Raw genomic sequence first — 68,185 nt, forward strand, 5'->3', positions numbered from 1 at the left:
GAGGGCTGCGCCCAGATCCACCCGGTGGGCGCCGGCCTCTGGAACGACCACAACTGCAACTTCAGCTTCCCCTGGGTGTGCCAGAGGGACCTCAGCGTCCCCTGAGTGTCCCCTGAGTGTCCCCTGTCACCTCAGTGTCCCCTGAGTGTCCCCTCGGTGTCCCCTCGGAGGGCTGTGCCCAGGGAGGGGGCGCCTGGGGTTAGGGGGGATCGGAAGGCTCTGAGAATAGCGGGGTGATCCTCCTGATCCTAAAGGATGATCCCGCTGATCCTGAAGGATGATTCCTGGATCCAGAGGGGTTCAGATCCCCCCCAAAACAGTGGGATGAGCCCCCTCATATCCAGGAGGTTGAATCCCCCCAAAAATCAGTGGGATGGATGATTCCTCGCATCCTGCAGGATGATCCCTCCTATCCTAAAGGACGATGATCCCTCTTACCCTGTGGGGTGATTCCCAGGTCCAGGGGGCTCAGATCCCCCAAATCCAGTGGGATGAACCCTTTCATCCAAGGGTTGCACCCCTCAGAACCAGTGGGGTGATCCCAATAATCCTGTGGGATGATCCCCCTACCGAGGGGGTTCAACCCCACATCCATAGGGATCATCCCCCTTATCCAAGAGGATCAACCCCCAAAACCAGTGGGATCATCCCTCTTATCCAGTGGGATCAATCCCCCATTCCAGAGGGATCATTCCTCCTATTTAGGGATCAATCCCCCATCCAGAGGGATCATTCCTCCTATTTAAGGATCTCATCCCCCATATCCAGTGGGATCATCCCCTATCAAACAGTGGGATCATTCCCCCAATTTAGGGAATTCATCCCCCATATCCAGGGGTCTCATCCCTTCCATTTAGGGATCTCATCCCCCAAAATCAGTGGGATCATCCCCCATATCCAGTGGGATCCTCCCCCCTATTTAGGGGTCTCATCCCTCTTATCCAAGAGGATCATCCCCCAAAACTAGTGGGTTCATCCCCCTTATCCAGACGGATCATCCCCCCTATTTAGGGATCAATTCCCCCTGTTTAGGGATCTCATCCCCCCATCCAGAGGACTCATTCCCCCTATTTATGGAATTCATCCCCCATATCCAGGGATCTCATCCCCTCTTCTCCAGGGGGATCATCCCCCAAAAAACAGTGGGATCATTCCCCCATTTAGGGAATTCATCCCCCATATCCAGTGGGACCATCTCCCCTATTTAGGGACCTCATCCCCCATATCCAGGGACCTCATCCCCCATATCCAGTGGGATCATCCTCCAAAACCACTGGGCTCATCCCCCATATCCAGTGGGATCACACCCCTTACCCAGGGATCTCATCACCCCAAAAACCACTGGGATCATCCCCCCTATTTAGGGATCTCATCCCCCCATCCAGAGGGATCATCCCCCCAATTTAGGGAATTCATCCCCCATATCCAGGGGTCTCATCCCCTCCCCATTTAGGGACCTCATCCCCCAAAACCAGTGGGATTAGCCCCCCCAAAAAACGGTGGGATCATTCCCCCCTATTTAGGGATCTCATCCCCCATATCCAGAGGGATTATCCCCTAAAAACAGTGGGATCACTCCCCCAATTTAGGGATCTCATCCCCCCAAAACCAATGGGATCACCCCCCCTTTACCCAGGGATCCCCCAATCCAAGGTGTCCCCAATGTCCCAAATCCCGGTGTCACCCCAAATCGGTCCCTGATCAAAGTGTCCCATCCATCCCCCCCCGATATTTTGGGGTTTCCCAAAAACCCCTCCAGGGATATTTTGGGGACGCCCCCCTGAAATTAATTACTGAGCAGAGAATAAATTGATTTAAATGATAGAACAGAAGGTTAGAAAATAAAAAATAAACCCCAAAATAGCCCAGAACTCGCCCAAAAAAATCCCCAAATAATCATCAAATAACTTGCCCCCCTCAAAAAAATCTAAAGAAACCCAAATAATCCCCAAAAAAAACCAAAAAAAACCCCAAAATACCAAAAAGCCCCACCTAAATAAGCCCAAAATAACCCTCCAAAATCCAAAATCTTCACCAAAAAAACCCCAAAATTCTCCCCAAAAAATTCCAAATCTCCCCCACAAAAAACCCCCCCAAAAGTTCTCAAAAAAACCCCCAAATAACGCTCAAAATAACCCCCCAAAAAAACCCCAAATCTCAAAACAGACCCAAATAAACCCCCAAAGTACCAAAAAACAACATAAAATACAAAAAAAACCCACCTAAAAAATCCAAAAAAAACCCAAATAAACCCCAAAAATTCCCACCCAAAAAAATCCCAAATCTCCCCACAAAAAAAACCCCAAAGAACGCTCAAAATAATCTCCCAAAACCCGAAAAATCTCAAAACAGACCCAAATAAACCCTAAATGAACCCCTAAAGTAGCAAAAAAAACAACATAAAATACAAAAAAGACACCGAAAAAATCCCAAAAAACCCCAAATAAAACCAAAAATTCCCACCCCAAAAAATCCCAAATTAACCCTCCAAATAACCCCAAAGACCCTCCTCAAAAAACCTCAAAACTCCGCCGAAAAAACCCCAAAATTCTCCCCTAAAAATCCCAAATAATGCTCAAAAAATCCCAAATCCCCCCAAAAAACCCAAATAACGCTCAAAATAATCCCCCAAAACAACCCAAAAATCCCCAAACAGACCCAAATAAACCCTAAATGAACCCCTAAAGTACCAAAAAACAACATAAAATACAAAAAAGACACCGAAAAAATCCCAAAAAAACCCAAATAGAACCCAAAAAATTCCCACCCAAAAAAATCCCAAATTCCCCCTCAAAAAAACCCCAAAACTTCCCCCAAAACCCCAAAGAACGCTCAAAATAATCCCCCAAAACAACCCAAAAATCCCCAAACAGACCCAAATAAACCCTAAATGAACCCCTAAAGTACCAAAAAACAACATAAAATACAAAAAAGACACCGAAAAAAATCCCCCAAAAAACCCAAATAGAACCCAAAAATTCCCACCCCAAAAAATCCCAAATTCCCCTCAAAAAAACCCCCCAAACATCCCCCAAAACCCCAAATAACGCTCAAAATAACCCCCCAAAACAACCCAAAAATCCCCAAACAGACCCAAATAAACCCTAAATGAACCCCTAAAGTACCAAAAAAACAACATAAAATACAAAAAAACTCCACCTAAAAAATCCCAAAACATCTCAAAACCCAAAAAATTCCCACCCCAAAAAATCCCAAATTCCCCCACAAATAAACCCCAAAACTTCCCCCCCTCCCCCCCAAAAAAAAAAAAAAGGAACCCAAACAGGGAATTAAAAGAAGGAAAGAAAGGGGAAAGAGGAAATTAAAAGGTAAAAAGGAGGGGAAGGAAAAGGGAATTAAAAGGAGGAAAAAAAAGGGGGGAAAGGGAATTTAAAGGAGGGAAAAAAGAGAGGAGGAAAAAGAGAATTAAAAAGGGGAAAGATGGAAAAAAGGGAATTAAAAGGTGGGGGAAAAAAGGGGGAGAAAGGGAATTAAGAGGTGGGGGAAAGGGGAATTAAAAGGAAAAAAAGAGGGAAATGGGAATTAAAAGGAAAAAAAAGGAGGGGAGGAAAAAGGGAATTAAAAGAAGGAAAAAGGGAATTAAAACGAGGGGGAAAAGGGAATTAAAAGGAGGGTTAAAAAGGATTTAAAAGGAGGGGAAAAAGGCGGGAGAGAATTAAAAAGGGGGAAAGAGAGGAGGAAAAAGGAAATTTTAAAGGGTGAAAGATGGGGGGAAAAAGGGAATTAAAAAGAGGAAAAAAACTGGGGGGAAAGAGAATTTAAAGGAGAGGGAAAAAAAAGGGGAAAGGTGGAATAAAAAAGGGGAAAAGAGGGGAGGAAAAAAGGGAATTAAAAGGAGAAAAAAATGGGGGGAAAGGGAAATTAAAAGGAGAAAAAAGAGGGGAAAGGGAATTAAAAGGTAAAAGGGGAAAGGGGGAGAGAACAAAGGGGAAGAAAAGCCGAGGGAATTCCGGGGGAAATCCCAAAGGGAAAAAGGAATTAAAAGGCGGGAAAAAAGGAACAAAAGTAGGGAAAGAGAGGGAATTTAAAAGAGGAAAGAGAAGGGGGGGAAAGAAATAAAAAGGGCGGAAAGGGCGGGGAAAAGTGAATTAAAAGAGGGAGGAGGGGAAAAAAAGGGAAATTAAAAATTTAAAAAGAGGAAAGAGAAAAGGGAAAAGAAAAAAAAAGAGGAGGAAAAGGGCGGGGAAATTAATTAAAAGAGGGAAAAGAGAATAAAAAGGGAGAAAAGGGGGAAGAAAAGGGGGAAGAAAAGCCGAGGGAACTCCGGGGGAAACCCCAAAGGGAATCCCGGGGGCTCTGACGTCACCGGCTGCGGAGGAGACCCGGGGGACAACATCCCCCGGGGGCGTCCCAAAGAGACAGCGGCGATGTCGCCAAAGGCCATGTCGCGACATGTCGCGGGTGGTCGCCTGTCCCCGCGCCGCCGGGAGGCGCTAACCACCGCGCCGCGCGTTATATTCACAGCTAAAGGGGGTGTTAGCCAATAGGAGCACGCGGTGGGCGGGGTCAGCGAGAATCCGGAAGATGATTGGTCAAAGAGAATATTGGCGGGGTGTTTAACCAATAGAAGAGCGGGAAGGGTGGAGCCAGAGGGAGAGCGGAAGTGCTCGCTGCGCGGAAACGGGGTGGGGCGGAGCCAGATGAGTGACGGGTGTTGCAGCCAATAGGAGACAGGAATCGTGTCAAGAGGCGGGGTCGTGGGAAGGGCGTGGCTTAAAGGGCGGGAAGGCGCGGGAAGCGAACGGGGTTAAAGGACGGGGACATTTGAGGGGGGATTTTGGGGACACGGCGTGGCCGGGGAGGGGACAAGAAGGAGGTGGCAGTTGAGAACCGCCCAGAAGTGCAGGTGAGGGGCGGTTCTCCCGCCTGGGGGGTCCCATGTCACCACGGGAAGGATCAACCCCTGGTCTGGGGATGTGTCACTGTCACCTCCGGGGGTTGTGGCTCTGTCCGTATCCCATCCATGGTGTCCATATCTCATCCTGGTGTCCATATCCCATCCATGGTGTCCATATCTTATCCCAATGTCCATATTCCATCCCGGTGTCCATACCCCATCCATGTGGTCCATACCCTACCCATGGTGCCGATATCCCATCCATGTGGTCCATATCCCATCCATGTGGTCCATATCCCATCCATGTGGTCCATATCCCATCCTGGTGTCCATGTCCCATCCCGGTGTCCATACCCCATCCATGGTGTCCATATCCCACTACCAGTGTCCATGTCCCATCCCTGGTATCCATATTCCATCCATGGTGTCCATATCCCATCCCAGTGACCCTGTCACACCTCCAGTGTCCATATCCCATTCCAATGTCCATATCCCATCCCAATGTCCATCATCCGTATCCCACCCTGGTGTCCATATCCTGTCCATGGTTTCCATTGCCATCCCCATGGTCCATATTCCTTCTCTGGTGTCCATATCCCATCCATGGTATTCATATCCTGTCCATGCTGTCCATGTCCCACCTCCACTGTTCATATCCCACCCTGGTGTCCATATTCCATCCATGGTTTCCAAATGGCATCCCCAGTGTCCATATCTCATTCCGGTGTCCATATCTCATCCATGGTGTCCATATCCCACCTCCAGCGTCCATATCCCATCCCAATGTCCATATCCCGTGTCTGGAGTCCAAATCCCATCCATGCTGTCCATACCCCACCCCAATGTCCATATCCCATGCCAGTGTCCATATCCCACCTCCAGTGTCCATATCCCATGACAACATCCATATCCTATCCCAGCATGTATATTCCACCCCGGTCTCCATATCCCATTCCCAGTGTCCATATCCCAACCATGGTGTCCAAATCCCAACCATGGTGTCCATATCCTATCCATGGTGTCCAAATCCCAACCATGGTGTCCATATCCTATCCATGGTGTCCAAATCCCAACCATGGTGTCCATATCCTATCCATGGTGTCCAAATCCCAACCACGGTGTCCGTATCCCAACCATGGTGTCCGTATCCCAACCATGGTGTCCATATCCCAACCATGGTGTTCATATCCCATCCCCAGTGTCCATACCACACCCCGATGTCCATATCCCATCCCGGTCTCCATATCCCATCCAGGCTGTCCATATCCCATCCTGGTATACAAACCCCATCCCAAAGTCCATTTGTCCTTTCCAGTGTCCATATCCCACCCTGGTGTCCATATCCCATCCCCGTTGCCATGGCAATAGGATGCTCCCCGCAGGCCACGCCGCCGTTGCCATGGCACTGTGACCCTTCCAATAAGCCCCGCCCCCATTGCCGTGGCAGCAGAGCTGCTCCACAAAGCCCCGCCCCCATTGCCTTGGCAATGAGACACGGCCTTAAAGCCACGCCCCCTTTGCCATGGGAATAGGATGCTCTCTGAAGCCCCGCCCCCGTTTCCATGGCAGCAGAGACGCTCCCATTAAACCCCGCCCCGTTGCCATGGCACCGCGATGCTCCCCTCAGGCCACGCCCCCGTTGCCACGGCAACATAGACACTACCATTAAACCGCGCCCCGTTGCTATGGCAGCAGGGCTGCTCCCATTAAGCCCCGCCCCGTTTCCCATTAATTCACTCCTCCAATTGCCATGGCAGCAGAGACGCTCCCCGCAGGCCCCGCCCCGCTCCCCGCAGGCCCCGCCCCCGTTGCCATGGCAGCAGAGACGCTCCGGGCAGGCCCCGCCCCCGTTTCCACGGCACCGGGACGCCGCGGCCGTGCCCCGATGGCGGCCGAGTGTCCCCAAGCGGGGCCGGACACGTCGCCGGTGTCCCTGTACCGCTGGCTGGACACGGTGCCGCTGTCGCGGCCGCGCAGGAACATCGCCCGCGACTTCAGCGACGGCGGTTGGCCTTGCGGGGACACCCCGGGGGGGGGTGGCCTGGGGCCGTCCCCTGGCCGTGTCACCCCCTCAGCGTTGTCCCCTCGCTGTGTCCCCGCAGTGCTGGCGGCCGAGGTGGTGAAGTTCTTCTTCCCCTCCCTGGTGGAGCTGCACAGCTTCGTGCCCACCTGCTCCACGGCGCAGAAAGTCGCCAACTGGGGCCACCTCAACAGGTAGGGGACAAGTGCCACCACCCCCCCCACCCCTGTCGCGGGGAGGGGGTGGCCCCAGAGTGTCGCCAGCTGTCCTGGGAGCGGTGTCACCCTATTTGTCACACCCGTGGGCACACGGAGCCACCCTGGCGTGCAGCCGGTGTGGATTAGTGTCGCTACTGTGTCCCCTCTCTCTGTCACCTCCCTCCCCCCTCCCCCCGGGGCGTCTCCTCGAATCCCAAAATTCCAGGAAAGTGCTGAGTAAGCTGAATTTGCGCGTCCCCGAGGAGATGATCCAGCAGCTGGTGCAGAGCCGGCCGGGAATGGCCGAGCAGCTCCTGCAGCTCCTGCGGGAGAAAATCCAGGAGAGGCAGAGGAGGAGGAAAGGAGAGGCCGGGCAGGTGAGGAAATCTCCCCGGGGAAAAAAAAAATAAAATGGGGAATTCCCGGGAATTGGAGCGTGCCGGGAAAGGCTGGAGAAAACTGGGATAGGGAGAGGTGTCCCCGGCTGGGGATGGGATTTAACACAAATCATCCCAGGATTCTGCTCTGGGAGAGCTGGGAATGTTCCCCTGGAGAAGGGAAAAATCCCGGGAATGCTCAGAGTGCCCAAAGGGGCTCAAGGAGAGCTGGGACAGGACACAGGGAATGGGAAAAGGGAAGATTTTTTTGGGATCTTGGGCAGCAATTCCCGCCTGGGAGGGCGGGGAGGGGCTGGGCTGGAATTCCCACATTCCCCCGGATCCCCGGCAATACCCAAGGCCGGGTCGGATCCAAGGGGGCGTGTCCCAGGTGACATTCCCGGGAATTTTTTCCCGCCCTTCCCGCTTTTCCTGCCTCTCCCCGCAGCCCCCAGCGGAGCCGGCGGCGCCGGAGGAGGGCGGATACCTGGACACAGGTGAGGATGGCGGGAAAAGGGACCCCAAAATCCTCCCCCCCCCGGGACCTTTTTGGGGGGTGCGGGGCAGGTGACCCCAATCCCAATCCCTGTGGGATTTTCCCAGGCCATCCCAAAGCCCGGAACGATTTGGGAAGGGGCTGCGGCCAGGAGGGCGCTGCCAGGTGAGGGGACGGCACCCTCTTGGGGTCGGGGGGGGCTTTATGGGGTCCCTGTGGGGTTTGGGGTCACTGTGGGGTTTGGGGGTCACTGTGGGGTTTGGGGGTCACTGTGGGGTTTGGGGTCACTGTGGGGTTTGGGGTCCCTGTGGGGTTTGGGGGGTCACTGTGGGGTTTGGGGTCACTGTGGGGTTTGGGGTCCCTGTGGGGTTTGGGGGTCACTGGGGGGTTTGGAGGGTCACTGTGGGGTTTGGGGGGTCACTGTGGGGTTTGGGGTCACTGTGGGGTTTGAGGGGTCACTGTGGGGTTTGGGGGGTCACTGTGGGGTTTGGGGTCACTGTGGGGTTTGGGGTCACTGTGGGGTTTGGGGGGTCACTGTGGGGTTTGGGGTCACTGTGGGGTTTGAGGGGTCACTGTGGGGTTTGGGGTCACTGTGGGGTTTGGGGGGTCACTGTGGGGTTTGGGGTCACTGTGGGGTTTGGGGGTCACTGTGGGGTTTGGGGGGTCACTGTGGGGTTTGGGGTCCCTGTGGGGTTTGGGGGGTCACTGTGGGGTTTGAGGGGTCACTGTGGGGTTTGGGGTCACTGTGGGGTTTGGGGGTCACTGTGGGGTTTGGAGGGTCACTGTGGGGTTTGGGGGGTCACTGTGGGGTTTGGGGTCACTGTGGGGTTTGGGGTCCCCGTGGGGTTTGGGGTCACTGTGGGGTTTGGGGATCGCTGTGGGGTTTGGGGATCCCTGTGGGGTTTGGAGGGTCACTGTGGGGTTTGGAGGTCACTGTGGGGTTTGGGGTCACTGTGGGGTTTGGGGATTCCTGTGGGGTTTGGGGGTCACTGTGGGGTTTGGGGGGTCACTGTGGGGTTTGGGGGATCACTGTGGGGTTTGGGGGTCCCTGTGGGGTTTGGGGTGTCCCTGTGGGGTTTGGGGTCACTGTGGGGTTTGGGGTCACTGTGGGGTTTGGGGGTCACTGTGGGGTTTGGGGGTCCCTGTGGGGTTTGGGGTCACTGTGGGGTTTGGGGTCCCTGTGGGGTTTGGGGGTCACTGTGGGGTTTGGGGATCCCTGTGGGGTTTGGAGGGTCACTGTGGGGTTTGGAGGTCACTGTGGGGTTTGGGGTCACTGTGGGGTTTGGGGATTCCTGTGGGGTTTGGGGGTCACTGTGGGGTTTGGGGGGTCACTGTGGGGTTTGGGGGATCACTGTGGGGTTTGGGGGTCCCTGTGGGGTTTGGGGTGTCCCTGTGGGGTTTGGGGTCACTGTGGGGTTTGGGGTCACTGTGGGGTTTGGGGGTCACTGTGGGGTTTGGGGGTCCCTGTGGGGTTTGGGGTCACTGTGGGGTTTGGGGTCCCTGTGGGGTTTGGGGGTCACTGTGGGGTTTGGGGTCACTGTGGGGTTTGGGGATCACTGTGGGGTTTGGGGGTCACTGTGGGGTTTGGGGGTCACTGTGGGGTTTGGGGTCACTGTGGGGTTTGGGGGTCACTGTGGGGTTTGGGGTCACTGTGGGGTTTGGGGGTCCCTGTGGAGTTTGGGGTCACTGTGGGGTTTGGGGTCCCTGTGGGGTTTTGGAGTCACTGTGGGGTTTGGGGTGTCACTGTGGGGTTTGGGGTCCCTGTGGGGTTTGGGGTCACTGTGGGGTTTGGGGTGTCACTGTGGGGTTTGGGGTCACTGTGGGGTTTGGGGTCACTGTGGGCTTTGGGGTCCCTGTGGGGTTTTGGGGGCATTCTGTGGGGTTTGGGGTCACTGTGGGCTTTGGGGTCACTGTGGGGTTTGGGGGTCACTGTGGGGTTTGGGGTGTCCCTGTGGGGTTTGGGGTCACTGTGGGGTTTGAGGATCACTGTGGGGTTTGGGGGTCACTGTGGGGTTTGGGGGTCACTGTGGGATTTGGGGTCACTGTGGGGTTTGGGGTGTCCCTGTGGGGTTTGGGGTCACTGTGGGGTTTGAGGATCACTGTGGGGTTTGGGGTCACTGTGGGGTTTGGGGGTCACTGTGGGGTTTGGGGTCACTGTGGGGTTTGGGGATCCCTGTGGGGTTTGGGGTCACTGTGGGGTTTGAGGATCACTGTGGGGTTTGGGGTCACTGTGGGGTTTGGGGTCACTGTGGGGTTTGGGGTCACTGTGGGGTTTGGGGATCCCTGTGGGGTTTGGGGGATCACTGTGGGGTTTGGGGGGGTCACTGTGGGGTTTGGGGTCCTTGTGGGGTTTGAGGTCACTGCGGGGTTTGGGTGTCCCCTAATGTCCCCGAGTGTCCCCCAATGACCCCGTGTGTCCCCGAGTGTCCCCGCGGGTGGAGATCAGGACAATTCCCGCGGGATCGGGGGCCGGGATTTGGGGGGACCCCCCCCGTCCCCCGGGGGGCGGGTTCCCGTCCCCACCGCGGTGTCGCCGTGCCAGGGGGGTGACAGCCCCGCCCGCCCCGCCCGGGCCTGGCCCTGGGGACGCGCGACAGCGGCTGGAGGAGCGCGAGCAGGCGCTGCAGCTGGCGCGGGACGCCATCCAGGTGAGCGGCGTCCCCAGATGTCCCCAAATGTCCCCAAATGTCCCCTAAACCTGGGGACTTCTCGGGTTTTCCCGGGTTTTTCCCGGGTTTTCCCCGGTTTTTTCCCGGTTTTTTTCCCGTTTTTCCCGGTTTTTCCCTGTCCCTTCTTCCCTAAAATTGTCCCTCTCCCCCACTTCCCGGCTTCTCCCGGCTTTTCCCTTCCCCCGCTTCCCGTTTCTTCCACAGTTTTTCCTGGTGTTTTCCCGGCTTTTCCCCGTCTCCTATTCCCAGTTTTTCCCGATTTTTCCCGATCCCTCCTTCCCGGTTTTTCCCTTCCCGGTTTTTTTTTTCCCTATCCCCCTTTCCCATCTTTTTCCTGTCCTTCCAATTTTCCCTGAAATCCGGTTTTGTTTGGGTTGTTTTTTTGGGTTTTTTTTCCCACCGCAAATTTTGGGAAGGGCCGGAATTCTGTGGGATATCCGGGATGGGAACGGCGGGATTTGGGGATTTTGGAATTTCGGGATTTGGGGATTTTGAAATTTCGGGGATTTGGGAAATTGAGGGATTGGGGATTTTGGAGAATTGGGGATTTTGGGATTCGGGAATTTGGGATTTGGGATTTCGAGATTTGGGGATTTCGGGATTTCAGGAATTCGGGGTTTGGTGTTTCTGGATTTGGGGATTTTGAGATTTGGTGATTTGGAGATTTGGAGATTTTGGAATTTCGGGATTTGGGGATTTTGGATTTTCAGGATTTTGGGATTGGGGGATTTCAGGATTTTCAGGATTTTGGGATTTGGGGATTTAAGGGTTTTGAGATTTTGGGATTTCGGGGTTTGGGGATTTCAGGATTTAGGGGATTTCGGGATTTGAGGATTTGGGGATATGGGGATTTCAGGATTTGGGGATTTTAGGATTTGGGGATTTGGGGATTTCAGGATTTGGGATTCGGGAATTGGGGATTTGGGGATTTCAGGATTTGGGATTCAGGAATTGGGGATTTTAGGATTTGGGGATTTCAGGATTTGGGATTCGGGACTTGGGGATTTGGGGATTTCAGGATTTGGGATTCATCCCCCCACAATCCACCTGGGGCCCGGCAGATCCTGCAGGCCAAGGTGGGGCGGCTGGAGCAGCTGCTGCTCCTCAAGAACCTCCGCATCGACGACCTGAGCCGGCGGCTGCAGCAGCTCCAGGGACAGCGCCCCTGACAGGCGACACGTGACACGGCTGTCACCGCCCGCTGGCACCCGCGGGGACAGCCCGGGGACAGCCCGGGGACAGCCCAGGTGGCTCCCAGTGCGTCCCAGTGCGTCCCAGTTCGCCCAGTGCCCCGAGATGGGATTAAAGTGTTGGATCTTGGGAGGGAAGAGAGCGGCAGTGACACTGGGGACACTGTGGGGACACTGAGGGGACACTGTGGGGACACTGTGGGGACATTATGGGGACAATGAGGGGACACTGAGGGGACACTGAGGGGACAGCGGTGAGGACAGCAGTGGGGACATGGTGGGGACACTGAGGGGACATGGTGGGGACACCATGGGGACACTGCGGGGACACTGTGAGGACATCATGGGGACAGTGGTGGGGACACTGCAGGGACATTGTGGGGACACAGTGGGGACAGTGTGGGGGCACCAGTGGGGACACGGTGGGGACAGCGATGGAGACACTGTTGGGACACTGAGGGGACACTGCTGGAGACACTGTGGGGACATGGTGCGGACACTGGGGACACCGTGGGGACACTGAGGGGACACTGGGGACAGTGGGGAGGGGACAGCAGCGTGGGGACAGCAATGTGGAGGTGGCACCGTGGGGACATCGTTGTGGGGACCGCAGGGTGGGGACACGATGGGGACACTGTGTGGGACACTGGCGTGAGGACATCAGGGCAGGGACATCACGGTGGAGACAGCAGGGTGGGGACACCGTGGGGACAGTGGGGTGGGGACAGAGAGGGGTGGGGACGTCATTGTGGGGACATCAGGGAAGGGACAGCCAAGTGGGGACATCAGAGAGGGGACACTGTGGGGACATCAGCCTGGGGATGACAGTGTGGGGACAGCACGGTGGGGACACCACAAGGACAGCAGGGTGGGGATGGCAGCGTGGGGACACTGTGGGGACACTGTGGGGACATCAGAGTGGAAGAGGGGACATCGTGGTGGGGGACAGCAGCATGGGGATGACAGAGTGGAGACACCGTGGGGAAACTCTGGGGACATCGCGGGGATGCCTTGGGGACACCCTGGGGACATTGCGGGCGTGCCGTGGGGACACCCTGGGGACAGCGCGGTGGCCGCCGGGATTTAATCCCGTCCCAAATCCCGTTGTTTTTGTTCATCCCGGAGCAAATCCGCGCTGGGAGGTGACAGCGACATCGCCCGTGTCCCCTCCCCGCCCCCCGCCCCCAGGTGACATCCCGAGCCAGGGGGACACGCCCAGGGGTGGCGCTGGGGAGCGTCCCTCTGCCGGAGTGGCTTTTTTAGGGAAAAACTGGAATTTCCGGCCCATGTGGGAATGGGGGGGGACAAGCCGGACCCGTGGTGTCCCCTCCCTTGGGGACAAGACGCGTGATGTCACCGCGCCGGTGATAAGGCCACGGCCGGGGCTCTGGGGATCCCTGGGAATGTGGATCCCGGATTTCTGGGAATGCGGATCCCGGGTTTTTTAAGCGCTCCAGCAGCTGGAGCAGCTCCCCTGGGGGTGACATTGTCCCCTCTTGTCCCTCACGTGTCCCCTGACCCCGCTGTCCCCTCAGCGTTCCCGAGGGACAATCCCGGCGCTCTCGGGGTGGGAATTTGCCGTGTCCCGATGGGATGTGGCCGTTCCCTGTCCCCCTGTCCCCAACGGGAAGGGACACCGAGGTCGGGATGGGGACAAGGAGGAGAGGGCTGGATGTCCCCAGGCTGGGCGGTGACCAGGGAGTGGGGTGGGATTGGGATTGGGACTGGGATTGGGATTTGTGTTGGGATTGGAAGTGGCATTGGGATTGCGGATGGGATTGGGATCGGATGGGTTTAGGTTTGGGGCTAGGTTGGGATTGGGATTGGGATTAGAATTGGGATTGGGTTTGGGTTTAGGTTTGGGATTTGGGATTGGGTTTGGGATTAGGATTGGGATTAGGATTGGGATTGGGATTGGATGCGTTTGAGTTGGGGTTGGGATTGAGATTGAATGGGTTGGGGTTGGGATTGGGGTTGGGATTGGGATTGGGGTTGGGATTGGGATTGCAGTTGGGGTTGAATGGGTTTGGGTTGGGTTTCGGATTGAGATTGGGATTGGGATTTGGATTGGGATCAGATGTTTTGGGATTGGGGTCAGGGTTGGGGTTGGGATTGGGATCAGATGGGTTTGGGTTTGGGTTGAAATTGGAATTGGATGGGTTTGAGTTGGGGTTGGGATTGGGATTGAATGGGTTTGGGATTGCGATTGGGTTTGGGTTTGGACTGGGACTGGGATTGGATTGGGATTGGATTGGGATTGGGATTGGGATTGGGATTGGGATTGGGATTGGGATTGGGATGGGAAGGAACTGGGATGATTTGGGATGTGATGGGATTGGGATGAAATGGGACGGGATAAAATGAGATAAGGAGGAAATGCAATGGGATGGAATAGGATGGGACGGGAAGGAATTGGGACAAAATGGATGGGATGGAACTGGGATGGGACAGGAGGAGAGAAAATGAGATGGGGAGGGGATGGATTGGGATGGGATGGGAGGAGATGGATTGGGATGGGATGGGAGGAGATGGATTGGGATGGGAAGGAATTGGAATGGTTTGGGATGAGATGATGGGATGAAGCTGAGTTGAGATGGGATGAGAAGGGATGGGACCAGACGGGGATAAAATAGGATGAGAGAGATGGATGGGCTAGGATTGGGATGGTTTGGGATTAAATGGGATGGGATGGGAAGAAATTAAAAAGGGAGGAAATTGGCCGTGATGGAATGGGACAAAACTGAAACCGGATGCAAAGGAATTGGGATGCAATGGGATGGGATGGGATGGGAAGCAACTGAGATAATTTGGGATTGGGTGGATCTGATGGAATTGGGATGAGATGGGATGAAATGGGATGGGAGCAGAATTAGGATATTTTGGGATGGAATGGATGGGTTTGAATGGAGTTGGAATGGGGAGGGGGGGGAAGGGAAGGGAAGGGAAGGGAAGGGAAGGGAAGGGAAGGGAAGGGAAGGGAAGGGAAGGGAAGGGAAGGGAAGGGAAGGGAAGGGAAGGGAAGGGAAGGGAAGGGAAGGGAAGGGAACGCCCCTTAGCCCCGCCCCTCTCCCGTTCCCATGGCAACCTCCTCCGCACCTCCCCCACCGCCCACAAGGGGGCGCGCCGCGGCGCGCGCGCGCTCTCCCCATTGCTGCCCCGCCCCCTTATCCACGCCCCCTGGCAACGGTCCCGCCCCTTAGCAACGCCGTTCAGCGCCGCGCGGGGCGTGGCCTGGAGGCGTGACCGGCGTGCGCGCCCACCAATGGCAGCGCGAATTTGTGAGCGCGCCAGCCAACCGGAGCGAGGGGGGCGTGTCCCCACAGCGGGAAGCGGGCAGCGGGAGCGGCGGGGTGAGCGACACCGGGGGCGACACTGGGGGACATCGGGGGGACATCGGGGGACATCGGGGACACCCGGGGGGGCCGCAAAGGCAGCGGGGCACCCCCCGAGGAGGGGCGGCGGGTGATGGCGGAGGGAAAACGGGGCCGGGAAGAGGGCGGGAGGGGCGGGGAGAGGCGACAAACGCCACCGCCGTGTCCCCTCGCGGTGTCCCCTCCTGGTGTCACCCCCCGTGCTGAGGTTTGGTGTCACCTCCCTCACTCAGGACCCCCAGATCCTTGGATTTTCCCCCTCTGGAAAGGCTCCCCCCCGTTCCAGCTCGGTTTGCTTTTATCCCGGTTTTTTTTTTTCCCGATTTTTTGTTGGGTTTTTTTCCTTTTTTTGTTTCTTTGGTTTTTTTGGGTTTTTTTTTTTTTTTTCCCCCATGAATTTCCCGGCGTTTCCTTTTGGGAATTTCCACTTCCCAATTCCTGCCGGCATTCCCTGTCCCGTTCCTCCCGTGGAGCGATCCCGAGGAGGAGGTTTGACCCCTCCCAATTCCCATCCAGGAGATTTTTATATTTTTTTATTTATTTATTTTTGGGAATGTCACATCCCGAATTCCCGTTCATCGGCCGGGAAAAGCGATTTTTGGGAAAAACTCCAAGTTTTTTTCCCTTTTCTTTTGGGAATCTGCTCTGTTTCTTCCAGCCTGGAAAAAAAACATTCCCAAAATTCGGAGACTTTTTATTTTATTTTTCGGGAAAGGGATAAAAAAATTTTAAAAAAGGGGAGGGGGGGGGAGTCGGAGGGAGGGAATTCCCAAAATTCCCGCTTTTCCCGGAGATTTTCTGGGATGCGGGAATTCCCCATCCCAGGCCCTGCCGCTGGCTCCTCCCCGCCAGGATCGCGGCCACCTCGGTGCCACCACGGTGCCACCACCGCGGTGTCACCGCTGTCCCCTCAATGGGACGGGAATTGTCGCTTTTCCCCATTCCCGCAGAATTCCCGCAGAATTCCCGGAGAATTCCCGGACCATGCCCCCCGGCCGCTGAATTTGGGGACAAGCGACAACGCCGGACGCGGCGCCGGGGGACGGCAGATGGCGACGGCCGGCAAGGGTGAGTCTCTGCCCCTATCCAGGGATTTGGGGCTTTTCCCACAGGATTTGGGGGTTTTCCCGGAGTTTTTGGGGTCCCTCTGCCCCTATCCAGGGATTTGGGGTTTTTCCCGGGGGTTTGGGGATTTTTCCCGGAGTTTTTGGGGTCCCTCTGCACCTATCTGGGACCTGGGATTAGTGGGATCAGGGAATCCCTTGGATCAGGGATTTGTGGGATCTGGGATTTATGGGATCAGAACCTGCTGGACTCTCGGGGTCACCGTGTCCCCCCAGGGGGGCTCAGGATGTCCCCAACCCTTTTTTTTTTTTTTTTTTTCCCTGGGAATCTCCTGGGCCTCATCCTGACCCCATTCCCAGGGAAATTCCCAGAGCGCAGAGGAGCCGGAATCCCACCGAGATTCCTCGGGATTTGTCCCACCCCAGAGCTCTTTTGGGGTCCCACAAATCCCAGATCCCATTAATCCCAGATCCCACAAATCCCAGATCTGACAAATTCCAGATCCAAGGAATTCCCTGCTCCCATCAATCCCAGATCCTACACAATTGCCAGATCCAAGGGATTCCCTGGCTGCCACAAATTCCAGATCCCATAAATCCCAGACCAGGGGATTCCCTACTTCCATAAATTCCAGATCCCATAAATCCCAGACCAGGGGATTCCCTACTTCCATAAATCCCAGATCCCACAAATCCCAGATCCCACAAATCTCAGATCCAAGGGACTCCCTGGCTGCCACAAATCCCAGATCTCACAAATCCCAGATCCAGGGGATTCCCTGCTCCCACAAATCCCAGATCCCATAAATCCCAGATCTCACAAATCCCAGATCCAAGGAATTCCCTGCTCCCACAAATCCCAGATCCCACAAATCCCAGATCCAAGGGATTCCGTGATCCCACAAATCCAAGATCCCATGAATTCCAGATCCCATGGATTCCCACAAATCCCAGATCTCACTAATGCCAGATCCAAGGGATTCCCCACTCCCACAAATCCCAGGTCCCACGAATCCCCGATCCCGTGGATTCCCACAAATCCCCGATGCCGTGGATTCCCTGGCTGCCACCCCCCGCCTGTCCCCTCTGTCCCCTCCCGAGGCCACCCCAAGTCCCCGGGGCTGGGACATCCCATTAATCCCGGCACAGCCCATTCCCAGCGGGAAGTTTTTTGGGTTTTTTTTCCCGGGAATTTTCCTTTCCTCCCTCCTCCAATCCCGCTCTTTCCCAGAGGCTCCGTGCCCGCCAGGCGGGTGGCCGGATTTTGTCCCCAAGTGCCACCAAAGCGACAAAAGGCGCATTTGGGATTATCGAGGGATTGGGATTCCCGGGCTGGGATCTTCGGGATCCGCTGGGATCCTTTGGGATCGCCACGCTGCCACCCGGGAGCGTCCCCCCGCGTGTGTCCCCGCCTTGTCACCGTGTCCCCTCGCTGTCCCCCCGCCGCCCCAAGGAGCCGAACAATGGCGGGACCTTAAAGCCCGGCTCGTTAAATCCCGGCTCATTAAATCCCGGCTCGTTAAATCCCGGCTCGTTAAATCCCGGGATTCCCGGCGCTGGCGGCACAAAGAGCCTTTTCTTCGGGCGACAAGGGGAGGCGACAATCTTGCTGCTGGCGGCGGTGACAATGTGACAATCTGCTGCCAGCTGGGCCCGGCGGGAGGAGGAGGAGGAGGAGGAGGAGGAAGGGGCGGATTTTTCCATGGAAGCGGCGCACGTGGAAAAATCCCACGGGCTTTTCGGGGCCTCCGCGGGGGGGGGGACAGCGCTGTCCCCAAGGTGGTGGCCTCACCCCGCCTCGCGCAGAGTCCTGGCGCTGCTGGCATTGTCACCTTGCCCGTGTCACCTCGCCCGTGTCACCGCTCGGCCCCGAGGAGGGAGCAGAGTCTGCCGAGCTTGGGGACACTTGGGGACACTTGGAGACCCTCTGGTGGCACTTCCACACTCTCACCTGTCCCCTGCCACCTGTGTCCCCGTGTCCCCAGCCTGTGTCACTTGTCCTAAGGACATCAGAGGAGGGAGCAGAGTCTGCCGAGCCTGGGGACACTTGGGGACACTCGGGGACCCTCTTGGCATGGCCCGGTGGCAGGTCCCTGCTCGGAGAGGAGCTGGCTGTCACCACAGGTCACCCGGGACACAGGGAGGGGGTGACAGGGAATCCCCGCCCCCCCCGATGCCACCACGCTCCTCGCGTGTCCCCAAGGCGAGGCCACCTCCCCCGGGGAGGACACGGCTGTGACCTGGGGGCGCGGGCTTTGTCACTTTGTCACCCGCAGGCGGCAAGCTGAAGGGGACAGGAGTGCGCTTCTCGGCCGAGGGGACGCAGGGCCAGCCCCGGGAGGGGACACGGGGCCACCAGCCCCAGGAGGGGACACACGTCCACTTCCAGGAGCAGCTGCACGACTCGGCCGTGATGGTGACACAGGACAAGGACGGCCACTTCCTGGTCAAGGTGGGGGACAAGGGGACAGAGGCGGGGAGCGGGGATGTCACCTTCCCCTGGGGACTCCGGAGCTCCCGAAAATTCCCGGATTTTGAGGCGTTCCCAGCACGAAATTCCCTGTCATTTCCCCAGGGCTGCTCCTCAGGGTTGTCACTTTTTGTCCCCAAAGCCGGCACCACATTCGGGTGGCTTTGGGGACACGGGGCACAGGTGGCACTGTCCCCTCTGCCCCGTTTTGGTGACACTGGGGCTGCCATTCCCAACCTTTCCCAACTATCCCGGCCACATTCCCGAACGGCTCCGGGGGGTGACACCAGCGGAGGGGAGGGGACAAGGAGCCACCCGCGATGCCACCAACGTGTGGCACCTGCAGCTGCCACCGGCGCTGAGTCACCGCCTCGTGCATTCCATCCCAAATCCCAAATCCCAAATCCGGCTCTGCTGCCGCCTCCGGGGCCGCCCGTTGTTGTTTTTCCCCCTGCACGTGATTCGCGGGGATGAGGAGGTGGCAGTGCCACCCACGGGGACACGGGGACAACGGGGAGGGGACCCTGGCGGTTGGTTTCGGGTTTTTTTCCTCCCCCAGTGCTGGGCGGGTTTTTGGGGGTTTTAAAGGGATAAATCCCGGAATGGTTTGGAAGGGGGGAAAGAGATTGGAGCTGGTCCTGGTTCCTTGGGCGCTGCCGGGGATCCTCAGGAAATCTGGGAATTCCAGCCCGGCCAGGAATTCCTGCCCAAAAATCCCACAGAAAATCTCCTCTTTTCCATTCCCTGTGTCCTGTCCCTCCAGGCCTTGGCCCCAGCCCCTCTCCAGCTCTCCTGGAGCTCCTTTGGGGACTCTGAGAATTCCCTGGAATTTTTCCCTTCTCCAGGAGAACATTCCCAGCTCTCCCAGAGGAAAAGAGCTCCAGAATTCTGGAATGGTTTGGGTTGGAAAAAAGCCTTAAATCCCACCCCATTCCACCTCCAACCGTCCCAAGTGGATCCAACCTGGCCTTGGGCATTCCCAGGGATCCAGCAAATCTGGGAATTCCAGCCCAGCCCCTCCCCGCCCTCCCAGGCAGGAATTCCTTCCCAAGATCCCAGCCCAATGTCCCCTTTCCCAGTGGGAAGCCATTCCCTGTGTCCTGTCCCTCCAGGCCTTGGCCCCAGCCCCTCTCCAGCTCTCCTGGAGCCCCTTTGGGCACTCTGAGCATTCCCGGGATTTTTCCAGCTGTTTGGGATGATCCCACCCCGTTGGGGGGTTTGGGGGAATTCCACCCTCGGGATCCAGGCTCCGGATTCTCCCTCAGGGATCGTTCCCAGCTCTCTCCCTTCCCAAAATGGTTGTTCCCGAGGCTCTGGAGGCTTCTGGTTTTTGTCACGACAGCGGAGGAGTTCCACGGGAAGAGGCGCTCCTGCCTTTTCCAGGCACAGCTGGAAAACCTCTCCCTGCTCCATCCCGTGACATCCACGGGTCGTTACTCCCAGAATTTTGTCCCAAATATTTTTCCTGCTTTTTTTTTTTTTTTTTTCCGGGGGCAAAATCATCGTGTTCTGTTACCTTTTCCCGATTAAATTATTCCTGTTGTTCCCTAAATTAATTCCTGTTTATTGCTCCCTGAATTTATTTTAGGGCAGAAATTCCTCCCGGGATTTAACAGGGGGAATGTTTAGGATGCGATTCCCACTCTCCAAGTGCTGTCCCCACCTTCTCCAGGGTCCCTTGTCCCCAAAGTGGGGGTGACAATGGGTGACAATGGCACCCCAGCCGTGGTGTCACCCCACTCCCATCCCTACATCCCGCTTTTTTTCTTTTCCAGGTGGGATTCCTGAGGATCCAACACAAGTACGAGATCACCTTCCTGCTGCCCCCCGTGCCCGCGCTGGGGAAGGACGTTTGTCCCCTCCCCGTCCCCAACCCCAACCTGCGCGTCCTCAGCGTCACCTCCCTGCCCGAAGGTACCGTGTCCCCTCCTTGTCCCCGGTGTCCCCATCCTCTCCTTTGGGGAGGCCACACCTGGGTGTCCCCTCGGGGAGGTGACAATTCCTTCTTCTCGGGGTCCCCGATGTCCCCAGATTCCGTTATTTTGTGGGTCAGGGACAAGGACAGGGACAAGGACAGGAAAAAGGACAAGGACAGGGACAGGGACAAGGACAAGGATTTGCTCCAAGAGGTGCCACCCTCCACTTTGGGGACAATCGGGCACTGCCACATCCCTGGGGTCCGGGAGTGTGGCGGTGCCTGGGGACAGCTGAGCGTCACCCTGGGCTGGGTGACACTTCCTTGGGGACACGGGCGCCGCTCCGAGGTCACCGCAGGTCCCTGGGGCCACCTCGGTCCCATCCCAGTTGTCCCACGATCGGGGCCAGGATTGGAGCCGGGATTGGGGCTGGGATCAAGACAGGGATTGGGACTGGAGGCGGGAGCCGGGATTGGGACCAGGATTGAGGCTGGGATTGGGACCAGGATTGAGGCTGAAATCGGGACCAGGGTTGGAACTGGGATCAGGATTGGAGCTGGGATCGGGATTGGAGCTGAGATCGGGATTGGAGCCAGGATCGGGATTGGAGCCAGGATCGGGATTGGAGCCGGGATCAGGGCCTCTCCGGAGCAGGGGAAAAGAGCCCTGGAGAATCCCCGTGAGTGGGGATAGGACAGGGAGGGGACGGGCAGGGAATATTCCGGCAGGGTGGGAAGGGTTCAGGAATGGCAGGGAGGGGCAGGAAGGTGCCGGCAGGGCGAGGGGGGCACGGGGGGCACGGGGGGCACGGGGGGCACGGGGGGCACGGGGGGCACGGGGGGCACGCTCTCCACGTCCCCCGTCCCCCGCAGGGCACAGCGTGCGCTGCGAGTACACGGCCAGCAAGGAGGGCGTGCTGATGGAGGAGCTGCTCCTGGCCGGACACGGCCCCCAGCACGTCAAGGTCACCATCCAGGCCCGGGTCATGGGTAAGGCGGCTCCTGGGGGGGCTTCTGGGGTCCCTCCCTGTCCCCTCGTCCCCGCCACCGGGCTCAGCCGGTCCTCCCAGTTGTCCCAGTTCCAGGGCGTTGCCGAGGAATCGCCCAGAACGGGTGATTTCATCCCAAAAATGCCCCAGGCCGGGGGTTGAGGAGAGCCCTGGGAAAGGGGTGAAGGGGGTGACCCCAATGTCACCGGGACCCCTGTCCCTGGGATGTCCCCACTGTCCCTGGGATGTCCCCATTATCCCTGGGATGTCCCCATTGTCCCCAACACCCCCTTGTTCCCCGTGTCCCCCACCCCATACCCCAGCCCCACCTGAGGTTGTCACCACCACACGCTGAGCGGTGACCACGGCGGTGACAAAACAAGGGACAACACATCCCTCCACCCGGGCCCAGCATTGCTGGGATGGGATAAATCCCCCCCCAAAAAAACCCTAAAAAAAGGGGGCGTTCCCACCCTCCCCGGTAGGGACAGAGCTGTCCCCGAGCCGTGTGTCCCCTGCTGTCCCCAAACCATTGTTCCCAAAAAGGGACAGAGAGCTGTCCCCACGCCGTGTGTCCCCTTGATGTCCCCAGACCATTGTTCCCAAAAAGGGACATAGAGCTGTCCCCTGATCCGTGTGTCCCCTGCTGTCCCCAGACCATTTTTCCCTAAAGGGACAGAGAGCTGTCCCCACACTGTGTGTCCCCTGCTGTCCCCAGACCATTGTTCCCAAAAAGGGACAGAGAGCTGTCCCCACACCGTGTGTCCCCTTGATGTCCCCAGACCATTGTTCCCAAAAAGGGACAGAGAGCTGTCCCCACACTGTGTGTCCCCTTGATGTCCCCAGACCATTGTTCCCAAAAAGGGACAGAGAGCTGTCCCCTGATCCGTGTGTCCCCTGCTGTCCCCAGACCGTCACCACGGGACGCCCATGCTGCTGGACGGGGTGCGCTGCGTGGCGGCCGAGCTGGAATACGACTCGGAGCAGAGCGACTGGCCCGGCTTCGACTGACCCCAAACCCCACCCCGAGGCTCCGGGGGGGTGGAGCCCCCAAAAATCTCCAAAGTTCCGGGACGGTCCCCCCCAAAACCGACAGGAAGGGACCCACCGCCCCCGCCGCCACCACCAGCTTGTCGCTGCCGCCGCCGCTTCGCCCTCACCCCGCAGCCCCCCCCCGGGGTGGGCTTTGGGGGAATTGTGCCTCTTCTTTATTTGGGGGGGTGGGAAATTTTTTTCCTCTTTTATTTTTTTTGGGGGGAGAGGATTTTTTTCCTCTTTTTTTTTTTTTTTTGCCTGTGGAATGTGGGGCGGGTCCCAGGAGTCCCCTTTGGCTCACACCCCCCCAGCCGTGTCCTTGTGCTGCTGCCAGCGCCTCTTTTTTGGGTTGGTTTTTTTCTGGTTTTTTTTTTCAGATTTTTCCTGGGTTTTTTTTTCCCTCTTTTCCTGTTTTTTTTGTTTTTTTCCTCGTGGTACAAGGACCAGGAGCAGTTTCAGGAGGTTTTATGTGCCTATATATATATATATATATATATAAATATAAAGATATCTTACATGCCCGGGGAAGGGGTTAAAGTACAAAATCCCACCTCGGGAAGGAGGAAAATCCCACTGGGAACAGGGTGGGAGCCCAGATCCCCTCCATGAACCTCCCCAGAGGGACAGGGGACACCCCCAGGGAACATCCCCGGGTGGACAATCCCAAATAATCCCGGATGGGGCATGGGGAGGGGTCATGAGGCAAATTCCAGTTAAGGGGGGACTGGGAGAGGGTGGGGGACAGGGATTGGGATCCCCAGGATAGGGGGGGGGGGGTCTCAGTCTGGGAGGGAATCGATGGTGCCAGGTCCTGGGATGGTCCCCATAGTGACAGGAGGTCTCAGTTCAGTGGAAATCCATGGTGGCATCTCCAGGAAGGTCTCAGCTGCACGGGAAGTCGATGGTGGCATCTCCAGGAGGGTCTCAGCTGCACGGGAAGTCAATGGTGGCATCTCCAGGAGGGTCTCAGCTGCACGGGAAGTCAATGGTGGCATCTCCAGGAGGGTCTCAGCTGCACGGGAAGTCAATGGTGGCATCTCCAGGAGGGTCTCAGTAGGACAGGAAGTCAATGGTGGCATCTCCAGGAGGGTCTCAGCTGCACGGGAAGTCAATGGTGGCATCTCCAGGAGGGTCTCAGATGCACGGGAAGTCAATGGTGACATCTCCAGGAGGGTCTCAGCTGCACGGGAAGTCAATGGTGGCATCTCCAGGAGGGTCTCAGATGCACGGGAAGTCAATGGTGGCATCTCCAGGAGGGTCTCAGATGCACGGGAAGTCAATGGTGGCATCTCCAGGAGGGTCTCAGATGCACGGGAAGTCAATGGTGGCATCTCCAGGAGGGTCTCAGATGCACGGGAAGTCAATGGTGGCATCTCCAGGAGGGTCTCAGCTGCACAGGAAGTCGATGGTGACATCTCCAGGAAGGTCTCAGCTGCACGGGAAGTCAATGGTGGCATCTCCAGGAGGGTCTCAGCTGCACAGGAAGTCAATGGTGGCATCTCCAGGAGGGTCTCAGCTGCACAGGAAGTCAATGGTGGCATCTCCAGGAGGGTCTCAGCTGCATGGGAAGTCAATGGTGGCATCTCCAGGAGGGTCTCAGCTGCATGGGAAGTCAATGGTGGCATCTCCAGGAGGGTCTCAGCTGCACGGGAAGTCAATGGTGGCATCTCCAGGAGGGTCTCAGTAGGACAGGAAGTCAATGGTGGCATCTCCAGGAGGGTCTCAGCTGCACGGGAAGTCAATGGTGACATCTCCAGGAGGGTCTCAGCTGCACGGGAAGTCAATGGTGGCATCTCCAGGAAGGTCTCAGCTGCACAGGAAGTCGATGGTGACATCTCCAGGAAGGTCTCAGCTGCACGGGAAGTCGATGGTGGCATCTCCAGGGAGCTCTCAGTTGGACAGAAAGTCAATAGTGGCACACGCTGGGTGGTCTCAGTTGGACAGGAATTTGGTGGTGGCACATCCCGGGGGCCCCTCAGTTGGACAGGAAGTCAATGGTGACACATCCCAGGGGTGCCCCACAATGGCAGGGACTCTCAGTTGGAGAGGAATTCAGTGGTGACATGTCCCAGGGTCCCCTCAGTTGGACAGGAAGTCAATGGTGACATCTCCAGTGGTGTCACAGTCGGACAGGGGGTCAATGGTGACACATCCCAGGGTCCCCTCAATTGGACAGGAAATTGATGGTGACACATCCTGGGTGGTCTCAGTTGGACAGGAAGTCAATGGCGACACCTCCTGGGTCCCCTCAATTGGACAGGAAGTCGATGGTAGCATGTCCTGGGGGTGTCCCCACAATGACAATGGCTCTCAGTTGGACAGGAAGTCAATGGTGACATAGCCCGGGTGTCCTCAGTTGGACAGGAAGTCGATGGTGACACATCCTGGGTGGTCTCAGTTGGACAGGACCTCAATGGTGGCACGTTCCGGGGATGTCCCCACAGTGGCAGGGACTCTCAGTTGGACAGGAATTCAGTGATGACATGTCCCAGGGTCTCCTCAGTTGGACAGGAAGTCAATGGTGACACCTGCAGGGGTCCCTCATTTGGACAGGAAGTCAATGGTGGCACGTCCCAGGGGCCCCTCAGTTGGACAGGAAGTCAATGGTGACACCTCCAGGGGTCCCCTCAGTTGGACAGGAAGTCGATGGTGACACCTCCAGGGGTCCCCTCAGTTGGACAGGAAGTCGATGGTGGCCCTCACGCTGCGCGCCGTGCGCGTGTCCAGCGCCGTCACCTTGATCTCGGTGTCCCCGAACTGCATGCTGGCGCGGATCTCCCGCCGGCCCCGCGCCGCCGCGCCCTCGTCCCCCAGCTCCAGGCTGATGGTGCCGCACTTCCTGACGCCGGGGTCGGTGATGTACACCACGTCGTCCGTGTCGCAGCAGTAGATGTTGATGATGGTCCTGCGCTGGCCGGGCCGCGCCGGGCAGTAACTCCGCTGGACCACCTCTCCCAGCGCCACCGACTGGTCCACGCTGACGAACTTCTCGAAGATGTCGGTGCACCAGTTCTTGCCCTCCTTGACCAGCAGCTTCTCCCGCGGGTGCTTCCCTTCCACGAACTTGTTGAGGACGCCCACGCCGTAGGTGAGCGGCGAGCGGCGCACCCGCACCACGCCGGGGTCCAGGCCGAAGAGCACGGCCCCTTTGAGGATGGTCAGCCCCACGTCCTGAGGGACGATGACCCGGCAGCGGTGGCCGAAGGCGGCCTGCACCGCCCGCTGCAGCATGGCCGACTCGGCGAAGCCGCCCACCAGGAACAGGAATTTGACGCCTTGCACCTCGGGTTTCTTCAGGAGGGCGTCTGGAGGCGGGGGAAAAGAAAAAAAAGGGGGGGTAGAGGTTTGGGGTTGGGGTGGCGGAGGATGGGGTGTGGGGAAGGGGTGGGGGGGATTCCGGGGGGTAAAGGATGTGGGGAGTCCTGGAATGGGGGCGGTTCCAGGGATGGGATGGGGTCCCAGGGACAAGGGGGGTACCAGGGACAGGTGGTGGTCCTAAGGACAATGGGATTCCAGGGATAAAAGGTTCCCAGGGACAAGGGGGGTTTCAATGACAAGGACGGTTCCAGGAATGGGAGATTCCAGGGACAAGAGGGGTACCAGGGACAGGAAGGGGTTCCAGGGAGAATGGGAATTCCGGGGATAAAAGGTTTCCAGGGACAAGGGGTGGTCCTAGGGACAGTGGGATTCCAGGGATAAAAGGTTCCCAGGGACAGGGTGGATTCCAGGGACAAGGGGGGTTCCAGGGATAGTGGGATTCTGGGGATGAAAAGTTTCCAGGGACGAGGGGGATTCCAGGGAGAATGGGGATTCCAGGGTTAAAGGATTCCCAGGGACAAGGGGGGTTCCAATGGCAAGGACAGTTCCAGGAATGGGAGATCCCAGGGACAAGGGGCGTTCCAGGGACGGAGGGAGTTCCAGGGACAGGGAGGGTCCCAAGGACAAGAGGGGTTCCAGGGAGAATGGGAATTCCAGGGATAAAAGGTTTCCAGGGACAAGGAGGGGTCCCAGGGACAGGGAGGGTTCCAGGGACAAGGGGGGATCCTAGGGACAATGGGAATTCCAGGAATAAAAGTTTCCCAGGGACAAGGGGGGTTCCAATGACAAGGACAGTTCCAGGAATGGGGGATCCCGGGGACAGGGTGGGTTCCAGGGATGGAGGGGGTTCCAAGGACAAGGGTGGTCCCAGGGACAAAGGGGTTTCCAGGGACAGGGAGAGTCCCAGGGATGGGGAGTGATCACGGGGACAGGGACGGGGGTTCCCCATGGCTGGGCGTGTCCCACCGATGTGCTGGATGATGTGGCCGATGGTCGGCTGGAAGAGCTCGCTCATGGCCTCGGGGGACATCCGCAGCATCCCTTGGGACGACCACTTCACCAGGTTGACGCTTGGGGACAAACAGGGGGACCCGGGCGTGACCCTGGCTTTTCCTGGTCCTTCCCTGGACCTCCCACCCCTATCCCACCTTTCCCCCTCTCTCCCACCCTAACGTCACTCCCTCCGCGTCCCCGCGCTCCGGAGATGTCCCCACACGCCCCCGAGATTGTCCCCGACCCTTGTCACCGCTCACTTGCTCTTGCGCAGCGCGGTCTCGACGTTGTGGCCGCGGTGTTTGCGGTAGAAGTCGATGAAGGAGAAGGGCAGGGAGATGTTGAGGGGGCTGGAGCGGCTCGGGGCGGCCGCGCGCTTCCGCGCCTCGAAGGCGATGGTCAGGTCCACCCAGGCCGCCGGGCGCTTGGCCTTGAAGGTGGCGATGAAGTCGTCCCCGAAGATGTGGCACAGGAGCTTCTCGAAGGCCAGGTCCACGCCCACGGCCCCGTAGGGACCTCCTGAGGGGACGAGGGTGGGGTCAGGAGGTGGCCCCGTGGTTGCCGTGTCCCCAGTGGCAGGCATGTCCCCCGTCACAGCGTTCTGCCATGTCTCCGTGTCCCTGTGTCCCCCACATTCCCATGTCCTCATGTCTCCCAGCACCATGTCCCGTGGTCCCCATGTCCCCCATCCCCATGACCCTGTGGCACCCACACCCCCGTGTCCATCCTGATGTCCCCGTGTCCCCCATCACTGCATCCCCCATGTCCTCCATGTCCCCCACAACACCATATCCCCACATTCCTGTGTCCCCATGTCCTCCATACCCATGTCCTTGTCTCCCTCATGTCCCCCATCCCGATGACCCTGTGACACCCACACCCCCGTGTCCATCCTGATGTCCCCGTGTCCCCCTCACTGCATCCCCCATGTCCTCCATGTCCCCATGTCCTCCATGTCCCCATGTCCCCCACAACACCATATCCCCACATTCCTGTGTCCCCATGTCCTTGTGTCCCCCGTGTCCCTCATGTCCCCCTTCCCCTGTCCACCATCCTGATGTCCTCATGTCCCCTGTCACTCTGTCCCCCGTATCCTCCATGTCCCTACGTCCTCCATATCCCCAATGTCCCCCATATCCCCACACCCCCCACATTCCTGTGTCCCCATGTCCTCCATCCCCATGTCCTTGTCTCCCCCATGTCCCTCATGTCCCCCATCCCCATGTCCCTGTGGCACCCCCATCTCCATGTCCCACGTGCCCATGTCCCCCACATCCCCATATCCTCAGGTCCCCACACGTCCCCGTAGCACCCCTCTATCACCGTGTCCCCATGTGCCATGTCCTCCACACACCCCTGTCCCCTCCACTCCAGCCCATTGTCCCTCTGTCCCCTCTCACCCACCGTCCCCATTCTCCCTGGCCCCACCTTGTCCCCCTAACCCACCCCTGTCCCTCCTTGTCCCCACAATCCATCCCCTCTGTCCCCTTTCTGTCCCCTCGGTCCTCCTGCACTTCCACCTGGTGCCACAAGGTGGAGCCACAGCCTCATCTACCGCCCTTTCATGGTCCCAGGCCGGATTTGGGGGTCCCAGTCCAGGTTTGGGGTCCCAGCTCGGGTTTTGGGGTCCCAGCCCGGGTTTGGGGTTCCAGTCCGAGTTTGCTGTCCCAGCATGGATTTGGGGGCCCCAGCCCGGGTTTGGGGTTCCTAGCCTGGCTTGGAGGTTCCAGCCCGGGTTTTGGGGTCCCAGCCTGGGTTTGGGGTCCTAGCCCGAGTTTGGAGTCCCAGTTCGGATTTGGGGTCCCAACCCGGGTTTGGAGGTCCCAGCCCAGGTTTGGGGTCCCAGTCCAGGTTTGGGGTCCCAGCCCGGATTTGGGGTTCCAGCCCGGGTTTGGAGGTCTCAGCCCAGGTTTGGGGTCCCAGTCCAGGTTTGGGGTCCCAGCCCGGATTTGGGGTTCCAGCCCGGGTTTGGGGGTCCTAGCTCGGGTTTTGGATCCCAGCCCGAGTTTTGGGGGCCCAGCCTGGATTTGAAGGTCCCAGCCCGGGTTTGGGGGTCCCAGCCGGGGTTGGGGGTCCCGGGAGGATCCCGGAACGGGGGGAAAAGGATGGAATATGGATCCTCATCCCACCCGAGGCTTTGTAGAGCTCCTTCAGCGTCCCCTGCGGCTTCTCGATCTGGTGCACGGTCAGATCCACCGTCCCCCCGCCACAGTCGGCCACGATGTACCTGTCACCTGCGGGCCGGGGGGGACAGCGACAGGGTGGCGGTCCCGGGTGACCCTCGCCGCCACACCCACCCGCGGGGCCACAGGGCTGCGTTTTCCCGGGGAAAATGAACCGAAACTTTGGGAATTGGGGAGGGGGCGGAGAGACGAAGGGATGGGACGGTGGCAGGGAGACCCGGCCCCTGTTTTGGCGTCAAGGGACAGACCACCCCACCCGTGTCACCGCCGTGGCAGGAGCGCATTGGGGGTGGCTCTGCCACGACGGGCACATCCAGGGGGACCCCCGGGATCTGGGAATCTGCCGTGGGGATCCCCACCCGTGTCCCCCCACCCTCGTACCTGCCTGCATCTCCGACCAGAGCTCGCCCACTCCCGACTCCACCAGGAAGGTGCGGCTGTGCCGGGATCGCCGGAGCTGCTCCCGGGCTGGGGGACGGAGCCGGGGGTCAAGATCCCCCCCATTTCCCTAGGATCCACCCCATTTCCTTGGGATTCCCCCCTATTTCCATGGGATTCCCCCCTATTTCCACGGGATCCCCCCCATTTCCATGGGATCCCCCCTATTTCCTTGGATCCACCCCATTTCCATGGGATTCCCCCCTATTTCCATGGGATTCCCCCCTATTTCCACGGGATCCCCCCCATTTCCATGGGATTCCCCCCTATTTCCTTGGATCCACCCCTTTTCCATGGGATCTACCCCATTTCCTTGGGATTCCTCCCTATTTCCATGTGATCCAGCCCATTTCCATGGGATCCCCCCATTTTCTTGGGATTCCCCCCTGTTTCCATGGGATACACCTCATTTCCTTGGGACCCCCCCATTTCCATGGGATCCACCCCATTTCCATAGGATCCCCTCCTATTTCCATGGGATCGTCCCCATTTCTATGGGATTCCCCCCACCTCCTTGGGATCCTCCCCATGTCAATGGGACCCCCCCCATTTTCCTAAGATCCGCCCCATTTCCTTGGATCCATCCCATTTCCATGGGATTCCCCTCATTTCCTCGGATCCACCCCATTTCCATGGGATTCTCCTCTCTTCCTTGGATCCATACCATTTCCATGGGATTCCCCTCATTTCCTTGGATCCTCCCCATTCCCTGGGATCCGCCCCATTTCCTTGAATCCCCCCCCAATTCCATGGGATTCCCCATTTCCTTGGATCTGCCTCATTTCCATGGGATCCTCCCCATTTCCTTGGAACCACCCCGTTCCCTGGGATCCGCCCCATTCCCGCCGTGGGCTCTGCTGACCCCTCCCTCCATCCCAACACGGACCCCAAGGTGACCCCATGGGCTGATCCAGCTTTCCCACGGCCCTGCCGCGATCCCAAAGGATCCCTCCGGATCCCGTGGGATCCCCCGGTGTGCCCACCCGCGATGCCACCCCCGCCCCGACCCCACAGCCCGGGTGGGGTTTCCTCTGCTCCCCTCCCCGCCCCGTCCCAGGGACATCAAAGCCGCCCGGAAGGGCCGGGAGGGGTTGGGAAAGGTGGGGTTATCCTGGGATATTTTTGGACGATTCCTCATCCTCGGGATCAGCTCGAGCAACCCCATGAATCCCACAGGACCCCAGATCTCCGTCTGGGATCGCCACCGGCGCAGTCCCTGGAGGTGGCCCGGGGACACGGGGTGGTGGCCGAGGTGGCAGGAGGGGGACACAGCTTGGAGGTTTATGGGAAAGCAGGAAAAAATGCCTTGGATTTGGGGGGTCTGGGAATGGGGTCTCTGGGAATGAGGGGTCTCTGGGAATGGGAGGGTCTCTGGGAATGTAGCCTCTGCTAATGGGGGTGTGAGGATGGGAATTCTCTGGGAATGGGGTCTCTGGGAATAGGGTCTCTGGGGATTTCCCCAGCCATGGCAGCTGACGGACCCTCCAGACCGCCAGGATTGGATCCCATTTCCTGCTTCTCCAGCCCCTGGCCCTGTCCCAACCCCATTCCCTGGGAATTCCCCATTCCCTGCACCTCTCACCCTGCTGGAAGCTGGAGTCAATGGGATGGGGGGACTCGGCCCCATCCCTATCCCGACCCCATTCCCTGGGAATTCCCCTCACCCTGCCGGAAGCTGGAGTCAATGGGGTGGGTGGTCTTGGCCCCATCCCTATCCCGACCCCATTTCCTGGGAATTCCCCTCACCCTGCCGGAAGCTGGAGTCGATGGGGTGGGTGGTCTTGGCCCCATCCCTATCCCGACCCCATTTCCCGGGAATTCCCCTCACCCTGCCGGAAGCTGGAGTCGATGGGGTGGGTGGTCTCGGCCCCGTTGGCCGGGGGGCGGCAGCTCAGCTCGATCAGCTGGTGCAGCCGCAGCTTGCGGCAGTAGATGGAGGCGGCCTCGGGCTCCAGCGCGATCAGCAGCTGCTCCGGCGTCTCCGGGGACACCAGCCCGGCCTGTGGGGACACGCGGTGACGCCACGGGGAGGGGACGGGGATTGGGGGTGCTCAGGGTGTGTCCTCGTCCCCTCAGGGCTCACACGGATGTGGAATTGTGAAATGTGGGAGGACCCAACGCTCGCCAAATGTCAAAGTATTCACCCAAAACGTCAACGAGCCAATCGGCCACCCAAGGTGTGAGCCAAGAGCTGAACCAGCGACACAAACACCCGGCTGACCACACAACCAACCAACCAACCAACCAACCAACGACCTGATCACCCAATCAACCATCCAACCAACCAACCAACCAACCACCCAACCAACCAACAACCTGCCATAAAACCACCAAACCACCCAACCATCCAACCAACAACCTGGCCACCAAACCAACCACCCAACCAACCAACAACCTGACCACCCGACCAACCATCCAACCGCCCAACCAACCAACCAACCAACAACCTGCTGTAAAACCATCCAACCAACCAACCAGTGATCTCACCACCAAACCAACCTACCATTGAATGACCTGACCGCTCAACCAACCATCCAACCACCCAACCAACCAACAACCTGCTGTAAAACCATCCAACCAACCAGTGATCTCACCACCAAACCAACCAACCACCCAACCAACCAATGAATGAGCTGACCACCCAACCAACCATCCAACCATCCAACCACCCAACCAACCAACAACCTGCTGTAAAACCATCCATCCAAACAACCACCTAACCAACAACCTGACCACCAAATCAATCACCCAACCAACCAACGACCTGACCACCCAACCAACCATCCAACCACCCAACCAACAACCTGCTGTAAAACCATCCAACCAACCAACCAACCATCCAACCAATGACCTGACCACCAAACCATCACTCAACCACTCAACCTGCCATAAATCCATCCAACCATTCAACCAACCAACCACCCAGCCAATGACTGAGCTGACCATCCAACCAACCAACCAACCAACCAATGACCTGATCACAAAACCAACTGCACAACCGACCATCCAACCACCCAGCCCCTGACCCAACGGCACAACCAACCACCCAACCAATGAACGACCTGACCACTCAACTAACCGCCAAACCACTCAACCTGCGGTAAATCCATCCAACCGTTCAACCAACCACCCAACCAACCAATGACCTGACCGTCAAACCAACCACCAAACCAACAACCTGACCACCCAAACAACCACTCAACCACCCAGCCCCTGACCCAACCACACAATCAAGCACATAACCAAACACCTGACCGCCCAACCAATGGCTTGACCACCCAAAGAACCACCCAAGCAACCACCCAACCAATCAACTGCTCAATCATCCAACCACTCAATCAATGATCCAGTCAACCAACGAACCAACCAGTGTCCTGAACACCAAAACAACCGGCAGCTCAACCAATGACCTGAGCACCAACCCAAACACCCAACCAATGACCACCTGTTCAACCAACCACACAATGAATAACCCACCCATTCAAGCAACCAACCAGCCGCTCAACCAACAACCCAACCACTCAACCAAACAACTGCTCAACCAATGACCGGAGCACCAAACCAACCACCCAACCATCGAACAATTCAACCAGCCACCCAACCATCCACTTAACCACCCACATGGCAAATTACCCACCCAAGAACTTTTGGTTGGTTTGGGTTGGAAGAACCTTAAACCTCATCCCATTTCACCTTCCACTATCCCAGGTGGATCCAAGCCCCAATGTCCAACCTGGCCTTGGACACATCCAGGGGCAGCCCCAGCAAATCTGGGAATTCCAGCCCAGCCCAGCCCCTCCCCACCTTCACAGCCAGGAATTCCTTCCCAAGATCCCACCTAACCCTACCCTCTGGCAGTGGGAATTCAGTGTGGGGGAGGAAGGGGATACCCCAGAGGCCACAACCCCTGTGAGGGTCACCACGTGGTCACCCTCTGGAGTCACCTCACCTTGTAGGCCGCTTCCCTCATGAACTGCTTGGCCGGCTGCTTCCAGATGGCCGGCACGGTGAGGACCCAGCGGATGGCGTCTCTCTCCGGCAGGGACGGGCACTGGTCCTTCAGCTCCTGCCAGGGGACAAGCAGGAGGTGACACCTGGGGGCTCCCAGTGAATCAAGGAATGGGTTGGGTTGGGAGGGACGTTAAATCCTGTCCGGTTCCACTCAGGGACACCTCCCACTATCTGAGGTGGCTCCAAGCAGGGAAAGACCTTAAATCCCATCTTGTCCCACCTGGGGAAAACTCCCACTATTCCAGGTGGCTTCACACTGGGAGAGACCTTAAATCCAGTCCCACCCCGGGACACCTCCCACTATCCCAGGTGTCTCCAAGCCGGGTGGGACCCTAAATCCCATCCAGACCCACCCAGGGACACCTCCCACTATCCCAGGTGTCTCCAAGCCGGGTGGGACCTTAAATCCCATCCAGACCCACCCAGGGACACCTCCCACTATCCCAGGTGTCTCCAAGCCAGGTGGGACCTTAAATCCCATCCAGACCCACCCAGGGACAGCACCCGCTATTCCAGGTGGCTCCAAGTCAGGAGGGACCTTAAATCCCATCCTGTCTCACCCAAGGACACCTCCCACTATTCCAGGTGGCTCCAAGCAGGGAAGGACCTTAAATCCCATCCAGGGACACCTCCCACTATTCCAGGTGGCTCCAAGCCCCAACGTCCTTGGACACTTCCAGGGATAGAGCAGCCACAACTTCTCTGGGAATTCCATTCCAGGGCCTCCCCACCCTCACACGGAGAGGACACAGAGGATTCCATTTGGGAAGGAGGAGGAGGAGGGATGGAGGTGGCCCCACCTGCACCGCGTGCTGCTTGAAGAAGCGCAGCGCGTGGGCGAACACCTCCAGCGCCGCCATCTTCTTCCCGTTGACAGCTTCCAGCTCGGTTTTCATGGTCAGGTCCTGCCGGGAGCAGCAAATGGATCACCCGACGGGTTGGGAGGAGGCCGGATCCATCACCAAACCTCAGGAATTCGCTCGTCCCTCTGAACCAACCACAGCAGCTGGAGCTCCAGCACCTGAATCTTTGTGCAGCCACATCCACCCACCCTGGAGCAGCTTGGAATGGGAGAACCTCAAACTCACCCCCTTAAAATGGGCTAAAATTGGGGGGGGGGTTTTCCAACATTTCAATCCCCAGCCTGGCCAGGATCCCCCTGGGAACGCCGGGAACATCAGGATGGGAGCAGGGACTCACGCTGGTGCTGTGGATCTTCATCTTGAACTTCTCGAAGTAGAACCACTCGCGGGCCTCCTCGGGGTCCAGGTCGTGGTAGTAGTCGCGGGCGGTGTAGCCGAAGCTGTGGAATGTCCCCTCCGGGGTCAGCAGGAGGCTGGTGGGGGTCTTCTGGTTGGCCACGCCCGGGTCCCCCCCTTCCCACTTCCTGCAAAGAGGAGCAGGTGAACTTCCAGGGAATAGATCCTGCCGGGTTTGATTTGTTTCTATGGGCGTGGGCTGAAGGACTTTAAAGGGGGACAAAGGAGGAGGGGTGATGCTACTCCATCCCCCGAGGAATTTCATGGAATTCCAGACTGGTTTGGGTTGGGAGAGACCTTGAAGACCACCCAGTGCCACCCACTGCCATGGCAGGGGCAGCTCCCACCGTCCCAGGTGGATCCAAATCCATCCAACCTGGCCTTGGACATTCCCAGGGATCCAGGGGCAGCCTGTGGGAATCTGGGAATTCCAGCCCAGCCCCTCCCCACCCTCCCAGGCAGGAATTTCATTCCCAAGATCCCAGCCCAATGTCCCCTTTCCCAGTGGGAAGCCATTCCCCGTGTCCTGTCCCTCCAGGCCTTGGCCCCAGCCCCTCTCCAGCTCTCCTGGAGCCCCTTTGGGCACTCTGAGCATTCCCGGGATTTCTCCCTTCTCCAGGGGAACATTCCCAGCTCTCCCAGAGCAGAGGGGCTCCATCCCTGGGAATATCCTCATTCCACACCTTCCACCCGCTGCTGTCAGGAATCATCTCCCACCAACCCAACTTCTGACAGTTTTGGGGGCCACGAAATCCCTTTCCCTGCTCCGGGAGCAGCTCTGGCAGGTCCTCACCTCATCATGTGGATGGCCTCGGGGTCGCTGGTGAAGCTGAAGGCGTAACCGCTGGAGGTGGTGCCGAAGTCGATGGCCACCACCACGGAGAAGGACGGCGCCTGCTGGGAACGCGCCTCGCTCCGCTGGAAAACAAGGAATGGGACCAGCCGGGGCTGGCTGATGCCAGAAAAGGAATAAAAACCCCGGGAAGGGGTTTGTTTTCCCGGGATTTTCAGGATTTTTTCTGGATTTTCACCCAGTTTGGCGATTTTCCATCTTACACGTCTTCAGCTTCAGTTGGGAAAAGGGTGTCCCGTATTCCACGGAGTGGCTGTGGTCGTTCCCGAAGGCAGTTCCCACAGGACACGGGGGTTTGGGCAGCTCTGGAGAGGGATGGGGGCCCGTGGGAGCAGCCAGGGTGGTTGGAGGGTCCTGATTTTATTGGGTTTTATTTTATTTATTGTTTTATCCCCCCTCATTCGGACCCTGAAATCAGAGCCGAGACTCCCAAAAACCTTTCCTGTGTCCAGTCTCACTCCAAGGGACACTGTCACAGGTGTCCCCATGGGTCTCTGAACACAAACTGTTCGCTGCTCCACATCTTGGACTAGGTGACACCACCTCAGGTGTCCCCAAGGGTCACCCGGCTGAAAACCTTCCCTGTGTCCAGCCTCACTCCAAGAGACATTGTCCCAAGTGTCCCCAAGGGTCACCCACCTGAAAATGTTCCCTGTGACCAATCTCACCTTGTCCCAGGTGTCCCCGAGGGTCACCCAGCTGAAAACCATCCCTGGCACCAATCTCACTCCAAGGGACACTGTCCCAGGTGTCCCCAAGGGTCACTGAACCCAAACTGTTCCCTGCTCCCCATCTTGGACTAGGGGACATCATCCCAGGCGTCCCCAAGGGTCACCCAGCTGAAATCTTTCCCTGTGACCAATCTCTCTTCAAGGGACATTGTCCCACATGTCCCTAAGGATCATTCAGCCAAAAACCTTCCCTGTGACCAACCTCACCTTGTCCCAGGTGTCCCCAAGGGTCACCCAGCTGAAAATCCCCCCTGGCCCAGATGTTTTGGGATGTCCCCACCGCTGCTCCCACACTTTTCCTGTCCCCGCCCCATGTCCCTGTCCCTTCCCTCCGGGACTGTCCCCGTGCCGAAGACGCCGTAAGGATGTGACAAGGCCCTGTCCCCGTGTCACCAGGGGAAGCTGGCAAGCCTCGTTAACTTTTAATGTCCCCAGATTTGATAAGTGAGGACAAGGAGCTGGCCGGAAAAAACGCCGGGATCAGCAGGGAAGAGGCGGCCGGCGCAGGAATGTGCAGGGACGAGGAATTCCGAGGAGGATCCGCCTCTGGAACGCGGCCTCCCACACCCGGCGGGAGTTTTGTGGGGTTAGATTTTTTTCCTGGTGGGTCGTTCCAGAGCTGGGAAACCCCTCCAATCCCGAAAATCCCGTGGATAAAGGTCCTGGGGATGGACTGACCCATCCTGTGGGGCTGGAGGGGATGGAGGCCGGGCTGGGAGAAACTGGGGAAGGGCCAGAGGGGGAACAGACAGAGGGACAGACCCCAACAGCCACCAGGGACCCCAAAATGGCCTTACTGGGATCCCACAACAGCTTTACTGGGAACGCCATAACAGCTTTACTGGGAACGCCATAACAGCTTTACTGGGAACGCCACAACAGCTTTACTGGGAACGCCACAACAGCTTTACTGGGACCCCACAATAGCTTTACTGGGATCCCACAACAGCTTTACTGGGATCCCACAACAGCTTGACTGGGATCCCACAACAGCTTTACTGGGATCCCACAACAGCTTTACTGGGAACGCCATAACAGCTTTACTGGGATCCCATAACAGCTTTACTGGGATCCCACAACAGCTTTACTGGGATCCCATAACAGCTTTACTGGGAAACCCATAACAGCTTTACTGGGACCCCATAACAGCTTTACTGGGACCCCACAACAGCTTTACTGGGAACGCCATAACAGCTTTACTGGGATCCCATAACAGCTTTACTGGGAAACCCATAACAGCTTTACTGGGAACGCCATAACAGCTTTACTGGGATCCCATAACAGCTTTACTGGGACCCCACAACAGCTTTACTGGGACCCCACAACAGCTTTACTGGGAACGCCAAAACAGCTTTACTGGGATCCCATAACAGCTTTACTGGGACCCCACAACAGCTTTACTGGGATCCCACAACAGCTTTACTGGGAACGCCATAACAGCTTTACTGGGATCCCACAACAGCTTTACTGGGAACGCCATAACAGCTTTACTGGGAACACCATAACAGCTTTACTGGGATCCCATAACAGCTTTACTGGGAACACCATAACAGCTTTACTGGGATCCCATAACAGCTTTACTGGGATCCCATAACAGCTTTACTGGGAACACCATAACAGCTTTACTGGGAACGCCATAACAGCTTTACTGGGATCCCACAACAGCTTTACTGGGAACGCCATAACAGCTTTACTGGGAACACCATAACAGCTTTACTGGGATCCCACAACAGCTTTACTGGGATCCCATAACAGCTTTACTGGGATCCCACAACAGCTTTACTGGGAACGCCATAACAGCTTTACTGGGAACGCCATAACAGCTTTACTGGGATCCCACAACAGCTTTACTGGGATCCCATAACAGCTTTACTGGGAAACCCATAACAGCTTTACTGGGACCCCACAACAGCTTTACTGGGATCCCACAACAGCTTTACTGGGACCCCACAACAGCTTTACTGGGATCCCACATCAGCTTTACTGGGATCCCACAACAGCTTTACTGGGAACGCCATAACAGCTTTACTGGGATCCCATAACAGCTTTACTGGGATCCCACAACAGCTTTACTGGGATCCCATAACAGCTTTACTGGGATCCCACAACAGCTTTACTGGGACCCCATAACAGCTTTACTGGGAAACCCATAACAGCTTTACTGGGACCCCATAACAGCTTTACTGGGATCCCACAACAGCTTTACTGGGATCCCATAACAGCTTTACTGGGATCCCATAACAGCCTTACTGGGAACCCACAACAGCTTTACTGGGAACCCCACGACAGCCTTACTGGGATCCCACAACAGCTTTACTGGGAACCTCATAACAGCTTTACTGGGAACCCCATAACAGCCTTACTGGGACGCCACAACAACTTTACTGGGAACCCCACAACAGCTTTACTGGGAACCCCAGAACAGCCTTACTGGGATCCCACAACAGCTTTACTGGGAACGCCATAACAGCTTTACTGGGAACCCCATAACAGCCTTACTGGGATCCCACAACACCTTTACTGGGAACCCCACAACAGCTTTACTGGGATCCCACAACAGCTTTACTGGGAACCCCACAACAGCCTTACTGGGATCCCACAACACCTTTACTGGGAACACCATAACAGTCTTAGTGGGACCCCATAGTGGTCTTGCTGGGAACCCCATAACAGCCTTACTGGGATCCCACAACAGCTTTACTGGGAACCCCATAACAGCCTTACTGGGAACCCCATAAGAGCCTTACTGGGGTCCCACCACAGCCTTACTGGGAACGGCACAATGGCCATACTGGGACTCCACAGCTGCCTTACTGGGGCACAGTGGTCTTACTGGGAACCCCACAGTGGCCTTACTGGGAGCTTCACAACTACCTTACTGGGAATCCCATAATGGCCTTACTGGGAACCCCACAGTGGCCTTACTGGAACCATGCACTGGCTTTAGGGACCACACACTGGTCTTACTGGGAATTCCATAATGGCCTTACTGGGACCCCCTATAATGGTCTTATTGGGAACACCACACTGGCCTTACTGGGAACCCCATAATGGTCTTACTGGGACCACACACTGACCTTACTGAGAATTCCATAATGGCCTTACTGGGAACTCCATAATGGCCTTACTGGGATCCCCATAATGGTCTTATTGGGAACACCACACTGGCCTTACTGGGGACCCCACAATGGCCTTACTGGGAACCCCATAATGACCTTACTGGGAACCCCACACTGGCCTTACTGGGACCCCACACTGGCCTTACTGGGAACCCCATAATGGCCTTACTGGGAACCCCATAATGACCTTACTGGGAACCCCACACTGGCCTTACTGGGACCCCACACTGGCCTTACTGGGAACCCCACACTGGCCTTACTGGGAACCCCATAATGACCTTACTGGGAACCCCACACTGGCCTTACTGGGACCCCACACTGGCCTTACTGGGAACCCCATAATGGCCTTACTGGGAACCCCATAATGACCTAACTGGGAACACCACACTGGCCTTACTGGGAACCCCATAATGGCCTTACTGGGAACCCCACACTGGCCTTACTGGGGACCCCACAATGGCCTTACTGGGAACCCCATAATGGCCTTACTGGGAACCCCACACTGGCCTTACTGGGACCCCACACTGACCTTACTGGGAACCCCATAATGGCCTTACTGGGAACCCCATAATGACCTTACTGGGAACCCCACACTGGCCTTACTGGGACCCCACACTGGCCTTACTGGGAACCCCATAATGGCCTTACTGGGAACCCCATAATGACCTTACTGGGAACACCACACTGGCCTTACTGGGAACCCCGTAATGGCCTTACTGGGAACCCCATAATGACCTTACTGGGAACCCCACACTGGCCTTACTGGGAACCCCATACTGGCCTTACTGGGAACCCCATAATGGCCTAACTGGGAACACCACACTGGCCTTACTGGGAACCCCATAATGGCCTTACTGGGACCCCACACTGGCCTTACTGGGGACCTCACAACTGCCTTACTGGGACCCCACACTGGCCTTACTGGGAACCCCACACTGGCCTTACTGGGAACCCCACACTGGCCTTACTGGGACCCCACACTGACCTTACTGGGAACCCCATAATGGCCTTACTGGGAACCCCATAATGACCTTACTGGGAACCCCACACTGGCCTTACTGGGAACCCCACACTGGCCTTACTGGGACCCCACACTGACCTTACTGGGAACCCCATAATGGCCTTACTGGGAACCCCATAATGGCCTAACTGGGAACACCACACTGGCCTTACTGGGAACCCCATAATGGCCTTACTGGGACCCCACACTGGCCTTACTGGGGACCTCACAACTGCCTTACTGGGAACCCCACACTGGCCTTACTGGGAACCCCACACTGGCCTTACTGGTCCCCTCCACGGCCCTACTGGTGCCGCACTCACCGGTGACTGGGAGGGCGTCAGTGGGGCGATGCTGCAGCTGTCGTGGGGTGTCCCCGGGGAGCCGGGCGGGGACGGCGTCGGGCACCGCTCGCCGTTGGCACCTGGGGACAGTGACAGGTGAGTCTGGGTGACCCCGATGTCCCCAAAGACCCTTCCCCCAAGCAGAGACCATCTGGGGCATTCGGATGGAGTCAGATCCGGGTGGGAAGGGATCCCAAAGATCCTTCCCCAAGGAGAGACCACCTAGGGCATCCCAATCCAGGTGGGAAGGGATCCCACAGCTCCTCCCAAAGACTTTCCCCGTGGAGACACATCCCAGATGGAGATGGATCAGGGGTGGGAAGGGATCAAGGGATCTCAGCCCTTCCCAAAGACCTTTCCCCATGGAGAGACCACCCAGGACATCCTGATGGAGATGGATTTGGGGTGGGAAGGGATCCCAAAGACCTTTCCCCATGGAGAGACCACCCAGGACATCCTGATGGAGATGGATCTGGGGTGGGAAGGGATCCCAAAGACCTTTCCCCATGGAGAGACCACCCAGGACATCCTGATGGAGATGGATCTGGGGTGGGAAGGGATCCTAAAGACCTTTCCCCATGGAGAGACCACCCAGGACATCCTGATGGAGATGGATCTGGGGTGGGAAGGGATCCCAAAGACCTTTTCCCAAGGAGAGACCACCCAGGACATCCCCATGGAGATGGATCTGGGGTGGATGTGGTGATGGAGGGGACAGAGTCACTGTGGGGACCCCAGATGTGGAGCCCATAAAATCATGGAACTGTGGGATGGTTGGAGTTGAGAAGGTCCCTAAATCCCATCCAGTGCCATGCCATCCATGGGCAGGGACACCTTCCATTATCCCAGGTGGCTCCAACACGTCCTTGGACACTTCCAGGGATGGGGAAGCTGCTCCAGGCCAGCAGCTGGAAGGTTGGAATTCAGTGGGAATGGGGGAAAATTTGGGAAGAGGGAAAGGAAGTGTGTTTCAAATCCATGGAGAACCAGCGAGGGATGTGGGGCCAGCTCAGACCCCCAGCCACACTCCAGAACATCCCTGTTTTCTGGAGACCCTGGAAATTCCTGCGTGAGCCCGTGGTGATCCCAAAATCTGGGGTGGGGACCTCAGGGATCATGGTCCCTCCTCCTGGAGCCATTCCAATCCCTTCCAGCAGCAGAATTCCAGCCCTGGGGGAGCCCCGCTGATCCCAGAATTGGGATGGGATGAGCCCCAGAGTCCCCGCCCCACACTGAGGACACGGGGCTGTCCCGCCCACGTTGCCCCGGACACCTGGCTCTAATTAGCAGCTGTCATTAATTAATCACCGCCCACGGAAGAGCGGCTGGACAGGCTCCAGCTGGAAGGAGCTGGGGGAGCTGACGGAGCGGCTTTCCCAAGGGATTGGGATTGGAATGGGATAAAGTGCTGGAAATGGGGTGTGGGGTCTGGGTGGTGACATCAGGGAGGTGAAGGGACTGTCAGCCCCAAAACCTGCCCTTTGGGATTGCCGATCCTGCCAGGATCCTGCTGGGATCGGGGCCCTGGAGAGATTTGGGAACAGAGGAGGAGGTTCCGTGGTTGGAGGGATTTGGGAACAGAGGAGATTCCTCAGGGAAGAGCCAAACTCCATCTCTCCTTCCCCAGTGTCCGGACAAACCCACCGCGGCTCCCAGTGCCACCAGTTTGCACTGGGACAGCCACTGGGACACCCTCGGGAAGCCCCGGAGCCCTGGGGAATGCTCCGGGAATGCTCTGGGATCCCCCAGCAACAGCAGGTGTGGGATTGGGACTGGGATTGGCATTGGGGTTGGGATTGGGATTGGGATTGGGATTGGGGTTGGGATCAGCATTGGTACTGGGATTGGGGCTGGGATTGGCATTGGCACTGGGATTGGCATTGGCACTGGGATTGGCATCGGCATTGGCTTTGGCATTGCCATTGGCATTGGGGTTGGGGTCGGGATTGGTCTGATCCTGATTTCCCGTGTCTGGGGAAGAGCCACATCACAGAGCTGGGGACAGTGACTGCCGTGTCCCTCCAGCCCCGGAGCCGTGACAGTGACACGTCTGCTGTCCCCTACACCTGCTCCGTAAGTGCTTTTCCCTGTATCCATGTCTGTCCCATAAATATTTGATCCCAGACAAACGGGAACCGTCTCTCGGCCGCCTCCGCGTGCGACGGAGCCGGGGGGAACCGTGACGCCCCCGGAGAGCCTTGGACATGAAACCTCATTCCTGTGGACAAGGATCGGGATTGGGGGGGGGAATTCCTGCCCCGGTCTCTGCACTCCTGGTTGGTTTTGGGATGGTGGGATCAGGTTTGGGATGGTGGGATCAGGTTTGGGATGGTGGGATCAGGTTTGGGATGGAAAGATCAGGTTTGGGATAGTGGAGTGAGGTTTGGGATGGCGGGATCAGGTTTGGGATATCAGGATCAGTTTTGAGATGGCAGGATCAGGATTTGGGATGGAAGGATGAGGTTTTGGATGGTGGGATCAGGTTTGGGATATCAGGATCAGGTTTGGGATAGTGGGGTGAGGTTTGGGATGGTGGGATCAGGTTTGGGATGGAGAGAACATGTTTGGGATGGCAGAATGAGGTTTGGGATATCGGGATCAGGTTTGGGATGGAGAGATGAGGTTTGGGATGGTGGGATGAGGTTTGGGATGGAAGGATGTTTGAGGTGGCAGGATCAGGTTTGAGATAACAGGATCAGGTTTGGGATGACGGGATGAGTTTTGGGATGGCGGGATCAGGTTTGAGATAACAGGATCAGGATTTGGGATGGAAGGATGAGGTTTGGGATGGTGGGATCAGGTTTGGGATGGTGGACTTAGGTTTAGGATGGAACAATAAGGTTTGAGATAACAGGATCAGGTTTGGGATGAAGGATCAGGTTTGGGATGACAGGATCGGGTTTCCTCCCACATCTTGTCCTGGTTATCCCAACACAGGAACTGCAGAGGAGACACAGTGGGGACAGCAGGACCTGGACACGGAATGATCATTTGAGGGGGTCAGGGGACATCCCAGCCGGTGCCACCCCCCTGGGGACATCCTTACCCATCCGCAGGCTCTGCATCCCGGGCTCCAGGAGCATCGCCATGGCCTCGCCGCCCGCCTGCAAAAGGAAGGGACAAAATCCATCCCCGTGTCCCCTCGGCGGCGTGGGGTGTCCCCTCGGTGTCCCCGTGTCCCCTCGGTGTCCCCGTGTCCCCTCAGTGTCTGAGCCACCCCAAAAAAACACCCCGGGATTTGTGGGGTCGGCAGGAGGGGACCCCAAATCCCAGCTCACATCGGGGTGTGGCTGTCCCAGTTTGGGGCACGGGCGATTGTCACCGCCCAGGGTGTCCCCGGCTGTCACTGTGGGGACAGGGACACGAGTTCCTGTCACCCAGCGGGACAGACAGATGTGCGGGATCCCGATGTGCGGGATCCAGATGTGCAGGGCACAGCTGTGTGGAAATCGCTGCTCCTGCACATTTTTTTTACCCTCAACCAAAGTTGTTTTTCTGGGGGGGAGGATTGTTTAGGAAAAATCCCCAAAAAATTCCAGGGACTTTTCCCAGGGATTCTGACCCGGGCTGGACCAACTCCAACTCTTTTTTCCTGGGATAACACCCCAGCTCCTGGCTCCCTTCCTGCAAATCCAGAGGCTCGGGATAGGGCTGAGCTCATCGGGAGAGGCCCCGGCGCCGGCCAAACCCACCCAAGCGCTGCCCGCCCCCACAGCCTCCCCTCTTCCCCAAAAAAAAATTCCCAAAAAACCCCTCGGGATACCGATGACAGGTGGGTTTTCCCTGGAATTTGGGGGGGTCCAGCTCTGGCCACCCCGGAGCTGCGTGGTGGTGACAGAGACGGGGGGTCCTGGGGGTGGTCCGGGAGTTTTTCCACCAAAATGGGAGTTTTTTTCCACCAAAATGAGCCTTTTCCCACTGAAATTAGGCTTTTTCCACTGAAATGAGGCTTTTTCCACCAAAATGGGGGTTTTTTCCACTGAAATTAGGCTTTTTCCACTGAAATGAGGCTTTTTCCACCAGAATGGGGTTTTTTTTTCCATTGAAACGGGGTTTTTTCCACCAAAATGGGGTTTTTTTCAACCAAAATGGGGGGGTTTTCCACCAAAATGGGAGTTTTTTTCCACTGAAATGGTTTTGGGGTTTTTTTTTTTTTTCCCACCAGAATGGAGTTTTTTCCCACCAAAATGGGTTTTTTTCCACCAAATTTTTTTCCATCAAAATGGGAGTTTTCCACCAAAATGGGGGTTTTTCCACCGAAATGGGTTTTTTTTCCCCACGAAAATGGGGGGTTTTCTCACCAAAACGGGTTTTTTCCACCAGAATGGGGTTTTTCCCACCAAAATGGGGGGTTTTTTCCACCAAAACGGGGCTTTCCAGGAGGTTTTCCTAGAGGGAAAATCAGCCCCCACCTCTTTTTGGAGGGATTTTTTTGGGGCGATCTTTTTTGGGATTTGTGTCTTTTCCCAGCTGTCCGGAGCTCGGGGTTGTGCTTTAAGACGGACAAGGATGTCCCCAATGTCCCCAATGTCCCCAATGTCCCCAATGTCCCCAACGTCCCCAGCCCCGCTGTCCTGAGCTCCTGGACGGGGCCAGAGGGACACGCCGGCCCTTGGTGGTTCCCGGGGATTTTTTTTTAGGATTTTCCACCGTTTCCGCCTCTGCGGGGAGCTCACGGAAACGGGGAGAGGAAAGAAAGTTTGGGACGGGATCAGGGCGGGGGAGGCGGGAGCGACACCGGGGCGGTGACACGGCCGGGGGTGGCGCGGGGACAGCGGCATGGCCGGGCGGGGTGACCCCACAGACTCGGGGTGACCCCATAAACTCGGGTGTCCCCATAATTCGGGGTGACCCCACAAACTCGGGGTGACCCCATAAACTCGAGTGTCCCCATAATTCGGGGGGATCCTAAAAACTCGGGGTGACCCCATAAACTCGGGTGTCCCCATAATTCGGGGTGATCCCACAGCTCGGGGTGACCCCATAAACTCGGGTGTCCCCATAATTCGGGGTGACCCCACAAACTCGGGGTGACCCCCTAAACTCGAGTGACCCCATAATTCGGGGTGATCCCACAGCTCGGGGTGACCCCATAAACTCGGCGTGATCCCACAGCTCGGGGTGACCCCATAAACTCGGCGTGATCCCACAGCTCGGGTTGTCCCCATAACTCAGGGTGACACCACAAACTCCCTACCACCTCGGGGTGACCCCACAGCTCGGGGTGACCCCACAACTCTGGGTGACCCCAAAAACTCGGGGTGTCCCTACAACTCGGTGTGATCCTACGACTCGGGGTGTCCCCACAAACTCGGGGTGACCCCACAAACTCGGGATGTTCCCACAACTCGGGGCGATCCCACAGCTCAGGGTGATCCCACAGACTTGGGAGTGTCCCCACAAACTCGGAGTATCCCCACAAGTCGGGGTGATCCCACAAAATGGGGTTGTCCCCATCACTCGGGGTGACCCCACGAACTCGGCGTGTCCCCACAAACTCGGGTTGTCCCCAGAAACTCGGGGTGTCCCCATCACTCGGGGTGTCCCCATCACTCGGGGTGACCCCACAAATTCGGGGTGTCCCCACAGGACACCTGTGAGGCTCAGGGCAGCTGTGTGGCTCCATCCAGATGTGCCGCGACAGAAGCGGCTGTTTGTCCCCAAATCCCCGCTGTGCCAGGGCCGAGGGGTTGGGGACACCCCAAAACTTCCAGGGAAGCTCTTGTGGGGTTGGGGACACCCCAAATCCTCCAGGTGAAGTTTTTGGGGTTCCCCGGAGCCTTTCTCTGTCCCCTCGGCCCTGGTTGGGACACAGGAGTCCCCCGGCACGGGCTGCCACCCCCGCACGGTGCTGGCACTGTCCCTGTGGTGTCCCCATGGTGTCCCCAACGCTCCCAGCGGTGTCCCCCAGGACAGGCCACACGGGGACAATGTCCCAGCGCCCACAGCCCCCCCCAAATTCCCACCGGGAAGAACCCTCCCCCTATGCCACCCCCCCCCCCCCAATGTCCCCAAACAGTGTCCCCATGGGGCGGTGCCACCCTCCCCGCGGCCACCGCCGCTCCCCGCGTCCCCAAACCCCGCTGTCCCCTCCCCGAGTCCCCACCAACCCCGTCCGGCCACTCACCGCTGTGCGTGCGTGTGTGTGTGTGTGTGTGTGAGGGTGGGGGGACACAAACCGGCGACCCCTCGGTGTTTTGTCCCCGGGGGGTTGGTGGCTCCGCCGCTGTGTCCCGTGTCGCCCTGTCCTGCCCGCGGCCGCGTCCCCCGTCGGGGGCCCCCCGCGCAGCCCCCCGAGCTCCGGCTTCCTCCCGCTGCCTCGTCCCGGCCCCGGCAGCGCCTCAAATTGCAATTCCAGCTGCAGATGTGGGAGCGGCGGCGGCAGGAGGAGGAGGAGGAGGAGGAGGAGGAGGAGGAGGAGGAGGAGGAGGAGGAGGAGGAGGCAGGGCCGGCCCCAGCCCCGCCGCCAGCGGAACCGCCGCTCCCCGCCCGGCCGCGGCCGCCGAGGGTGGGTGGGTGGGGACACACACACAAATGTCCCCAAAACCGGGCGGGATGGGTGGGGGGACTCGCCACCCACCCCCGCCCCCCCCGCGGTGTCACCCTGGGTTTGTCCAAATCGCCCCGCCGGGTTTGTGTCGCTGCGCGTCCCCGGTGACATCGGCTCTGTCCCCGCGTCTGTCGCCAGGTCCAGCCCCGGCCCCGGCTCGGGGTGATCCCGGTGTTCTCCTCCCCGCGGTGGTTCCCCGTTCCCAAAGGAGGGTCCTGGATGGGGTTGGGATCAGAGCTGGGGGATCCCGGATTTGGGATCAGAGCCGAGATATTCCAGATTTGGGATCAGAGCTGGGAGATCCCGAGGGTGGGAACAGAGCCCAGGGGATCCCGGATTTGGGATCAGAGCCTGGGGGATCCCAGATTTGGGATCAGAGATGGGTGATCCCAAACTTGGGACCAGAGATGGGTGATCCCAAACTTGGGATCAGAGCTGGGAGATCCCGAGGGTGGGAGCAGAGCTCGGGGGATCCCAGATTTGGGATCAGAGGTGGGAGATCCAGGATTTGGGATCAGAGATGGGAGATCCCGAGGGTGGGAGCAGGGCCTGGGGGATCCCAGATTTGGGATCACAGCTCTGAGGCCCCAAGGGAAGGAGGCAAAGGGTCCATCCCGTCATTCCCAAAAAAATCTCCATAATGGGAAGAATCCACCCGTGGGAGCCTCAAAAGCATGGGCAGAATATTGGGATCATTCTGACAACCGAGATATTTGGGATCACCGGGATCACAGAGCCGGGAGCGCTGAGATAATTGGGATCGTCGAGGTAATTGAGATCGCTTGGATCACTGGGGTCACTGAGATTGCTGGGATGGCTGAGATAATTAGGATTGTTTCAATCATGAGGATCACGGAGATAATTGGCGTTCTGGGATCATTGGGATCGGTGAGACTGTCCGGAACACTGGGAAAATCGGGATAATTTGGATCACTGAGATTGCTGGGATCATTTGGATCATTGGGGGTTTGGGATCATTTTGTCTGTTGGAATCACTGTGATCATTGGGATCATTGGGATCAAACCCCTGGCATCATCGGGATCATTGGGGTCAAACCCCTGGGATCATCGGGATCAAACCCCTGGTATCATTGGGATCAAGCCCCTGGGATCATTGGGATCAAGCCCCTGGGATCATTGGGATCAAACCCGTGGGATCATTGGGATCATTTGGATCAAACCCCTGGGATCATTGGAATCATTGGGATCAAGCCCCTGGGATCATTGGGATCAAGCCCCTGGGATAATTGGGATCAACCCACTGGAATCATTGGGATCATTGGGATCAAGCCCCTGGAATCATTTGGATCATTGGGATCAAGCCCCTGGGATAATTGGGATCAAGCCCCTGGAATCATTTGGATCATTGGGATCAAGCCCCTGGGATCATCGGGATCATTGGGATCAAGTCCCTGGGATCATTGGGATCAAGCCCCTGGGATCATTGGCCTCAAACCCCAGGGATCACTGGGATCGAGGTCAGGAAACCCCTGGCCGGGAATGCGGTGACCTGGAGCGGGACATGCTGTCACCACGGGGGCGACACCGGTGGGGGCCACTGGGGAGGGGACAAAGCGTCACCTCCTGAACCAGGGCACCCCCAAACCCCAAAGGCGACAGGCGAGGGATGTCGGGGCAGCATTTGGGATTTTACCGGGGCTGCACCGGGATTTTTGGGGTGTCCCGGGTGTCCCAGCCCCCCCAGCCCTGCCTGGCAGCGCTGTCCCGGAGCCGGGGAAGGTTCTGGATGGGGGGGACAGGGACAAGGGCGGGGGCTCCGCCCGTGTTTGCGTCCCTGGCGGCCCGACAGGGATGAGGTAGCGCTTTCCGGGAATTCAGGCCCGGCCCATGGAAATGCCGCCGGGACAGGAAACGCGGGACCGGGAGGACGGAGAACCGGGGCTGGGAAACGAGCCGGAGCCCGGCCCGGACCCACAGCCAGTGGGGACACCCGTGTCCCCCGCCGGGACAGGGGGGTGGCAGCGTGTCCCCAACCCGGGAGCCGGACAGCCCCTCCCAGTGCTCCCAGTGCTCCCAGTTTGCTCCTTCCCAGCTTTTTTTGGGGACAAACTGGGACTTCCCGAGCCGGGAACTGCAGTGGGATGAGAGGAACCTTCATCACCGTCATCATCATCATCATCATCATCATCATCGGGGTGTCAGCATGTCCCCAACCCGGGAGCTGGGGACAGGACGGGGACAGCCCCTCCCAGTGCTCCCAGTGCTCCCAGTTTGCTCCCTCCCAGCTTTTCTGGGGACAAACTGGGACTTTCCCGGGCCGAGACCTTCATCACCATCATCATCACCATCCCCACCATCATCACCTTCCCCCCCTCCCGGCTGTCCCGCACGGAGCTGGCGGATCGGGATAACCGGGATGCCAACTGGGATGGGGGACACTGTCCCCACTGTCGCACCGAGGTGACCCCGAAGCCCAGGGGACCCCGCGGGGAGGGGGTGCAGCCCCCCCCCCCCCCCCGGCCCCCCCTTCTTCCCGTTTTTCCCGGTTTTCCCGGCGCTCCGGGAGCGGGGTTGGATCCCGCCCAGCCTGGGAAGGGCCGGATCGTTTCCTTCCCCCCCGCCCCGCCAAGGGCAGCGCGCCCGCGGGGACGCGCCGTGCCACCCCGAATTCCCGAATTCCCCGATCCCCGAATTCCCGGCGGCCGGCCCGGCCCAAAATCTGCCGTTCCCGCGTTCCTGGGATCCCATATCATCCCAAAGCTGCAATTCCCGGTGGTCATGCCATCCCAAAATCTGCCATTCCTGCATTCCCCGGATCCCAGCCCATCCCAGAATCTGCCATCCCATCCCAAATCTGCAATTCCATCATTCCTGGGATCCCATCCCAAAATCTGCCATCCCATCCCAAAATCTGCCATTCCCGCATTCCCGGGATCCCAACCCACCCCAAAATCTCATTCCCATGATCCCATCCCCAAATCTGCCATTCCCACATTCCCAAAATCCCAACCCACTCCAAAATCTCATTCCCATGATCCCATCCCCAAATCTGCCATTCCTGCATTCCCGGGATCCCAGCCCATCCCCAAATCCGCCATTCCAACATTCCCAAAATCCCATCCCAAAATTGCACACCTGCACACACACACACGCGCGCACACACACACACACACGGGAGCGCGCACGCACTGTGGGCACGCACAGAGCGTTTGCACACTCACACCCACGAGCACACGCACGCACGCACCCGCTCCCACGTGGGCACACGCGCCCACCACAGCCCTGCGAACACCCTGCGCGCACCCAGCGCGCGCACACGCACCCACTCACACACGTGCGCACACACGCGTGTGTTCACATGAACACCACGAGCGTATGCACGGGCACAGACGTGCGCACACGTACAAACAGTCCATGTGTGCGCACGTGTACACGAGTTCCATGTGCACACATGTGTGCGCACACACACATATACACACACTCCATGCGCACATACGTGAGCACACACACGCGTGTACATACACTTGTGCACACACACGTGCACACGCACACTCCATGCGCACATACGTGAGCACACACACGCATGTACATACACTTGTGCACACACACGTGCACACACACACTCCATGCGCACATACGTGAGCACACACACGCATGTACATACACTTGTGCACACACACGTGCACACGCACACTCCATGCGCACATACGTGAGCACACACACGCGTGTACATACACTTGTGCACACACACGTGCACACGCACACTCCATGCGCACATACGTGAGCACACACACGCGTGTACATACACTTGTGCACACACACGTGCGCACACACACTCCATGCGCACATACGTGAGCACACACACGCATGTACATACACTTGTGCACACACACGTGCACACACACACTCCATGCGCACATACGTGAGCACACACACACACATGTACATACACTTGTACACACACACGTGCACACACACACTCCATGCGCACATACGTGAGCACACACACACGCATGTACATACACTTGTACACACACACGTGCACACGCACACACTGCATGCGCACATACGTGATCACACACACACGCATGTACATACACTTGTGCACACACACGTGCGCACACACACTCCATGTGCACATACGTGAGCACACACACGCATGTACATACACTTGTGCACACACACGTGCACACACACACACTCTATGCGCACATACGTGAGCACACACACACACATGTACATACACTTGTACACACACACGTGCACACACACACTCCATGCGCACATACGTGATCACACACACACGCATGTACATACACTTGTACACACACACGTGCACACGCACACACTGCATGCGCACATACGTGATCACACACACACGCATGTACATACACTTGTACACACACACGTGCGCACACACACACTCCATGCGCACATACGTGATCACACACACACGCATGTACATACACTTGTGCACACACACGTGCACACACACACACTCCATGCGCACATACGTGAGCACACACACGCATGTACATACACTTGTGCACACGCGTGCAGACACACGTACATACACTCCATGCACACACACACACACGCTCCATGTGCACACCTGTGCACACACACACGTGCACACACTCCATGTGCACACGCACACGCACATGTGCACAAACACCTCCACCCTTCCCCCCGTGGTGCCCCTCGTGTCCCCTCCCGGGTGTCCCTGTCCCTGCCATGGTGTCCTCCTTGTCCCCGTGTCCCCTCTCGGGTGTCCCTGTCCCTGCCACGGTGTCCCCCAGCTCCTCCTGTCCTCATGTCCCCTCCCGGGGTGCCTCTGGCTGTGCCATGGTGTCTCCCAGTTCCCCCTGTCCCCGTGTCCCCTCCCCGGGTGCCCCTGTCCCTGCCACGGTGTCCCCGTGTCCCCTCCCCGGGTGTCCCTGCCCCTACCACGCTGTCCCACTGTCCCTGTGTCCCCTCCCAGGTGTCCCCGGCCGTGCCACGGTGTCCCCCTTGTCCCCGTGTCCCCTCTCAGGTGTCCCTGACTGTGTCATGGTGTCCCCCTTGTCCCCGTGTCCCCTCTCAGGTGTCCCTGACTGTGTCATGGTGTCCCGCCGGGCTCCCCCCGCTCCCCCGAGCCTCTTCCCGGCCCCGGGTCAGCCGGAGTTCTCCGGGAAAGGAAAACAAACCGTGAGGGGCTCGGAACGGGGCGGGGGCTGCAGCAGCGCTGCTGCCTCGCTGGGGTCCCCAAAAGGGTGCCTGGGGTCCCCAAAAGGGTGGCCTGGGGTCCCCAGGGTCCCCTCCCCGTGCCCAGCTGTGCCCAGCTGTGTCCCGGTGTCCCCCCCTCCCCGCTGGCCCTGAGTGATCAAAGCCGGGATTTGGGAATGGGAGAGCCAGGACAGCTTGGGAATGGCGATGGTTTTCCACAGGGGTCTTGGTCACCTCTCCTGAGGGGTTAAATCCCAGGAATTCCTGGAGCTGAGGGAGGAGGGGAGAAGTGACTCCCACCCCGTCTGGGATCTGTCCCCATTGTCCCGCCGCGGCAGAATTCCCGTTTCCCACATTTCCCGCATTTCCCACTCCCCAATATCCCTCGGGAGCACCTCAAACTCCGGGATCTCTCCCGGCTGGATGAGGCCAGAGGGATTTGGGGAGCCGGGAATCCCCCAGGATCTCACAGCCCACCCCCCTCAGCCACTCCTTGCGGGGAGGAAAATTGAGGATTTGGGTGGAAAAAAAAAGACTTTTCCCATTCTCCCGCATCCCCGCGGCTGGAAAAGGGCGGGGGGAGCTGCCGCCGCCTGCAGCTGCCAGGACTGACGGTTCAGGTCCTGAAAGGCGTGAAAAGCGCCAAAACGAGGAGCAAAAATGCAAACCGGTGTCGCCAAGCGGGAACACGGCTCGGGAACACGGATCGGCCGCCGCCAATTCCCCCGCTCCCGGCGCCGCTGGAAGTGAGAGCGGCGTTGGGGACATCGATGTGACAGCAGCCACCCGCCGAGTGGTGTTCCAGCTCATCCTGCGTCTTGGGATCCTCATTCTCCTGCCCCAGGAATGCTCGGGAGGGGGTGGGAGAGGTCAGGAGCATCCTGGGTTCTTCCAGAAGCCAAAAAAATTCCCGAAGTTTCAGCTCCCAGCTCTGGGGAGGGGGAAAATGTCGCAGTGTCCCAGTGGGGTGACAACTCTGGGGTGTCCCCCCCCCCCCCACCCCCGGGGCTGGGAACTCCTCGGGGAAAACACCGGGATGGGGGAGGATCCCTGAAACATTCCCAGATTTCCCTGAACTCCCCCGCAGGCGGCCGGGAGTTCCAAGCCGCGGTTTTCCTGCCAGGAATTTTGGCAGGAACGGGCTTTTCCTGCCAAAACGAGACGTTCCCAACCCCAAAGCTGCTGTTGTTGTTCCTCTCCAAACCTCCCACGGGTGGGAAAAGGCTGCTCCTCGTCCCGCGCTCCCGTCCCTCGGCCTCTGGAATCACCGGGAATCTCCTGGCACCGAGGGGTTCATCCCAAGGATCCCGAAAAGATCCTGGGGTTTCTTGGAAAAGGGGACACAGCCAAAATCCCCGAGGGGAAATGAGTCCTCGGGATGATTTTTTCCGCCGGGAAAATCCCGTCCCAGCAGCACCACAGGGGGAATTTTGCATTCACCTGGGAATGAGAACTTTCCTGGGAATGAGAACTTTCCTGGGAATGAGAATTCCTTGGGAATGAAAACTTTCCCGGGGAAAAAGGGACGCAGCCACAACCCCCGGGGGGAAATGAATCCTTGGGATGATTTTCCATCCCAGCAGCAGCACAGGGGGAATTTTGGTGGTGCCAGGCAGTTCCAGAGGGTGGGAATTGCCCCCTTGGAGCTGAGTTGGGAGCTGAGGGTTTGATCCCTCGGGACTGGGGCCCGGGATGGAACAAGAGGAGCTCCTCATCCCTGTGCTCCAGCATTCCATTGGGATCTCCAAATTCCAGCGCCAGGTCCCATCCCGGTGCTGGGAAAAGCCGGATCCTGCCTGTGAGGATGGAGCAAAACATTCCCAAGTGCCTTTGTCACCCCTCAAGGGAACCTGGAGGGTGTTCGGAGCTCCATGGAATGCTCCACAAGGATCTTTGTCACCTCTCGTGAGGGGTTAAATCCAGAAATTCCTGTCCTGGAGTTGAGGGAGAGGGAGAAGTGACTCCCACCTTTGTCTGGGATTTGTCCCCGTTGTCCCACGGTGGCATTGTCACCCCACGCCGTGTGGGACACAGTTGCAGGGACTGTCCCTGAGGGAGCCACAGCGGGAAGGATGGAGCATTATCCCGAGGGAATGTCGTGGTTCTAGGTGTGGGAGGCTGGAAAATATTCCCAAACCAGGATGGGAATGTTGTGGCTCCAGCGGTGAGAAGATGGAGCATCATTCCAAACCAGGACGGGAATTTTGTGGCTCTGGGTGTGGAAGGATGGAGCTTCCTTTCCAACCAGGATGGGAATGTCGTGGCTCCAGGAATGGGGAGATGGAACATCATTCCAAACCGGGATGGTAATGTTGTGGCTCCAGGAATGGGGAGATAGAGCATCATTCCAAACCGGGACGGGAATGTCGTAGCTCCAGGGATGAGAAGATGGAGCATCACTCCAAACCAGGACAGGAATGTTGTGGCTCTGGGTGTGGAAGGATGGAGCTTCATTCCTAGGGAGGTTGGGAATGTCGTGGATCCAGATCTGGGAATTTTGAACATCATCCCAAGTCAGGACAGAGCTGTCCTGGATCCAGGTCTGGGAATTTGGATCATCATCCAAGGAAGTACAGAGACATCGTGGCTCAGGGTTTGGGAGGTTGGAACATTATCCTGAGGAAAGATGGGAATGTCGTGGTTCCAGGAGGACGGGGCATCATCCCAAGCCAGGATGGGGCTGTCCTGGATCCAGATCTGGGAATTTTGAACATCATCCCAAGCCAGGATGGAGCTCTCCTGGATCCAGACCTGGGACAATGGATCATCATCCCAAGCCAGGATGGAGCTCTCCTGGATCCAGACCTGGGACAATGGATCATCATCCCAAGCCAGGATGGAGCTCTCCTGGATCCAGACCTGGGACAATGGATCATCATCCCAAGCCAGGATGGAGCTCTCCTGGATCCAGACCTGGGACAATGGATCATCATCCCAAGCCAGGATGGAGCTCTCCTGGATCCAGACCTGGGACAATGGATCATCATCCCAAGCCAGGATGGAGCTCTCCTGGATCCAGACCTGGGACAATGGATCATCATCCCAAGCCAGGATGGAGCTCTCCTGGATCCAGACCTGGGACAATGGATCATCATCCCAAGCCAGGATGGAGCTCTCCTGGATCCAGACCTGGGACACTGGATCATCATCCCAAGCCAGGATGGAGCTCTCCTGGATCCAGACCTGGGACAGTGGATCATCATCCCAAGCCAGGATGGAGCTGTTCTGGATCCAGACCTGGGACAGTGGATCATCATCCCAAGCCAGGATGGAGCTCTCCTGGATCCAGACCTCGGAATTTGGAACACCATCCCAAGCCAGGATGAGGCTGTGGCAGCAGGATTTGGGACCCCCTCACGGACAGACACCCCTGCCCAGCCGGACACTGTTTGGAAAAAGCAAACTCTGGGATTCTGGGATTTTGGAACCCCCAGAGCATCCCTGCCTGACCCGGGCGCTGCGGCAGATTTAGGAGAATTTCCATTTAGGGCGGAAAAATCGGGAATTAACGCTGCAGGAGCGGCGGGGCCGTGTCAGATCCCATTACCGCGGACCATTATCCTTCCCGGTGTCGCAGGAATAATTCACGTCCCGCTCGTCCTGGGGGATCCCAGCCTGGGCCCCGGAGCTAATGAGGCGTTGGGGATCGCTGGCTCCAGCCCGCTCCGTCCCGCCGCTCCCGGAATGTAAAAGTCAGGTTCGTGCATTAGGAATTGAATTTTCTTTTTCCGCTCCGAAGCTCGAACAAGGGAACGGATGAGACGCCGGGATGAGCGGAATGAGACCCAAAATGTTCCCTTGGAGGCGGGCAGCAGCTCAGCCTGAAATCCCGGCTGGAATGAGCTCGGGAATTGGGGTGGAAATTGGGGCTGGGGGGGTTGTGAATCCCTGGATTTGGAAGTTCCCAAACACTCCCAGGGTGGAAATTCGGCTGGGGGTGATGAACCCCGAGATTTTGGGGGGTCTTGAGCTCACCCAGGGTGGAAATTGGGGCTGGGGGTTTGTGAATCTCTGGATTTTGAGGATCCCAAACATCCCCAGGGTGGAAATTGGAGCTGGGGGTTTATGAATCCCTGGATTTTGAGGGTCCTAAATACTCCTGGGGTGGAAATTGGGGCCGGGATATTGTGAATCCCTGGATTTGAAAGATCCCAAACATCCCCAGGGTGGAAATTAGGGCCGGGGGATTGTGAATCCCAGATTTTGAGGATCCCAAACACCCCCAGGGTGGAAATTTGGGCTGGGGGTTTGTAAATCCCTGGATTTCAAGGATCCCAAAAACTCCCAGGCTGGAAATTGGAGCTGGGGGTTTGTGAATCCCTGGATTTGAATTATCCCAAACACTCCCAAGGTGGGAATTGGGGCCAGGGGTTTGTGAATCTCAGATTTTGGGGGATCCTAAACACTCCCAGGGTGGAAATTTGGGCTGGGACATTGTGAATCCCTGGATTTTGAGGGTCCCAAACATCCCCGGGGTGGAAATTTGGGCTGGGGGTGATGAACCCCGAGATTTTGGGGGCCTTGAACTCTCCCAGGGTGGAAATTGGAGCTGGGGGTTTGTGAATCCCTGGATTTGAAAGATCCCAAACATCCCCAGGGTGGAAATTTGGGCTGGGGTTTTGTGAATCCCTGGAATTCAAGGATCCCAAAAACTCCCAGGGTGGAAATTTGGGCTGGGCGTGATGAACTCCCAGATTTTGGGGGAACCCCAAACGTCCCCAGGGTGGAAATTAGGGCCAGGGCTTTGTGAATCCCAGATTTTGGGGGTCTCATACACTCCTGGGGTGGAAATTGGGGCCGGGATATTGTGAATCCCTGGATTTTGAGGATCCCAAACACTCCCAGGGTGGAAATCTGGGCTGGGGGTTGTGAACTCCCAGATTTTTGGGGTCTCAAACACTCCCAGAGTGGAAACTAGGGCTGGGGGGTTGTGAATCCCAGATTTTGTGGATCTCAAACATCCCCAGGGTGGAAACTGGGACTGGGGGTGGTGAATCCCTGGATTTGGAAGATCCCAAAAATCCTCAGAGTGGAACTTGGGGCTGGAGGTTTCTGAACCCCCAGATTTTTGGGGTCCCAAACACCCCCAGGGTGGAAATTTGGGCTGGGGGTTTGTAAATCCCTGGATTTCAAGGATCCCAAAAACTCCCAGGGTGGAAATTGGAGCTGGGGGTTTGTGAATCCCAGATTTTGGGGGTCCCAAACACTCCTGGGGTGAAAATTAGGGCTGGGGGGGAGCCAGGGAGAGCAGAAACCAGGAGGACCAGGGTGAACTGGGAGTACTGGGAGGAGGGAATTGGGGTAACTGGGAGTACTGGGAGGAGGGAACTGGGGTAACTGGGAGTACTGGGAGGAGGGAATTGGGGTAACTGGGAGTACTGGGAGGAGGGAATTGGGGTAACTGGGAGTACTGGGAGGAGGGAACTGGGGTAACTGGGAGCACTGGGAGGAGGGAATTGGGGTAACTGGGAGTACTGGGAGGAGGGAATTGGGGTAACTGGGAGTACTGGGAGGAGGGAATTGGGGTAACTGGGAGTACTGGGAGGAGGGAATTGGGGTAACTGGGAGTGCTGGGAGGAGGAATTGGGGTAACTGGGAGTACTGGGAGGAGGGAATTGGGGTAACTGGGAGTGCTGGGAGGAGGAATTGGGGTAACTGGGAGTACTGGGAGGAGGGAATTGGGGTAACTGGGAGTACTGGGAGGAGAGAATTGGGGTAACTGGGAGTACTGGGAGGAGGGAATTGGGGTAACTGGGAGTACTGGGAGGAGGGAATTGGGGTAACTGGGAGTACTGGGAGGAGGAATTGGGGTAACTGGGAGTACTGGGAGGAGGGAACTGGGGTAACTGGGAGCACTGGGGGTGGGAACTGGGCAGGAAAGCCAGGGGGAGATGGGGTAACTGGGAGTACTGGGAGGAGGGAATTGGGGTAACTGGGAGTACTGGGAGGAGGGAACTGGGGTAACTGGGAGTACTGGGAGGAGGAATTGGGGTAACTGGGAGTACTGGGAGGAGGGAATTGGGGTAACTGGGAGTGCTGGGAGGAGGAATTGGGGTAACTGGGAGTGCTGGGAGGAGGGAATTGGGGTAACTGGGAGTACTGGGAGGAGGAATTGGGGTAACTGGGAGTACTGGGAGGAGGAATTGGGGTAACTGGGAGTACTGGGAGGAGGGAATTGGGGTAACTGGGAGTGCTGGGAGGAGGAATTGGGGTAACTGGGAGTGCTGGGAGGAGGAATTGGGGTAACTGGGAGTACTGGGAGGAGGGAATTGGGGTAACTGGGAGTACTGGGAGGAGGAATTGGGGTAACTGGGAGTGCTGGGAGGAGGAATTGGGGTAACTGGGAGTACTGGGAGGAGGGAATTGGGGTAACTGGGAGTACTGGGAGGAGGAATTGGGGTAACTGGGAGTGCTGGGAGGAGGAATTGGGGTAACTGGGAGTACTGGGAGGAGGAATTGGGGTAACTGGGAGTACTGGGAGGAGGGAATTGGGGTAACTGGGAGTGCTGGGAGGAGGAATTGGGGTAACTGGGGTGGGGATCAAGGGGATCTGGGGCAGCTGGAGGAGCCCAACGGGGCCAGGGGAAACTGGGAACACTGGTGGGGATGGGGGAGAGCTGAGGGGGGAACTGGGAGAGCCAGGGGGGAGCCGGTGGGTAACTGGGAGTACTGGGAGGAGGGAACTGGGGGAACTGGGGTGGGATGGAGGGTAACTGGAGCCGCCGGAGGAGCCCAGCGGGCTGCGGGAGGAGCCGAGGGGGGAGCCGGTGTTAATGGGGAGTACTGGGAGGAGAAATTGGGGTAACTGGGAGTACTGGGAGGAGGGAACTGGGGGAACTGGGAGCACTGGGGTGGGATGGAGGATATCTGGAGCCGCCGGAGGAGCCCAGCGGGCTGCTGGAGGAGCCGAGGGGGGCGAGCCGGGGCCCGCCCAGCCTCACCCGGGGGCCTCATTCCCACGGCGCTGCCAAAGCAAACATTCCCGGGGCGCTGCCCGGGGCCGCGCTCCCAGCCCGGGGTGACCCTTGGCCGTGGGGACCGGCAGGGCAGGGCAGGGGACAGCGCGGGGAGCGGCGCTGGCAGGGCAGGATTCCATCCCCTGCCACCCCCTCCCTCGCCTTTGGAACCGCATTCCAGCCGGAGGGAATCCAGATGTGCTCCCCAACATCTGGCCGAGGTGACCTCGGGATTCCCAAGTTTTTTTTGGTTTGTTTTTTTCGGTTTGGTTTGGTTTGTTTTTCCCTCGGTTTGGAATCCCACAGCTCTTCCCAGCCCCGCTCCCGGCCAAAGAAAACCTCCCTGTGTTGACTCAGGTGCCAGCGCCGGGCGGGTGACGCGGGTGTCACCGCGGCGTCCATTTATTTCGTTGGATTTGTCCTTTTTCCTTCAGCTTTTCGCGCCAGGAAAGGGAAAAGGAGGGAAAACGCGGGAGGGGCTGGAGGGGAATCATCCCACAGCGCTGCCTCCTCTTCCTCCCTCTCCCTGTTGGGAAATGGGAAAAAAAAAAAAAAGGGTTTTCCACCCCAAATCCCCATTCCATTTCCAAAATACGGAATTCCCCGCCCCCCCACCCGGATTTGGGGACGAGTGATTTATTCCCGCTCTTCCCACCGCTGTTTTTCCTCTCCCACAGCCGGATTCCCGGTTATCTCTCCGGTTATCTCGCCGCCCATCCCACATTCCTGCCGGGCATGGAATGAGCCGCCCGTCCCGCTCGGCCTGCCCCGGCTGCGCTCCGCCCGCCCCGGGAATGAGAGCGAGGGGGGACCCCGAGGAGAAAGGGGGGAGGCTTGGACACAGGAAGGTGCTGGTTCCAGGAGGATTGTGGTCCCCAGGAAGGTTCTTATCCCCAGGAACGTTCTCATTCCCAGGGAGGTTCTCATTCCCAGGTGGATGGTGGTCTCAGGCGGATGTTGGTCCCCTGGAAGGTTCTCACTCCCAGGAAAGTTCTTATTCCCAGGGGGATGCTGGTCTCAGGAAAATGCTGCTCCCAGGAAGACCGTGGTCCCCAGGAAAGTTCTCATTCCCAGGAAGGTTTTCATTCCCAGGAAAACACTGGTCCCAGGTGGACAGTGGTCTCCAAGAAAGTTCTCATCCCCAGGAAAGTTCTCATTCCCAGGTGGATGCTGGTTCCAGGAGGATGCTGGTCCCCAGGAAAGTTCTCATTCCCCGGGAGGTTCTCATTCCCAGGTGGATGCTGGTCCCAGATGGATGTCGGTTCCCAGGAAAGCTCTCATTCCCAGAAGGTTCTCATTCCCAGATGGATGGTGGTCCGAGAAGGACAGCGGTCCCTAGGAAAGTTCTCATCCCCAGGAAAGCACTCATTCCCAGGAAAGCTCTCATCCCCAGGAAAGTTCTCATTCCCAGGAAGGTTCTCATTCCCAGGAAAGCTCTCATTCCCTGGAAAGTTCTCATTCCCAGAAGGTTCCCAGTCCCAGCAAAATGCTGGTCCCAGGAGGATGTTGGTCCTCAGGAAAGTTCTCATTCCCACGTGGATGCTGGTCCCAGGAGGATGGTTGTCCCCAGGAAAATGCAGCTCCCACAGGAGTGTTGGTTCCCAGGAAAGTTCTCATTGCCAGGGAAGTCCTCATTCCCAGGAAAGTTCTCATTTCCAGGAATGTTCTCATTCCTAGGAAAGTTCTCATTCCCAGGGAAGTTCTCATTCCCAGGAAAACGCTGGTCCCAGGCAGATGTTGGTCCCCAGAAAAGTCTTTCCCAGGAAGATCCTTGTCCCCAGGAAGTTTCTCATTCCCAGGAGGATCCTCATCCCCTGGAAGGTTCTCATTCCTGGAAGGATCCTCATCCCCTGGAAGGTTCTCATTCCTGGAAGGATCCTCATCCCCTGGAAGGTTCTCATTCCTGGAAGGATCCTCATCCCCTGGAAGGTTCTCATACCAGGAAGGATCCTCATCCCCTGGAAGGTTCTCATTCCCAGGAGGATCCTCATCCCCTGGAAGGTTCTCATTCCTGGAAGGATCCTCATCCCCTGGAAGGTTCTCATTCCAGGAAGGATCCTCATCCCCTGGAAGGTTCTCATTCCTGGAAGGATCCTCATCCCCTGGAAGGTTCTCATTCCTGGAAGGATCCTCATCCCCTGGAAGGTTCTCATTCCAGGAAGGATCCTCATCCCCTGGAAGGTTCTCATTCCTGGAAGGATCCTCATCCCCTGGAAGGTTCTCATTCCTGGAAGGATCCTCATCCCCTGGAAGGTTCTCATTCCAGGAAGGATCCTCATCCCCTGGAAGGTTCTCATTCCAGGAAGGATCCTCATCCCCTGGAAGGTTCTCATTCCCAGGAGGATCCTCATCCCCTGGAAGGTTCTCATTCCTGGAAGGATCCTCATCCCCTGGAAGGTTCTCATTCCAGGAAGGATCCTCATCCCCTGGAAGGTTCTCATTCCTGGAAGGATCCTCATCCCCTGGAAGGTTCTCATTCCTGGAAGGATCCTCATCCCCTGGAAGGTTCTCATTCCTGGAAGGATCCTCATCCCCTGGAAGGTTCTCATTCCCAGGAGGATCCTTTCCCTGATTTCCCCGCTTTTCCGTTCACTTTGGCTTCCCAGGATTGTTCCCTTTTCCAGCTGGTCCCACGCTGGGCCTGGAAAGAGGAACTGGACGGGGCCAGGAGGGGTCCAGGACCTCCCGAGCTTCTGTGGAGCTGGGACAACGCCGGCTGGCAATGGGATGAGGCTCCTGGATGTCCTGGAAAAGGGGCATCCAAGGAAAGGGACTGGATCTCCTTCTGGATCCCACTGCTTCCCACCACGGGAATATCGGGAGAGTCCTGGCAGATCCAGGGTTCCCATCAGAGGGAGGGCAGCCCCCAGGCCCCGGCGGGGTTTTTTTGGTCTTATCTTCTTTTATTTTATCTTCTTTTTATCCTCTTTTCTTCCGCTAGACTCGGGATTAAACGCTCCAGAGACAAATTCCGTGTTCGGACTCGGATGTTTACGGATTCTTATTTACGTCACACTCTCACGAATGGCGGGTTTCAGCCGACAGAGTGAAAAATGTCTCTGACTGGCCACAAGGTCCTTTAAGCACAAACTGTCCGATTAGGAAATGACACCTGAATTATTTTTACTTTTAACCCAATGACCGACCAGCCCTGGCCCGCAACGAGGATTTTTTTTTTTTTTTCTCCATCCAATTAGCAAATTGGGTAGAAATCACAAAATTTTCTACCCGAAAACCACCCAGAGCCGTGAAGAAGAAGGTGAAAAAGAAGGACTCAGCCTCCACCTAAAATCCTCCCGAATCCTTACTTTATATAAATTATACTTTATACATATATATACACACATAACTTAATATTACTTAATTAACATATATATAAAACTTAACAAATATTATTATATTATTGTTATATAAACTTAATATAGGATTATATATATATAACTTAATATTACTTAATTTTATATATGTATATATAACTTCACTAATATTATTAGTTAAAGGGTTTATATAGGTATAAACTTAATATAACTTAATATAGATAACTTAATATTACTTAATTTTATATATACATATAACTTAACTAATATTATTATTAAAGGGTTTATATACATATATAAACTTAATATAACTTAATATAGATAACTTAATATTACTTAATTTTATATATACATATAACTTAACTAATATTATTATTAAAGGGTTTATATACATATATAAACTTAATATAACTTAATATAGATAACTTAATATTACTTAATTTTATATATACATATAACTTAACTAATATTATTATTAAAGGGTTTATATACATATATAAACTTAATATAACTTAATATAGATAACTTAATATTACTTAATTTTATATATACATATAACTTAACTAATATTATTATTAAAGGGTTTATATACATATATAAACTTAATATAACTTAATATAGATAACTTAATATAACTTTTATATATATATACATAACATAATGTTACTTCATTAACATATATACATAACTTAACTATTATTATTATATTATTATTATATATAAACTTAATATAACTTGATATATGTATAACCTAATATTACTTAAATTTTTATATATATATAACTTTAATAATTTTATTAGTTAAAGGGTTTATATATACATAAACTTAGTATAACCTAATATATATGTAACCTAATATTATTTAATTTTCAATTAATTAATATTAAATATTAATTTTATTATAATATTTATCTTAATATATTTAATTAATTTTAATTAATTAATATTATTTAATTAATATATGTTTAATCTAATTAATTAATATATATGCAACTTAACTAATAATATTAATAAAGGGTCTATATATACATAAACTTAGTATAACCTAATATATATAACACCTAATATTATTTAATTTTTAATTAATTAATATTAAATATTAATTTAATTATAATATTTATTTTAATATACTTAATTAATTTTAATTAATCAATATTATTTAATTAATTAATATATATTTATATAGTCTAATTAATTAATATATGTGTAAGTTAACTAATAATATTATTAGTCAAAGGGTTTATATCTATATATATAAAATATAAATAAATATGTATACAATCCCTGAAATTCTAAGTTTTCCACCCTGCGGTATCTAAATTCTACCCAAATTACACGCCCCTAATTCTAGTTCTGTTATTTAATTTTTGGAAGCCTTTTCCACGGCCTCAGGTGGAACGCAGTGGGGTTTGTTTTTCTTTTTGGGTGGGGGGCAGTGCCTGTCAGCACAGAAAATCTGGAATTCTCGGGGTCCCATCCCCAGGGCTGGGCGGGCCCGGCGCTGCTCGGGGGGGAAGTGAAAGGGGCGAGGAGGAAGCGGGGGCAGAGAGCTGGGTCGGGCTGCCCCGGCTTTTCCTTCCTCCCCGCGGATCGCACGGAGCTCTCCCGGTGCCAGGGCAGTGCCTGGTGCTCCTGGGACAGGGCTGGCACAGATCCCGGTTCTGAGAGTCCACCGGGATTGGCGCGGATCCCAAATCCATGAGTCCACTGGGATTGGCACAGCTCCGAATCCAGGATCCCGCTGGGACTGGCAGAGCTCCCAAATCCAGGGTCCCACCAGGATTGGCACAGCTCCCAGATTCAGGAGCCCACTGGGATTGGCACAGATCCCAAATCCAGGATCCCACTGGAACTGGCAGAGCTCCCAAATCCACAAGCCCACCAGGACTGGCACATCTCCCAAATCCAGGAGCCCACTGAGACTGGATCATTTCCAAAATCCAGGAGCCCACAAGGACTGGCAGAGCTCCCAAATCCACAAGCCCACCAGGACTGGCACAGCTCCCAAATCCAGGAGCCCACTGGGACTGGATCATTTCCAAAATCCAGGATCCCACAAGGACTGGCAGAGCTCCCAGATCCAGGAGCTCACTGGGACTGGCACATTCCCCCCACACCAACCCACCAGAACTGGCACAGCTCCCATCTCCCACTGGGACTGGATCATTTCCCAAATCCAGGAGCCCACCAGGATTGGCACAACTCCCAAATCCAGGATCCCAAAAGGATGGGCACAGCTCCCAAATCCAACAGCCCATGGAGACTGGCACAACCCGCACACCATGAGCCCACCAGGACTGGCACAGCTCCAAAATCCAAGAGCCCATCGGGTTTGGCCCATCTCCCACACCAAAAACCCACCAGGCCTGGCACAGCTCCCAGTTCCAAAAGTCACCAGACCTGGCACAGCTCCCACATTCAGGGTTCCACCGGGATTGGCACAGCTCCCAAATCCAGGATCCCACCAGGATTGGCACAGCTCCCAAATCCAGGAGCCCACGGAGACTGGCACAACCCACACACCAGGAGCCCACCAGAACTGGCAGAGCTCCCATCTCCCGCTGGGACTGGATCATTTCCCAAATCCAGGAGCCCACAGTGATTGGCACAGCTCCCAAATCCAGGAATCTGCTGGGACTGGCACAGTTCCCAAATCCAGGAGCCCACCAGGACTGGCACAGCCCGTACGCCAGCAGTCTGTCAGGATTGGCACAATTCCAAATTCCAAAAGTCACCAGGCCTGGCACAGCTCCCAAATCCAGGAGCCCACCGGGACTGGCACAACCCGCACACCGGCAACACACCAGGATTGGCACAAGTCCCGTTTCCAAGAGTCCACCGGGATTGGCACAGATTCCAAGCCCAAGAACCCACAGGCCTGGCACAGCTCCCATTCCACGGTCCCAGCAGGACTGGCACAGCTTCCAATTCCAAAAGTCACCAGACCTGGCACAGCTCCCAAATTCAGGGTTCCACGGGGATTGGCACAGCTCCCAAATCCCAAAGCCCACCCAAACTCCCACAGCTCCCAAATCCAAGACCCCCCCCAGGGCTGGCACAGTTCCCAAATCCAAAATCCCACTGGGATTGGCATAGGCCCTTATTCCAGGAGCCCCCCAGCACTGGCACAGCTCCCAAATCCAAAAGCCCATCCAGACTCATACAATTCCCAAATCCAAGAGCCCGCCAGAGCTGACACAGTTCCCAAATCCAAAATCCCACTGGGACTGCCACACTTCCCAAATCCAAAAACCCACCCAAACTCACACAGCTCCCAAATCCATAAACCCACCCAAACTCACACAGCTCCCAAATCCAAGAGCCCCCCAGCATTGGCAGAGCTCCCAAATCCAAAATCCCACCCAAAGCCACACAACTCCCAAACCCAGGAGCCCCCCGGGCTGTCCCAGCCGCACCCCAGTCCCTTTCCCGGTGGACTCTGTGTCCCTTTCCCGGGGCTGGCACGGCCGGGGGGGCGCCGGGGGCCGTGGGCATCCCCCTGCTGACTCAGCATCCCGCAGGGCACGTTCCCACGCCGCCGGGACACGCGGTCGGGCACTGACCCCGAGGGGTCACCACGGGCCAGGCCTCACACAGTGCCACCAGGGCCACCAATGTCACCGATGCCACCGGTGTCACCGTGCCATGGCTGCCACCGGTGTCACCCGCCCTGGGGGTCTTCACTCCAGGTGCCAGATGTCGGATCTGGATCCTGTTCCAGCAGAGCTGGATCAGCCTCGACGTCCCCTGTGGTGTCCAGCTGAGAATTCCTTCGGAAATTTCTTCTCCTGCCTGTGGGGACGGCTCCCGCTATGCCAAGCCCCAGTGTCCAGCCTGGCCTTGGACATTCCCAGGGATCCAGCAAATGTGGGAATTCCAGCCCAGCCCCTGCCCACCCTCCCAGGCAGGAATTGCTAATGCCCAAGATCCCAGCCCAATGTCCCCTTTCCCAGTGGGAAGCCATTCCCTGTGTCCTGTCCCTCCAGGCCTTGGCCCCAGTCCCTCTCCAGCTCTCCTGGAGCCCCTTTGGGGACTCTGAGCATTCCCGGGATTTTTCCCTTCTCCAGGGGAACATTCCCAGCTCTCCCAGAGCTGAGCTGCTCCAGCCCTCGGGACATTCAGCATTCCCAGGACAACCAGGATCCCTCTTGGTGACACGGGAGGACAAACACCATCACTGCCAGCATTTCCCTTTTCCTTCTTTCCCGTTTTATCCGCTGAGCACGGAGCCCACGATCCAGGCTATCCCAAGGCTGGGTTGGGATCGGTTTTCCCGGCCGTTCCCCCCCCCCCCCCCAATTTCCCAAATTTTCCCCCCAATTCCCAGCAAAATCCCAACCCCTCCCTGGCAGGGCGAGGGCAGAGCCGCCCTCGACTCCATCCGAGACACAACAAAAAACATTCCCGAATTATCAGCACCGATCCCAAAATGTTCCCACAGGGAACGAGAAACCAACCCAGCCCCACCACCAGCAGGACCCTGAACCCGGAAGACCTCGGAGCGTCCCGAATCCCCCCCAAAAAAACCGCGGAATTAGGGAAAAGCTGCCGCTGCCACCACTTCCCAAAATGGGGGCAGAGACATTAAAGAGGGAAGTTGCTGCGGTTTGGGGCTCCTCGCCCTCCTCCCCTCCCTCCCCGCTGATAAAGGGACGTCCCTGAGCGCGGGGACAGGCGACTTCCCGATGTCACCGCTGCGGAGCCGCCGCCGCCAGGTAACGCCGGGGTTCTCCAGGGATGGGCAATCCCGGGAATTCCGGGATGAGGGTTGGGCTTGGCAGGTGGAAGGATTCCTTTGCATCTCCAAGAGTCAGGGAAGAGCCTGGAATTCCGGGAATCGCATCCAGGCTTGGAAGGGGGTCACATCCATCCCTTCTCCCCAGGAATGGTGTCCCACCACCCGCCGCGATCCCGGTTTCTCTGGTTTTTTGGGATGTGATGGAGCTGAAGGGTCCCACACTGGGAATGTCCCCTCTCTGCCCTTGTTCCCTGTGCCGAAAAGTGACTTTTAAACTGCAGGGATGGGTGGGAGGTTGGGAAAAAAATTCCTCCCTCTGACGGTGGGAATGAAATTCCCAGATTTGCTGCGGCTGCCCCATCCCTGGGAGCGTCCAAGGCCAGCTTGGACAGGGTTTGGAGCCACCTGGGATAGCAGGAGGTGTCCCTGCTCATTCCCTTGGGATTGAGATGAAATTTCAACCCCTTCCCATCCCATCCCATTCCCTAAATCCCGTTTAGGGACACCAGGGACACCTTTTCCCTCCCCAGGTCGCCCCAAACTTCGTCCAAGCCCACA

General features: G+C 56.9%; 3 protein-coding genes across 3 annotated transcripts; 2 read left to right on the forward strand and 1 right to left on the reverse strand.

Moving 5' to 3' along the window:
- The first annotated feature begins 6,608 nt into the window (after positions 1-6,608).
- Positions 6,609-11,924, forward strand: LOC136290812 (sperm flagellar protein 1-like). The gene is made up of 7 exons (XM_066185133.1): positions 6,609-6,864; positions 6,961-7,072; positions 7,302-7,452; positions 7,901-7,949; positions 8,056-8,113; positions 10,491-10,596; positions 11,679-11,924. The coding sequence occupies exons 1-7, from the start codon at positions 6,609-6,611 to the stop codon at positions 11,784-11,786; spliced, it is 840 nt and encodes a 279-aa protein (XP_066041230.1). The 3' UTR covers positions 11,787-11,924.
- Positions 11,925-15,117: 3,193 nt separating this feature from the next.
- ADISSP (adipose secreted signaling protein) lies at positions 15,118-23,168 on the forward strand. The gene is made up of 6 exons (XM_066185134.1): positions 15,118-15,157; positions 16,129-16,246; positions 18,519-18,694; positions 20,488-20,626; positions 21,501-21,617; positions 22,527-23,168. Exons 2-6 carry the CDS (start codon positions 16,228-16,230, stop codon positions 22,625-22,627), a joined length of 552 nt encoding a protein of 183 aa, XP_066041231.1. The 5' UTR covers positions 15,118-15,157; positions 16,129-16,227; the 3' UTR covers positions 22,628-23,168.
- Positions 23,169-25,321: 2,153 nt separating this feature from the next.
- On the reverse strand, positions 25,322-47,109 carry HSPA12B (heat shock protein family A (Hsp70) member 12B). The gene is made up of 13 exons (XM_066185130.1): positions 47,028-47,109; positions 43,947-44,004; positions 40,880-40,980; positions 35,647-35,771; positions 34,795-34,981; positions 34,395-34,499; positions 33,533-33,649; positions 31,412-31,583; positions 29,527-29,613; positions 29,092-29,196; positions 27,223-27,481; positions 26,936-27,039; positions 25,322-25,956 (listed from the first exon to the last, which is right to left on the reverse strand). Exons 2-13 carry the CDS (start codon positions 43,987-43,989, stop codon positions 25,322-25,324), a joined length of 2,040 nt encoding a protein of 679 aa, XP_066041227.1. The 5' UTR covers positions 43,990-44,004; positions 47,028-47,109.
- Positions 47,110-68,185: the final 21,076 nt, after the last annotated feature.

This window comes from Chamaea fasciata, unplaced genomic scaffold (genome assembly GCF_029207755.1).
Source record: "Chamaea fasciata isolate MVZ Bird 193981 ecotype frontalis unplaced genomic scaffold, bChaFas1.0.hap1 SCAF_6, whole genome shotgun sequence".
Lineage (NCBI taxonomy): Eukaryota > Metazoa > Chordata > Aves > Passeriformes > Sylviidae > Chamaea > Chamaea fasciata.

What these genes read in the sequence shown, in the direction of transcription:
- LOC136290812 (XM_066185133.1), top strand. Translation starts at nt 6,609, where the DNA reads ATGGCAGCAGAGACGCTCCCCGCAGGCCCCGCCCCGCTCCCCGCAGGC. An exon ending in GGAAAGGAGAGGCCGGGCAG is followed by an intron (nt 7,453 to 7,900) that starts GTGAGGAAATCT and finishes CTCTCCCCGCAG; the next exon opens with CCCCCAGCGGAGCCGGCGGC. An exon ending in GGGCGGATACCTGGACACAG is followed by an intron (nt 7,950 to 8,055) that starts GTGAGGATGGCG and finishes GGATTTTCCCAG; the next exon opens with GCCATCCCAAAGCCCGGAAC.
- HSPA12B (XM_066185130.1), bottom strand. Translation starts at nt 43,989, where the DNA reads ATGGCGATGCTCCTGGAGCCCGGGATGCAGAGCCTGCGGATGG. An exon ending in CGACTCCAGCTTCCGGCAGG is followed by an intron (nt 29,614 to 31,411) that starts GTGAGGGGAATT and finishes TCCGTCCCCCAG; the next exon opens with CCCGGGAGCAGCTCCGGCGA. An exon ending in CTGGTCGGAGATGCAGGCAG is followed by an intron (nt 29,197 to 29,526) that starts GTACGAGGGTGG and finishes CCCGGCCCGCAG; the next exon opens with GTGACAGGTACATCGTGGCC.
- ADISSP (XM_066185134.1), top strand. An exon ending in ACGGCCACTTCCTGGTCAAG is followed by an intron (nt 18,695 to 20,487) that starts GTGGGGGACAAG and finishes TTTCTTTTCCAG; the next exon opens with GTGGGATTCCTGAGGATCCA. An exon ending in CGTCACCTCCCTGCCCGAAG is followed by an intron (nt 20,627 to 21,500) that starts GTACCGTGTCCC and finishes CGTCCCCCGCAG; the next exon opens with GGCACAGCGTGCGCTGCGAG.